Source organism: Acipenser ruthenus, chromosome 39, assembly GCF_902713425.1.
Source record: "Acipenser ruthenus chromosome 39, fAciRut3.2 maternal haplotype, whole genome shotgun sequence".
Classification (NCBI taxonomy): Eukaryota; Metazoa; Chordata; class Actinopteri; order Acipenseriformes; family Acipenseridae; genus Acipenser; species Acipenser ruthenus.
Genome location: NC_081227.1, coordinates 9630539 through 9702627, shown reverse-complemented (window position 1 = coordinate 9702627; position 72089 = coordinate 9630539). Strand labels below are relative to the sequence as shown.

Genomic DNA, 72089 nt, shown 5'->3' with positions numbered 1-72089 from the left:
ATCGTTTTTTTTTTTTTGAGTGAAATAATTACATTTAACCCCCTTTTACAAAGTTACAATCCTTAATTTTTTCAGGAATGGCTGAAATACACAACCCTCCAGCCAAAATGTCATGTTTTCAGTGCTCGGGCACTACTAAAACCCCAGCAACAATAGCAGTGACGTAAATCTGGCACAACCCACCTAATGTTCTATTCACCATGAGTCTGTTCATTACATTTAACCCCCCTTTTACTGAGTTACAATCCTTAATATTTTCAGGAATGGCTGAAATACACAACCCTCCAGTTGCCAAGTACCATCACAAACTAAAAAGAGATATATACACATAGATAATACATTATTAGCAATGCATTTCTGAAGGTATTATTTTCGTATTTTCATTTGAACAGCTATACTGTATGTTTGTACTCATTCACAACATACCTTAGTATGTGTTAACAGAATCCTATAAGACACAACTTAGTATGGGGGTATACACCAGCAGTCATTAAAGGTACAAACTTGAATGAGATGGTTTAAAAAAAAACATCAATTCTAAAAAGAAAATGACCTTTTTCTTTGCTCCAGCATCACCAGCAGAAATGGTTTTGTGGTGATACCCAGCGAGTGATGTGGACCACTTTCTTGGTCTGTGGCGTGAACCACTGCCGTACAATGCAGAATCCATTGCTTACAATACAATAAGTTACTACATTATTTTCTTTTTAATGAGATTATTTAAGTGAATGCACTTTTAAAAACAAAGGACCCACATTGTTATTTTTAAATCTTGTTTAAAAGCGTTTTTATATATTTTTTTATTATTTAATAATAGTACTTTTTTTGCATTTATAGGATACAGTAATTTATACAGTATATGCAAAAATAACAATAATATATTAATAATACAGGAGAGAGTTTTTAAAATAATTACCTGGTATAAAGTAGCTAGACCTTGGTCATTAATAATATTCTTAAAAATAATATTAATAATTAAATTAATAGTGAATGCCAAGCAATGTGTTAATGTACCTTCTTGCTGCTACTTTCACTGTCTCTTTCAACCGTTATGAGAGTGACAGGATGGAGAGACTTTTATTTTGGAAAAAATAACAGCCGGTTCCGACATTGAGATGCGGAAGTAGCATAGTGAAATTGTTGCTAGCTTCACAGAGATCGTTTACACCACCTCTGACAAAGACCTGTGTGTGAGTGTGTGAGTGTGTGTCAGTGTGTCAGTGTGTGTCAGTGTGTGTGTGTGAGTGTGTGTCAGTGTGTGTGTGTGAGTCAGTGTGTGTGTGTGAGTGTGTGTGTGTGTGTGTGTCAGTGTGTCAGTGTGTGTCAGTGTGTGTGTGTGAGTGTGTGTCAGTGTGTGTGTGTCAGTGTGTGTCAGTGTGTGTGTGTGAGTGTGTGTGTGTGTGTGTGAGTGTGTGTGTGTGTGTGTGAGTGTGTGTGTGTGTGTGAGTGTGTGAGTGTGTGTGTGTGTCAGTGTGTCAGTGTGTGTGTCAGTGTGTGTGTCAGTGTGTGTCAGTGTGTGTGTGTGAGTGTGTGTCAGTGTGTGTGTGTGAGTGTGTGTGTGTGTGTGTGTGTGTGAGTGTGTGTGTGTGTGTGTGAGTGTGTGTGTGTGTCAGTGTGTGTCAGTGTGTGTGTGTGTGTGAGTGTGTGTGAGTGTGTGTGTGTGTGAGTGTGTGTGTGTGAGTGTGTGTCAGTGTGTGTGTGTGAGTGAGTGTGTGTCAGTGTGTGTGTGTGAGTGTGTGTGTGAGTGTGTGTCAGTGTGTGTGTGTGAGTGTGTGTGTGTGTGTGTGTGAGTGTGTGAGTGTGTGTCAGTGTGTGTGTGTGAGTGTGTGAGTGTGTGTCAGTGTGTGTGTGTGAGTGTGTGTGTGTGTGTGAGTGTGTGTCAGTGTGTGAGTGTGTGTGAGTGTGTGTGTGTATGTGTGTGTGAGTGTGTGTGTGAGTGTGTGTCAGTGTGTGAGTGTGTGTGAGTGTGTGTGTGTGTGTCAGTGTGTGTGTGTGTGTGAGTGTGTGAGTGTGTGTCAGTGTGTGTGTGTGAGTGTGTGTGTGTGTGTGAGTGTGTGTCAGTGTGTGAGTGTGTGTGAGTGTGTGTGTATGTGTGTGTGAGTGTGTGTCAGTGTGTGAGTGTGTGTGAGTGTGTGTGTCAGTGTGTGTGTGTGTGAGTCAGTGTGTGTGTGTGTGTGTATGTGTGTGTGAGTGTGTGTGTGTGTGTGTCAGTGTGTGTGTGTGAGTGTGTGTGTGTGAGTGTGTGTGTGAGTGTGAGTGTGTGTGTGTGTCAGTGTGTGTGTGTGTGAGTGTGTGAGTGTGTGTGTGTGTCAGTGTGTCAGTGTGTGTGTGTGGAAGATCCTGCCAGTCATTCAACCGTGAGAAATATTTCAGTTTTGTAAATGTATAGCTCGGGGTTAAGGGACGCTGAAACCCATCAACCATAAGAAATGTTTAAGTATAGTCAATTAATAGCTCAGGGGCCGCTGAACCCTGGCATTGCTGAATGGGTCCCACCGTTTTTACAGACATGCTTATATTAGAAAATTTAAAATAATAACGTGTTGCTTTTAAGACCTCTATAACAGGTCTGAGTCTTTCTGTAGTCTAATATTTAAAAACACACACTGCGTGAAAATGCTTATATATACAGACGTGCTCAAAATGTTGGTACCCTTACAGCTCGTTGAAATAATGCTTCATTCCTCCTGAAAAGTGATGAAATTAAAAGCTATTTTATCATGTATACTTGCATGCCTTTGGTATGTCATAGAATAAAGCAAAGAAGCTGTGAAAAGAGATGAATTATTGCTTATTCTACAAAGATATTCTAAAATGGCCTGGACACATTTGTTGGTACCCCTTAGAAAAGATAATAAATAATTGGATTATAGTGATATTTCAAACTAATTAGTTTCTTTAATTAGTATCACACATGTCTCCAATCTTGTAATCAGTCATTCAGCCTATTTAAATGGAGAAAAGTAGTCACTGTGCTGTTTGGTATCATTGTGTGCACCACACTGAACATGGACCAGAGAAAGCAAAGGAGAGAGTTGTCTGAGGAGATCAGAAAGAAAATAATAGACGGGCATGGTAAAGGTAAAGGCTACAAGACCATCTCCAAGCAGCTTGATGTTCCTGTGACAACAGTTGCAAATATTATTAAGAAGTTTAAGGTCCATGGAACTGTAGCCAACTTCCCTGGGCGCGGCCGCAAGAGGAAAATCGACCCGAGAGTGAACAGAAGGATAGTGCGAATGGTAGAAAAAGAACCAAGGATAACTGCCAAAGAGATACAAGCTGAACTCCAAGGTGAAGGTACGTCAGTTTCTGATCGCACCATCCGTCGCTTTTTGAGCGAAAGTGGGCTCCATGGAAGAAGACCCAGGAGGACTCCACTTTTGAAAGAAAAACATAAAAAAGCCAGACTGGAATTTGCTAAAATGCATATTGACAAGCCACAATCCTTCTGGGAGAATGTCCTTTGGACAGATGAGTCAAAACTGGAGCTTTTTGGCAAGTCACATCAGCTCTATGTTCACAGACGAAAAAATGAAGCTTTCAAAGAAAAGAACACCATACCTACAGTGAAACATGGAGGAGGCTCGGTTATGTTTTGGGGCTGCTTTGCTGCGCCTGGCACAGGGTGCCTTGAATCTGTGCAGGGCACAATGAAATCTCAAGACTATCAAGGCAATCTGGATTATACTGCCCAGTGTCAGAAAGCTCTGTCTCAGTCGCAGGTCATGGGTCCTCCACCAGGATAATGACCCAAAACACACAGCTAAAAGCACCCAAGAATGGATAAGAACAAAACATTGGACTGTTCTGAAGTGGCCTTCTATGAGTCCTGATCTGAATCCTATCGAACATCTATGGAAAGAGCTGAAACTTGCAGTCTGGAGAAGGCACCAATCAAACCTGAGACAGCTGGAGCAGTTTGCTCAGGAAGAGTGGGCCAAACTACCTGTTAACAGGTGCAGAAGTCTCATTGAGAGCTACAGAAAACGTTTGATTGCAGTGATTGCCTCTAAAGGTTGTGCAACAAAATATTAGGTTAGCGGTCCCATCATTTTTGTCCATGCCATTTTCATTTGTTTTATTATTTACAATATTATGTTGAATAAAAAATCAAATGCAAAGTCTGATTTCTATTAAATATGGAATAAACAATGGAGGATGCCAATTACTTTTGTCAGTTTCAAGTTATTTCAGAGAAAATTGTGCATTCTTCGTTTTTTGTGGAGGGGTACCAACAAATTTGAGCACGTCTGTATATATATATGTATATATACAAACACACACATACCTATTAAACGTCTATTTTACATTATAATAATAGGGTGATAAAATGAGGGTTCTGGCGATTCTGCCTCTATGGAGAACTCTGCTCAGAGGGGATGGGTTAAAAGCCGGAACGAGACGGAACGGCCAAGAACAGTACTTTAATGAATTCAATTGCTTTAAAAAACAGCATAAAAAGTTACAGACACATGAGGGGAATATTTTAACAATCGGAACCGATTAATAACGCGCTGTCATTAACCCGTTTTGGGCCAGAACCCTCTTTTTATCACCAAAAAGCTCCCGGAAGACTGGGTTCCGAAGGTGCAAAGACGACGTGAAAATTATACACACAATACAATTAAGAGAAAACAACATAACACTGCTGAAAAAACCCACCGAACCCATCTTTCATTTCCCATTCCGTGCAATAAACAGCTTGTGGAAGGGTGGGGGTATTCACTGACACGGGAGACAGAAGATTTTATTTGCAAACACCGCACAGGTGCCCAGATTTATTTATTTTACTTTTTTTTTTTAAATTTAGTTTAGCCCGCAGAGGGCGCTGTTGTCCGTGGTCTGGATACTGCCGACAGTAAACCAGGACCACAGGGTTACCAACACAGGTATCCCAATCTGTGCACCTTCAAGTGCTCAAAAATAATAATGAAAACAGAAGGTGAAAGAAAAAGGGAGAATAAAACAGACTAATAAAACTACAAACAAAAATGCTGCTTATGCAGTGCCCCCACTGCTGCTAAGCCGGTCAGCATGGGTCTCCGTCCTACACTCAGCTGTGCCTATACACTGGGGTTGGCCAGGGTTCCCCGTACCTCTACACACGTCCCCTCGGGTACGTATTTATTTATATTGCTTTATGAAAATTAGTTTTTTATGAAAGGCTGCCCCCTCAGTCGGGCTCGCCTGCTCCTTGTTTCACTCTGGCCTCTTCTGCCAGCGACACTGTATTTCCCCCAACACGGCCAGCCCGAGTGCACAACCAAGCCAGTTCTTACAGGCCGAGCAGTCTCCCAAGGCCCGTCCCTCAGCCACTCAGAGAGAGGGAAAGCACACACACACACTCTTCCCCACCTCTCCGTGTCATCGCCATGGCTGACAGGCGGATCCCACGAGACTGCTGCCCTCTACCTGCAGTAATACGGATGTGCCAGACAGTCAGTCCAGATCTCCCCTGTTACACAGCTGTATAGACAAAACCGGCCGGAACACGGCGTTCCGAAGCTGGACAGAGTATGAAAATAATCCACACAATACAACTAAGTGGGAACACCATAACATTATTGAAAAAACCCACCGAACCGACCTTTCATTTCCCATTCTTTTCATCCTTCATTTTCTTTCTTGGGAGAGCAATGGCTACATATGAAGCCAGTTTTCAAAGCTAGCTCTATCAGGGGCTGGTAATACCAGAGGTGGTCCTGTATAATCTCCTTAACATGTTTCACATCCCTTGCTGTCACAGAGTAAATAGCTGTTTCCCTGTTCTTCTTCTTCTTCTGGAGCTTTGCCATCTTAACTCCACTCTTAAGTGCTTCAAAGTGCAACGCTGGATACTCTTCTGCCCCCGGGTCAGTAGGTGGGATATTCATTTCCCTCTCATAGGTTACTGGTCTGGTGTGTGGTAACCATGAGTTAAAATGGGCAGAATAATGCCAGTGCCAACAAGAGTGCATGGGCAGCTCCCCATACCCACTCTCATTGTTGAAAAAGTTCTCTACGGTCTTTTCTGTGATCCATTTCCTATTCAATTGCTCCATTTCATTCAGACATCTCTGGCAGGCTTGCTGGCTGTCTCCTTGGATGCCCACAATCCAGTGGTCTTCAGTTTTTAACTGTTCAGCTCAATTAATACAGAGCAATACAGTCTGTCATTTTCATTCCTTTCTACAGTGTCTGTGGTTTACTGAAAGCAGTAGGTACACTGTAGGTACAGTAGGGTGGGAGAGAAGGGGAGAGAAGGGGAGAGAGCGAGAGGGGCAGGGAAAGGGAGAGAGAGAGAGCAAGGGAATGAAAACTCAACTTGGTTCCATTTCAATTGAAACAATTGAATTAAACTAAACTGAATTTTAATGGAATTGAACATAATTGAATTCAACGGAATTGAATTGAACCGAACTGAAATTAAACTTCACAGAATTTAACTGAATTGAAATTAATGGAAAAATGAAATTGAACTTCACAGACTTGATCTGAACTGAATTGAACTAAAATTAAATGTATTGAGCTTCACTAATCTGAACCAAATGGAACTTAACTGATTTTGAAAGGAATAAAGTTAAGATGAACTGAACTGAAATCAATGAAACTAAATTGAACCCCCGTCCCCCCACCCCTCTCACCTGCTGTTTCTCCCGGATCTCTGCCTCAATGCGCTCCCCCCCCCGCCCCCGATATGGGCATGGAAGTGGTGGAGCGAGGAGCACTCCATGGGGAACACGAAGATAGCCTCCAGCAGGCTAGACTCACAGTTCTCATAGCGCAGAGTGGAGGAGACATCCACTACAAAACCCTGCACCCTCACCTCCACACTGATCCCCTTCAGAGGCACTGAGAGGGGGGGGGAGAGGGGAAGAGAGAGAGGGGGAGAGAGGGAAGGGCAGAGAGAAGAGGAGGGAAGGATAGAGAGGGAGAGAGTACAGGGGGAGAAGGGGGGAAAGAGAGGAAAAGTGATTGTTCCAGTAAATACACAACTGTATAAACAGGTCACAGAATTTATATGGATTATTATTTCATTTCTTAGAAGACACCCTTATGGAGATTTACAACTGTTACAAGACATCACATTGTGGTTTTACATACAATTACCCATTTATACGGCTTTTTTTTTTTTTTACTGGAGTAATTCATACAGCAACAGTGTTTGTGTGTGTCCACCTGGGATTGAACCCACACAAGACCCTTCAGTCAGGAGTCCAGGGCCCTAACCATTACCATTGCTGTTTCATTAATAAATGTAACTGAAAATAACTAACAGTAACTCACTTTGAAAAAAGCATCAGCCAAATAAACAAATACATGAATAAACAAATAAATACATACCTGGTTCATTTTTCAGTGTCAGGAGTCCACGACAACATCTCATCTTGTCTCAGGGGGAGGGGTTAGGGTTAGGGTTAGGGTTAGGGTTAGGGTTAGGGTTAGGGTTGGGGGGGAGGAATTATAAAGAGGAGACTCGTCTTGCATGTCTCCTCAACTCTTGCATGAGAAGTAAGTGACGACAGCATGAAAGAGCCGTATTGTAGGATTTCAATGACAGCTGCCAGGCTACAGGCTAAAATCTTGAATAAACAACAATAGAAGACGGTTGATGTCTAACTGGCTTTTAGCAAAGTCTTTCTCATGCTGGAGGTTAATTGGTAAACTCTGCCACCTAACAACATGGTTGACATACTTTTTATTTTTTATTTTTTTAAGACTCATAATAATAAGCCACACCCTGAGAGTACTTAAGAGAACTTATTGACGGTGCTCAATGGTTTGGTTCAAGTTTTGTAAAATCAATATGTTTGCCTCTTTCAAAAAGTGCATTAGAAACTGGAGCAATGAAGAATCGAAAAATCACAGAAGTGGAACTAAAAACCACAGAAGTGGAAAATAATCCTCCAGGAAGCATCTATTCTAAGCAGTTTTATGATTTGCTTGGAGTTAAAGAATAAGTTTTGCAAAATATCACAAAAAAAGAAAAAAACACAAGTACAATGTAGCCTACAGTACAATAACTCTATTGTCCCTTGTTGTATGGTGTCTGTACAATCATTTTATAGTGGTTCTGATTACAATTACTCAAATAATGTTACTATACACTGCTGGTGTAAGTTATAATCCAGTAAATTCTACTAGCTCCTATTAATTAGACAAGTACCTGTTCAGGGGTACCAAGGTATTTGGAGAGCAGGTGGTCTGAGTAAAGTTATCATGTAACAAACTCCACACCACCAGCTGTACTACTTCACTGAAAAAGGACATCACTATTTTTTTTTTACTTGCCTTGGTTGTTGAAATCGTGTTTTGTAGGTGTGAATGTGTATATCAAACAATGTCTTTATAATATTAATATTTTATACAAATGCTTGCAGTATTATTTTTTTTTTTCCCATCACGTCTGACTATCCAATACGCTGAATTCGGCGATTACTGCGAAATGCAGGTTCAAAATGAGAACCATTCATTAACTCAATCAAGACATGAGGGTAAAAAGAAGCAACAACTGGGCGCAAAATATGTTTAAAGGGGCATCGTGTACATTTCATTTAACTTTCATTTCATCCATCTGCATCCACGAAAACGAAACTACCCAAATAAACAAAACAATATTTCTCCGGTATGACGTAGGAAACAGTTCTGTAGTTGGGTGGAGTCTTACTATAAAGTCAGTCCTGTTCATAGTACAATTGCATTCTGTTTCTTCACCTGAGGTTAAGGTAGGTAATTGTTGTTGTCGGCAAATCTCATATCGTACTTTTAAAAACGGAAACTTTTAGCCAGAAATAATGCAATCCACATGAATACAGGATGATTATTGTTACTATTGAGTTTAGGAACTGTTTTAATTATACCTGCAGTGTTGGCTACATCACACGTTAAGATGGAGTTTATTAACTGCATTTTCTGTGTATTTTGCTAACTACTTATATTCTCTATATATCCTCTTACTTTAAAGCTAAGTGTAATTTGTATGAAGTTTTGAACTTGACGTCTCCGCATACTTGTTGAATTTGGGTTCAGTGTGTTTATTTATTGATGTGCTCTGTGTGTTTCCTCTATAATACTTAATAATGTATTACATTTATAAAGCGCGTTAAAAAAAAAAAAACACGAAGCAAGTTAAAATAAAAAACAATTTAAAATAAAAAAGAAAACAATTCCTGATCTTCTGCATTGCTGTCTGGAAGGACAAAGTATAGTGCAAGCAGCCCATGTTGTACTGTAGTTAGGTCGTGGGGTTTAAACGGGGAAGCGGCGTTGCTCTGTAAAGTTAGATACTAGGAAGCAGCATTGTCCTGCGGAGCCTCATGTTCCCAGCACCTCGCCATTTGTGGAGCTCACTCAGTACAGAGTATATTGCGGCGATGCTGTGTTGCAGCGCCAAGAAATACTGGTATATTTTAAACAACAATAAAAAATATTGTTAATATTTAGTGACTGATTGTTATTTATGCGAATTAATGCTTTTGTCAAGAAACCTTTTTCCAGGGCAAGCGCGAACACGTTAAAAGCAGGGATGGGTTAAAAGCCGGAACGAGACAGATCGGCCCGGAACGGTACTTTAATGAATTCAATTGCTTTAAAAAACAGCATAAAAAGTTACAGACACATGAGGGGAATATTTTAACAATCAGAACCGATTAATAACGCGCTGTCTTTAACCCGTTCCGGGCCAGAACCCTTTTTATCACCAAAAAGCTCCCGGAACACTGGGTTCCGAAGGTGCAAAGACGACGTGAAAATTATACACACAATACAATTAAGAGAAAACAACATAACACTGCTGAAAAAACCCACCGAACCCATCTTTCATTTCCCATTCCGTGCAATAAACAGCTTGTGGAAGGGTGGGGGTATTCACTGACACGGGAGACAGAAGATTTTATTTGCAAACACCGCACAGGTGCCCAGATTTATTTATTTTACTTTTTTTTTTTAAATTTAGTTTAGCCCGCAGAGGGCGCTGTTGTCCGTGGTCTGGATACTGCCGACAGTAAACCAGGACCACAGGGTTACCAACACAGGTATCCCAATCTGTGCACCTTCAAGTGCTCAAAAATAATAATGAAAACAGAAGGTGAAAGAAAAAGGGAGAATAAAACAGACTAATAAAACTACAAACAAAAATGCTGCTTATGCAGTGCCCCCACTGCCGCTAAGCCGGTCAGCATGGGTCTCCGTCCTACACTCAGCTGTGCCTATACACTGGGGTTGGCCAGGGTTCCCCGTACCTCTACACACGTCCCCTCGGGTACGTATTTATTTATATTGCTTTATGAAAATTAGTTTTTTATGAAAGGCTGCCCCCTCAGTCGGGCTCGCCTGCTCCTTGTTTCACTCTGGCCTCTTCTGCCAGCGACACTGTATTTCCCCCAACACGGCCAGCCCGAGTGCACAACCAAGCCAGTTCTTACAGGCCGAGCAGTCTCCCAAGGCCCGTCCCTCAGCCACTCAGAGAGAGGGAAAGCACACACACACACTCTTCCCCACCTCTCCGTGTCATCGCCATGGCTGACAGGCAGATCCCACGAGACTGCTGCCCTCTACCTGCAGTAATACGGATGTGCCAGACAGTCAGTCCAGATCTCCCCTGTTACACAGCTGTATAGACAAAACCGGCCGGAACACGGGGTTCCGAAGCTGGACAGAGTATGAAAATGATACACACAATACAACTAAGTGGGAACAACACAACACTATTGAAAAAACCCACCGAACCGACCTTTCATTTCCCATTCTTTTCATCCTTCATTTTCTTTCTTGGGAGAGCAATGGCTACATATGAAGCCAGTTTTCAAAGCTAGCTCTATCAGGGGCTGGTAATACCAGAGGTGGTCCTGTATAATCTCCTTAACATGTTTCACATCCCTTGCTGTCACAGAGTAAATAGCTGTTTCCCTGTTCTTCTTCTTCTTCTGGAGCTTTGCCATCTTAACTCCACTCTTAAGTGCTTCAAAGTGCAACGCTGGATACTCTTCTGCCCCCGGGTCAGTAGGTGGGATATTCATTTCCCTCTCATAGGTTACTGGTCTGGTGTGTGGTAACCATGAGTCAAAATGGGCAGAATAATGCCAATGCCAACAAGAGTGCATGGGCAGCTCCCCATATCCACTCTCATTGTTGAAAAAGTTCTCTACGGTCTTTTCTGTGATCCATTCCCTATTCAATTGCTCCATTTCATTCAGACATCTCTGGCAGGCTTGCTGGCTGTCTCCTTGGATGCCCACAATCCAGTGGTCTTCAGTTTTTAACTGTTCAGCTCAATTAATACAGAGCAATACAGTCTGTCATTTTCATTCCTTTCTACAGTGTCTGTGGTTTACTGAAAGCAGTAGGTACACTGTAGGTACAGTAGGGTGGGAGAGAAGGGGAGAGAGCGAGAGGGGCAGGGAAAGGGAGAGAGAGAGAGAGAGAGCAAGGGAATCAAAACTCAACTTGGTTCCATTTCAATTGAAACAATTGAATTAAACTAAACTGAATTTTAATGGAATTGAACATAATTGAATTCAACGGAATTGAATTGAACTTCACAGAAGTGAACCAAACTGAAATTAAACTTCACAGAATTTAACTGAATTGAAATTAATGGAAAAATGAAATTGAACTTCACAGACTTGATCTGAACTGAAATGAACTAAAATTAAATGTATTGAGCTTCACTAATCTGAACCAAATGGAACTTAACTGATTTTGAAAGGAATAAAGTTAAGATGAACTGAACTGAAATCAATGAAACTAAATTGAACCCCCGTCCCCCCACCCCTCTCACCTGCTGTTTCTCCCGGATCTCTGCCTCAATGCGCTCCCCCCCCCCCCGATATGGGCATGGAAGTGGTGGAGCGAGGAGCACTCCATGGGGAACACGAAGATAGCCTCCAGCAGGCTAGACTCACAGTTCTCATAGCGCAGAGTGGAGGAGACATCCACTACAAAACCCTGCACCCTCACCTCCACACAGATCCCCTTCAGAGGCACTGAGGGGGGGGGGGAGAGTGAGGGGGAGAGAGACAAGGGGAGAGAGGGAAGGGCAGAGAGAAGAGGAGGGAAGGATAGAGAGGGAGAGAGTACAGGGGGAGAAGGGGGAAAGAGAGGAAAAGTGATTGTTCCAGTAAATACCCAACTGTAAAAACAGGTCGCAGAATTTATATGGATTATTATTTCATTTCTTAGAAGACACCCTTATGGAGATTTACAACTGTTATAAGTTTACACATTGTGGTTTTACATACAATTACCCATTTATACGGCTTTTTTTTTTTTTACTGGAGTAATTCATACAGCAACAGTGTTTGTGTGTGTCCACCTGGGATTGAACCCACTCAAGACCCTTCAGTCAGGAGTCCAGGGCCCTAACCATTACCATTGCTGTTTCATTAATAAATGTAACTGAAAATAACTAACAGTAACTCACTTTGAAAAAAGCATCAGCCAAATAAACAAATACATGAATAAACAAATAAATACATACCTGGTTCATTTTTCAGTGTCAGGAGTCCACGACAACATCTCATCTTGTCTCAGGGGGAGGGGTTAGGGTTAGGGATGGGGGGAGGAATTATAAAGAGGAGACTCGTCTTGCATGTCTCCTCAACTCTTGCATGAGAAGTAAGTGACGACAGCATGAAAGAGCCGTATTGTAGGATTTCAATGACAGCTGCCAGGCTGCAGGCTAAAATCTTGAATAAACAACAATAGAAGACGGTTGATGTCTAACTGGCTTTTAGCAAAGTCTTTCTCATGCTGGAGGTTAAATGGTAAACTCTGCCACCTAACAACATGGTTGACATACTTTTTATTTTTTATTTTTTTAAGACTCATAATAATAAGCCACACCCTGAGAGTACTTAAGAGAACTTATTGACGGTGCTCAATGGTTTGGTTCAAGTTTTGTAAAATAAATATTTTTGCCTCTTTCAAAAAGTGCATTAGAAACTGGAGCAATTAAGAATCGAAAAATCACAGAAATTGAACTAAAAACCACAGAAGTGGAAAATAATCCTCCAGGAAGCATCTATTCTAAGCAGTTTTATGATTTGCTTGGAGTTAAAGAATAAGTTTAGCAAAATATCACAAAAAAAGAAAAAGACACAAGTACAATGTAGCCTACAGTACAATAACTCTATTGTCCCTTATTGTATGGTGTCTGTACAATCATTTTATAGTGGTTCTGATTACAATTACTCAAATAATGTTACTATACACTGCTGGTGTAAGTTATAATCCAGTAAATTCTACGAGGTCCTATTAATTAGACAAGTACCTGTTCAGGGGTACCAAGGTATTTGGAGAGCAGGTGGTCTGAGTAAAGTTATCATGTAACAAACTCCACACCACCAGCTGTAATACTTCACTGAAAAAGGAGATCACTATTTTTTTTTTTTTACTTGCCTTGGTTGTTGAAATCGTGTTTTGTAGGTGTGAATGTGTATATCAAACAATGTCTTTATAATATTAATATTTTATACAAATGCTTGAAGTATTATTATTTTTTTTTCCCCATCACGTCTGACTATCCAATACGCTGAATTCGGCGATTACTGCGAAATGCAGGTTCAAAATGAGAACCATTCATTAACTCAATCAAGACATGAGGGTAAAAAGAAGCAACAACTGGGCGCAAAATATGTTTAAATGGGCATCGGGTACATTTCATTTAACTTTCATTTCATCCATCTGCATCCACGAAAACGAAACTACCCAAATAAACAAAACAATATTTCTCCGGTATGACGTAGGAAACAGTTCTGTAGTTGGGTGGAGTCTTACTATAAAGTCAGTCCTGTTCATAGTACAATTGCATTCTGTTTCTTCACCTGAGGTTAAGGTAGGTAATTGTTGTTGTCGGCAAATCTCATATCGTACTTTTAAAAACGGAAACTTTTAGCCAGAAATAATGCAATCCACATGAATACAGGATGATTATTGTTACTATTGAGTTTAGGAACTGTTTTAATTATACCTGCAGTGTTGGCTACATCACACGTTAAGATGGAGTTTATTAACTGCATTTTCTGTGTATTTTGCTAACTACTTATATTCTCTATATATCCTCTTACTTTAAAGCTAAGTGTAATTTGTATGAAGTTTTGAACTTGACGTCTCCGCATACTTGTTGAATTTGGGTTCAGTGTGTTTATTTATTGATGTGCTCTGTGTGTTTCCTCTATAATACTTAATAATGTATTACATTTATAAAGCGCGTTAAAAAAAAAAAAAAACACGAAGCAAGTTAAAATAAAAAACAATTTAAAATAAAAAAGAAAACAATTCCTGATCTTCTGCATTGCTGTCTGGAAGGACAAAGTATAGTGCAAGCAGCCCATGTTGTACTGTAGTTAGGTCGTGGGGTTTAAACGGGGAAGCGGCGTTGATCTGTAAAGTTAGATACTAGGAAGCAGCATTGTCCTGCGGAGCCTCATGTTCCCAGCACCTCGCCATTTGTGGAGCTCACTCAGTACAGAGTATATTGCGGCGATGCTGTGTGGCAGCGCCAAGAAATACTGGTATTTTTTTTTAACAACAATAAAAAATATGGTTAATATTTAGTGACTGATTGTTATTTATGCGAATTAATGCTTATGTCAGAAACCTTTTTCCAGGGCAAGCGCGAACACGTTAAAAGCAGGGATGGGTTAAAAGCCGGAACGAGACGGATCGGCCCGGAACGGTACTTTAATGAATTCAATTGCTTTAAAAAACAGCATAAAAAGTTACAGACACATGAGGGGAATATTTTAACAATCAGAACCGATTAATAACGCGCTGTCATTAACCCGTTTCGGGCCAGAACCCTCTTTTTATCACCAAAAAGCTCCCGGAACACTGGGTTTCGAAGGTGCAAAGACGACGTGAAAATTATACACACAATACAACTAAGTGGGAACAACATAACACTGCTGAAAAAAACCACCGAACCCATCTTTCATTTCCCATTCCGTGCAACAAACAGTTGTATAGACAAAACCGTCCGGAACACGGCGTTCCGAATGAATACAGAGCATGAAAATGATACACACAATACAACTAGGACATCATAACACTATTGAAAAAAAACATCTTTCATTTACCATTGTGTGCAATAAACAGCTTGATTAATAAAGCTGCCTAGAAGACGAAAAATAAGATGCACATAATACAGTGAGTAACATACTTACAAAAACTGTCCGAAGTGTTAACCGACCTTTAATTGCCGATTCACTGCATGAAATGGGTTAATATGAATTGATCTACTGCGAATTCAAGAATGCGCATTTAGCCGAGGGGATGTTCGTTGATTTTTACTGTCTATACAAACTACACCTTTCAGCCTTGATGGAAACACCTGCAAAGGGCCACCGATTAGTACTTTAATGAAATGAAAGATGGGTTCGGAACGGGTTAATGACAGCGCGTTATTAATCGGTTCTGATTGTTAAAATATTCCCCTCATGTGTCTGTATCTTTTTATGCTGTTTTTTAAAGCAATTGAATTCATTAAAGTACCGTTCCGGGCCGATCCGTCTCGTTCCGGCTTTTAACCCATCCCCTCTGAGCATTTCCCATTGGTTGCTGTTTAGTAATTCAATGCCTTTAGTAATTCAATGCCTATTAGCCAATCAGGACGCAGATAGCTCCCAACCCATTGTATAAAGTAAATTAATGCATTACCTACACAGAACAGTAACAGGTAGTTCTATATATAATTGATAACCTTTGAATCACGGCCACACCCTAGCAACCCTGTAGTGTGTATGAATGTGTTGTATGAATCTGTTAAGTTTTCCTGATTAGAATAGAAAAGTTCGAACTTTTAAATAGTCAAGTTGTTCCATCACTTGATATGTTGATATGCAGTGAAGGTTATTAAGAGGAGATGTTATTAATGTACTAGCTTTAGATTTGAAAATATTGCAGTTGATTGTAATAGTCACAGTCAAGCTGGATTATTATGTACACTAAACTACACACAAGCAATTCTAACAATAATATATACAGCATTTTATTTCCCTATTAACCAGTTACAGAAGACCATGCATGACCTCTGCTGGTGGAAGGAGATATTAACAAATTGATTGACTTGCCTGTCCATGTACTGTGTGTTAAGAGATGGACAGAGGAAGAAAAAGAAAATTGGACAGAGAAAGTGAAAACACCAAACGGTATGTTTCCATTAACCTGCAACATGTTGTATTTTTTCTGGAAAAAGCAAACAGAACATTATATAGTGATATGATGTGAAATTGATATTGAATTGATATCAGAATAAACATGTAAGATAATGAGGCTGGTATATAATATACATAACACATTTGATGATACGATACCATGGTAAAGTGATATGGCTCTGTACTTTGTTGCTGTCAAAAATATGATGGTAAAGCCCTATAGCAGTGGTTCTCAACCCTGGTCCTGGGGACCCCCTGTCCTGCGGCTTTTTGTTCCAACCGAGCTCTCAGTTACTTAATTGAACCCTCAATTGAACTAACAATTTGCTTAATTAGACTCTTTAAATGGTTTTAACTTAAAGTTCCTTATACAAAGTTATACGTAACTTGAAATCTCCAACACTTTAAAATAACTGAAAAGCTCTGATTAGCCAAATTGTTAGTTCAATTGAGTGTTCAATTAAGTAATTGAGAGCATGGTTAGAACAAAAACCAGCAGGGCAGGAGGTCCCCAACCCTGGTCCTGGAGAGCCCCTAGGTTTTGTAGGTCACCCTAAATCACCAATTTCTAAAGACTGGGAACACATGGAAGTTATTGATCAATGAAGGGGACTAGTAATTGAGGTGTGAAGTGGCTGCTTTTTTTCATTTTGTTCCAAACGATCTCCAAATTACTTCATTTAACAAATCACCTGCTTGATTGATCACAACGAAATTGTTCCAGGTGTTTAGAAATGGATGATTTAATGGTTACCTATAAAACCTGCTGGATAGGGGCTCTCCAGGACAAGGGTTGGAGCTCCCTGCCCTATAGTATAGTATAGTATAGTATAGTATAGTACCATGGTAAACTCATGCTTTTATTTATTTTAAGGAGAAGGAAGTTTCAGGCCACAACACCTCCCTTTCTCAACTACCTGAAAGATATTCTGCACAGATATCCTGACGGCGGACAGATATTAAAAGTAAGGATTGAGAAGGACCTGCTTTCCGCAGCAGGTCCACTATGTATTAACCAGTATGATTTGGAATAGTTTGGGGACATGCTATTGTCTATTAGGCAGTGCATCTGTGTGTGACGGAAGGGGACACTAACACCAGTATTGGTTCCTGGCCAGCTCAGTATTCTTCAAATCCATTCTGGGAATGTTTATGGTTGATGATTATGCATTAAATGAATGTGACAGAGCTGGTGTTTCATTCAAAAGGTGAACTGAGTGACACAGGCCCCATATGGTGAAAATATGTCAAAGGTGATAGATACAGTGCCCTCCAGTATTATTCACACCTTTCATAGACTAGAATGGGTTTTAGCAAAATAAATGCAAGTGTACATTCAGTATTTGTTGCATAAATGAATGAAAACATTAATATTTTCAAACACAGTATTGGACTTCACAAAAATATATTTGTCTAACATTTGCATTTTATTTCAAAAACTGAAGGTTATTCACACCTCTAAACATTAAAATGCAATTGGACAGAGATGTTTTTGCGATTGTAACAATGAGAGTCTGACAATGTATCATGTTTGCATGGATTTATGCAAAAAAAAAAAATGTGTACACTTTTTGTTGTTGCTAAAACCAACTTTTTGTAACATTGAATCAAGGGTGTGAATAATTCTGGAGGGACCTGTATATACTTATCTTGGAATGGTATTAACCGATAATGTTATTATCACTTCAAAGCGTGTTTCAGTAGCTTGACACACTTGCTATTTTGCTTCTAAACTGACATAATTCCCCCTGAAGAATATCAAATAACAAATGATCAATTCACACGCATTAGAAAACGAGGGACATCCAATTCAATCTCGTGGGTGTCTGATAAAATTGTTTGTACATTAACAGGAACTGATTCAGAATGCTGATGATGCAAAAGCAACAAAGGTTGTGTTTCTGTATGATGAAAGGAATTATGGGACTGACAATCTCTGTCAAGATGACCTCCACAGGTTTCAAGGTAAGTTCAGCACTGTTTATGACATGATTTTAAATCAAGCTCCTGGTTAGGATACGTCAAGTTGCCAAAAATGATGACTCAGGGAAGCACACGGACAACAGAAGTTTCGTTTTATTTTTATTTTTTTAAAGTTCCAAGAACTGAAGTGAACGAAATCATAACAAAACACATTTTCAAAAATAAATAACTTTTTACAAAAGAAAAAACTAAAAGAAATTCCTAATGGCAGGATGAATAAAGAAAAACAGCACCAATATATTTTTATATATAGCCTGGACACTCCTGCAGCACCCATCTCTCTCTACTCCCCATTACTCTGTCACAGCCTCCCATACTTGGTCAGAGATCACTTCTCTCCTTAGAAGAAACCATTAATCAAACAATTTACACTAGAAACCATTTACCCACTGCTAGAAAATTATTATATAAATATATCACATGGTTATATCAAATCACTAGGTTTCATATAAAAATCCCACCTAGAATTAGGTTAATAAATGTGTAATTATTATATAAATATATCACATGGTTATATCAAATCACTCGGTTTCATATAAAAATCCCACCTAGAATTAGGTTAATAAATGTGTAATTATTATATAAATATATCACATGGTTATATCGAATCACTCGGTTTCATATAAAAATCCCACCTAGAATTAGGTTAATAAATGTGTAATTATTATATAAATACATCACATGGTTATATCAAATCACTCGGTTTCATATAAAAATCCCACCTAGAATTAGGTTGATAAATGTGTAATTATTATATAAATATATCACATGGTTATATCAAATCACTCGGTTTCATATAAAAATCCCACCTAGAATTAGGTTAATAAATGTGTAATTATTATATAAATATATCACATGGTTATATCGAATCACTCGGTTTCATATAAAAATCCCACCTAGAATTAGGTTAATAAATGTGTAATTTAATTATTATATAAATATATCACATGGTTATATCAAATCACTCGGTTTCATATAAAAATCCCACCTAGAATTAGGTTGATAAATGTGTAATTTAATTTTTTTTATAAAACATTACACCCCTTTACTTTATTCATGGCAAGGTCTGCCCTTCAGTTACACCACCGGTAAAGTTTAATTTAACTTGCGCACTGCATGCAGGCTTTACAGTCCAGCCGAGGTATGATCTGCCCCTCACAAACATGAGGCCTCATTGTACTGCTCTGCTCACACCACACTGATGCTAACAAAACGCCATTAACAACCAAACTGCTAAATAATTTAATATCTATTTGAATTTAGTTTTACTTTTGTAGTCAATTTAGGTTACTGAATAACAAACTACACATTTCTCTGAGAACATGCACCTTCACAGGGAAATATGCACTGAGCACCCAGTAATACTTTTTGTTCTAGCTATACCTTGTGCAATTGCTAATTTTAGAACAAACATTCATATGCATTTAATAAATACAATATACAGTATTATTGCTTTCATTGCGTTCTTACGAAGAAACAGTCCCGATTTAGTCCATGATTCATTTAAAACACATTAGTCTGTTAAGAGTTTGTTTCGCAATACGCTTGAGAGATTTTACAGGATTCTAGAATTTTTTAAACCTCCTTCATGTTAGATGGCAAATGGAATATATGAATATTGACTGGGCTAAGGGAAGCTTTTGTTTTTAAATTTAAGACCCCAGGTAACATGTTGTTTCTCATAGGACCTGCATTGCTGGCTTACAACAACGCGGTCTTCACAGAAGAAGATTGGTGTGGTATTCAGGCTACAGGAAGGAGTGTCAAAAACAGGGATCCAAACAGAATTGGACGTTTTGGCATTGGTTTCAACTCTGTTTACCATATAACTGGTAAGAACAGTGGCTGAAAGTCAGAATTAGAGCATTTTGTTTATCTATGTTGGATATTTTGTGATCATATGACTTAAGCTGCACAGAATCTACTCTCCATGAGCATCCATCTTTGCTGTGGACTGATAACTTAAATAAAAACCTTGATCTTTAAGTGATAATGAAAGGTGCATAATATGTAATGTATTTTGAACAGTAATGTCGGACCAAGGTTGTCATACAAAGGCTGATGATTTGTTAGTAATGGTATTGCTGGATCTTTTAAAATAAAAAGTTTCTCCAAGTAAAACAGAAAGTAGTCCTCGTTTGGCTTGTAGCTCAATGCAAAAGACAACAAGAAATCACCATTACACCTTCCTTTTTGTTTTTGTTTAAGATCTGCCATGCATCTTCAGTGGTAAAAATGTGGGCTTCATGGACCCCCAGAACAAATATTTTGAGGATGGTGGATGTAAGTGGTCTTTAGAGAATGAAGATGATCAAGAAGAACTAGAGAAATATTCAAACCAGTTTGAGCCACTGAAACAAACCCTGAGTGTGACTGGCAGCCATGCATCTTGGGATGATGTGCTTCGAGACAAAAACTTCCAGGGAACCCTGTTTCGATTTCCAATGCGGAAAGAGCTTTCACAGATATCGGGCAACCTGTATGACCAAAGCCGGGTCTTCGATCTCTTTGATTCCTTCAGAACTGATGCAGACATGTGCTTACTCTTCTTGAGAAATGTAGCCTACATCTCACTGAAGCATATTGACCGAGATGGCAATGTTGAGAACATTCTTACCATCTCAGCCTCGCAGGAAGAAGTGATCCCTGGCGGCACAGATCAGGAAAGACTGAACTTGCTCTCGGGAGCAGAAGCCACTTCTTTCTTGAAAACTATATCAAGTGTGAATCCTTCTGAAGAGAAGAGCTGTAAGTGGCTGGTGTCTACCTTCACAGCAACTGCTGGCGAACATGATGAATTACACAAACTTGCTGAAAAGCTGAACTATCGGCCCTGTATTGGGCTTGCCTTCCCCTTAGACGCCAACCACAATGGTAAATTCAAAGGCCGTCTCAGCTGTTTCCTGCCACTGCCCGACAATGACACCAACATCATAGGCCTGCCGGTCCACGTGAATGCATGTTTTGGGCTCACAGACAATCGTCGATACATCAAATGGGTGGAGGAAGACCAGAAGCACGATGAGGCTGCTCAGTGGAACGAGCTCCTGGTTGAAAAACTCCTCCCGTCAGCATACTGCCAGATCATTCTGGATGCCATTGCCTTAACCCTCCATGAAGGCCCATCCATGAACCCATCAATGGTCTACAACCTCTGGCCCGACCTGAAAAGCATAGCTCACCAAGAACGTTGGGCGACGATGGTAAACAGCATGGCCAGGCTCTTAGTAGAATGCAGGGTCCTTTGTTCAGCACACAGGGCCACAGATTGGATAAGAGCAGAGGACGCTGTCTTTCAAGAATTGGGTGAAGATCCGGAAATTATGGCTGCTGTGGAAAGTTTCCTCCTATCCCAACAGAAGCTTTTGGTCAAGGTTCCTAGCCATGTCTACGACATGGTTCGATCAGTGTCAGAATGCCGGCTAACAGTGGCCACCCCTGCATTTATACGCAAAATTCTTGACCGCTGTAACTTGGATTCAACACCTCGTGATCAAAAGATCCTGCTGCTGGAGTTCATACTCAGATGTGAAGATTCCAAGGAACTTGAAAGGATTCCACTGCTGCCTTTGAGCGATGGATCTTTTACCAGCTTTCAAGCCTCCAGCTGTGGTGAAAAGGTTTTCATTGACAGTGAAGACTTCCCAAGGTAAGTCCCAAATCTAGAAAGCTATTTCCAACAGTCAAATGTAAAATGTAACAAAAAATTAAATGGAAACTAAAAAGAAAAAGGATACTTCACACTGCATGCATCATGTCACATGTTTTTACTGCCATTTTCTGGCTCTGCTTCTGCTCATATCATCACAAATGTACATTTTCAAAAAGCTCAAACAACAAAAGCAGCTCATCTAGTCCATTGTAAAGATGAGGTGCAAATAGAAAAAATTAAAAAGCAAAGTCAATTAAAAAAAGAAGAAGCTGTATGCAATGATAAAGAGAATCAAACAATCCCAATTTCTATTGGGACAGAAATATAACTTTTCAAGGGCAAAGTGTTTGAGAGTTTGACCATTCTCTCTTTTTTTATTCAAAGCAGAATCTTCAACAGGGAATTCAAGAAACATATTAAAGGATGAGAAAATGCATTTAGTATTCTATAAAAATGTGGGTGCTTTAAAGTTCCCCTTTAATACTAAGTTGCTATTATCTATACAGGACACTGCTACCTGGACTGGAAAAGAGGTTCATTTCTGAAGATCTGAAGCCCACTGTTCGTACTGCGCTACAGAGATTGGCTTCAAAGAGTAAGACTCGTTTTGTACTGTCTTCTAATATTTCAAAAGTAATGGGAACATGATGAATCCTAGTTGAATCTGTGTTATTCAGACGTACTCTGAAATCAAGTAAAGTGGAAATTAGATCTTTGATGGCCTTCATTTTTTTCCCCCAGATGACTTAAGTGTACAGTGCTTGAATGTGAGGCTTGTGACTGACAACATAAAAGATGCTCTCCCATTTAATTGGGCCCATGGCTTGGACCATGTCAGCTGGGATACAAGAAACAACTTGCATGCATCAGACAAATGGCTCCCTCAACTCTGGCAATTCCTGAAAAGACACTGTCCTGCTGACCTCCGTCCCTTTGAAGGACTGCCGGTTATACCACTCAGATGCCAAGCTGAAGCAAAAGGGACAGTTAAACTGGCACGTCTAATAAAGAACACAACATTGATTTTTCAGGAGCTTAATGGATACCATTTGCGAAAAGAAATTGTTGACATAATAGGAAAGCTTGGAGGCACAGTAATCAAGCAGAGTGATGCATTTTTAGATCATCCCAAGCTAAAAGATTACATATTTCTTCCATCTGTGAATAACTTCCTAACCTTGCTTTCCAACCTTGGTCTTGATGCTGTCAAAACTAAACTTTGTTTTATGTCTGTGGAGGAAAGAAAACAGATAAGGAGCTTTCTATCTAATGCGAACACCTTTTCAGAGGCTGAGAAAAGTCTTATTTCTGAACTACCCATCTTTCACCAAATGCCCTCTCTCACATCTTCCAGTAAGGGTCTCACAGCTGCCACAAACAATGCAGCAATAAATTGTGATACATTGCCCAGAATTCCAGAAGACCTAATCCTGCCTAAAACAGTCCTGAAGTGCACAGATGAATGTGATCGAAAACTTCTCTTACAACTAAAGGGCAAACTTCTGGCTGCTTCTGATGTCGCTCTGCAAGTTATAACAGGGGTTGAAGATGGTCTCTATGAGGATCACCAAAAGAGCAAAAATATGCTGTGGATTTTGAGCAACAGTGACATGATTTTCAACCAGAATGATTTAATCCGTGAGAAATGTAAAAAGCTGAAGTTTCTGAATTCGATGCAACCCTCTGACCTGTTTGACCCAGAGGTAAAAACATTCAGAGACCTGTTCAGTCGCAACTTCTTTCCACCTGAAGATTTCAATGAAGGAGGTATACTGAAGACATTGCGTGACCTAGGTTTGAGATCTTCACTTCAAGATATCAAAGCATTTGAATTCCTAGAGGCTGCAACAGAAGTGGATCGAGATAAAAATGACCAAGCTCGTAAAAAGTCAGATGCTTTAATAACTGTTTGTAATGATACAGACGTTCTCTTCAAGTTTTCTTCCATGCAGCTGGAAACTCTTTGCTCACTGGCTTGGGTGCCAAGTGAAAAAGGAACACAAAAAGAAAGTCCTAATTGGCATAAACCTAAAGACATAAAGGACTCGAGTTTGGGCAGTTTAATTGGCTCAGTCATCCCTCTCACTACAAAATTTAAAAGTAAGGCGTGCAAAGTTTTAGGACTGATTGATCCTCCTCCACCTGTGAAGGTCATTGAAAATCTCAAAGTACTGTCTGAGAATTATAAAGCTGAAGATAAGTTTTTAATCCTGATAAATGCAATCTCGATCTACAGCCACATTCAGGAGAACCTTGCTGGGTTTGCAAATCTAACTGACCTTCCCATTTGGAATGGAGATGGATTTTCACAGCCGAAAGACATTATCCTTACGTACCCAAAGGAATTAGACTTGAGCCACTGCATAAAGAAGGTCCCGTCAGAGTTGTCAAAGTACAGTGACTTGTTGAAAAAGTGTTGCGTCCGGGATTCTCTGAGTCCTGATGAAGTGGTTAAACTACTGTATGAACTGAAGAAGGACATTGATTCCCGCATAATCAGTGGAAGGACAGAGGAACTGCAGTTAGCTATTTCTATTCTAGAGTGGATGCGGAAGACCAATCAAGATCTGAAAAGTCTAAATTGTGAAAATGACCTTCCAGTGCCAGTACACAAGAAAGGCATAGATGGGGATTTTTGTTTGCAGCCCTTGTCCAAAGGCCTGTATCGTGATATTTCACCAGAAGCACTGGATGACCTCCAGGAAGAGGAAGAGGAAGAGGAGTTTTATGTTGTTCATAAGGAAATACTCCAGGCCACAGCCGAATACTTGCAGATTCGCAATCTCAGCACAAGGATACTGATGCCGGAATTTATTGAGCAGTGTGGGCAAACTGAAGCTGTAACTTCCAGAATAAAAAACATTCTCAAAGAATACGATGAGGAAAGCGACCTTTTCAAAGAGCTAATCCAGAATGCGGAGGATGCTAAGGCGACGGTTTGCTGCTTTCTGGTGGATATGAGGCAAAACAAGGACTCCCCAGAGAGTCTCATTGACCCGGGTATGGCCTCATGCCATGGTCCAGCACTCTGGTCCCACAACAATGAGGTTTTCACTGAAGATGATTTCAAAAACATAACTAAAATAGGCTCAGCCTCAAAGGAAAATCAAGCAGAAAAGATAGGGAATTTCGGATTGGGGTTTAATGCAGTGTATCACATAACAGATATACCTTCAATCTTGAGTGGCAAGACTCTGCTAATCTTTGACCCAAATGTCACACATCTCGAGAAACATATTAAAAGCAAATCCAACCCTGGAATCAAGCTTGACCTTTCCAGAAGTGACCGTATGGTCAAGAGATTTCCAGGCCAGTTTAAACCATACCATAACATATTTGGATGCGATATAAAAGCTGACCAATTTCATTATCAAGGAACCCTAATAAAACTCCCCTTCAGGACAGCAGTGGAAGTTGACAGGTCTGACATAAGCAACAAGTGCTATGATGAGAACAGGATCCAGTCACTAGCATCTACTTTTAAAGAAACCTCTCAAAACATGTTGCTCTTTTTAAGGAGAGTTGAAAAGGTCAGTTTAGAAGTATTGTTCCAAACAGCAAGCACGGAGCACCAAAATAGTGCCACCCCAATCCTGACACTGACTAGAAATGAGTTCTGCAATTATGATGTGGCAGATGACATCCCATTCAGACACCTGCAGAATAATTCTGTTAGCAGACTGGAGAGCTTTAATGGAAAATGCAGGAAAATTATTGACATTAATACTTTCGCTATTAAGGAGATCAGATCCGAAGTCCCAAATTCTAAGAAGATGTCCCAATACTTCCTAGTTCACTCCTGCTTTGGTGTAGGCAAAGCCCTACAAATGGTCTGTGATGCAAGACAGAGTGTTTTGGCTCTTCCACTTGGAAGTGTGGCTGTTCCTTTAATCAAGAGTAAGGAAGCACCTGAGAAGTGGCGACCAGATACTGAAGCTGCTGCTGGCCAGGTCTTTTGTTTCCTTCCACTTTCTATCCATTCTGGGCTCCCTGTTCACATTAATGGATCATTCTCAGTCACTTCCAACAGAAAGAATCTCTGGACCACTGGCTTAAAGGGAGATTGGAATGAAGCATTACTACAGGACACAGTAAATGTAGCATATATAACAACGCTCCTGCAATTACAAAAGATGTGTCAAGAAGGCAAGATTGAAGACTATGACTATTACACATTCTGGCCCAACATGGAAAAGGTTTTGAAGCCATTTACTGCAACTGCAAAGGCATTTTACGAAGCAGTGGCAAAGGGATTTCAAGGTTATCCTTTAAATTTACTCTGTAATGGAAGTGACTGGTGTGCTATTGACAACGCACGATTTCTGGATTCTAAAATCATCAACACTGAGAAAATAGGAATAACTGCCAGTAAAGAATTTGCTGACCGGCTAAAGCGACCACTTCAAGCTGTGGTCTTGCCAGATTGGGTGAGAAAAGGTTTTACTGCTAATGGATATGGTGACATAATTGACAAACACACTTATGGCTGGCCTGAATTCTACAGCAAAATAGTCTTTGACAATTTGCAATCCATGGACGCTTGCACAAGGAATGTATTTGTCCTCCATGCAATTGACATGAGAAACCCAAGCATTGATGAAATGTTAAAAGCCAAACCCTGCATTCCATCCTGCAAGAGAGGGGAGCTGCAATATATTCAAAATCTCATTCACCCAAAGGGAAAAATTGCCCTCCTGTATGATGAAGAAGATGGTAGGATCCCTACAGGATCAGAAGGAAATTTTCTTGATCCAGAGAGACTCGCAAGACTAGAAACTCTTGGCATGATCAAAGACAACGCCTCTGTTTCTCAACTCCTAGAGAGAGCACAAACAGTGAAATACTTATGGCAAAAAAATAAGGCAAAAGCTTACAAGAGAGCACAGAACATTTTGGCACTGCTGAACAATGTAAAGATGAACAATGCAGACCAACAAATGATTCAGGATATTGTCTTTCTTCCAGCGCTACCCCCCTTCTCTCCTGCAAAAAATGTCTGTCTTAGAAAACCAAAGGAGTTATACAGCCACAAACACAAGAGGCTTGTCAATATGATTCAACCAATATTGGCCAAAATGAAGTTCGAGTCAGACTTTAGAATGTCTTCAAATGTCATATCAATCTTGGGTTTGGACAAAGAACCATCCTTGGAGACTGTGATATTGCAGCTAAAAAAAGCTTCTGACTGTTGCCATGAGATACAGCCCACTGAAATGAATATCATTGTTGAAACATGTTACTCCTATCTCAACAAATATCTTAAGAAGCCAAACTCCTCCTGGGAAATCCTTGCTAGGGATCTGAAATTTAATTGCATCTTTGTTGAAGGAAAGTTTGTGGCCTTTGATAAAGTTGCCCGCCAAGTGTCATTTGATGCTACCCCCTATCTTTACAAACTGCCGTCCGAATACACAAAATATGATCACCTCTGGAGGTGTATTGGCATTAAAAAGAGTTTCTCACATTTAGATTACACCTCTGTGCTTCAGCAGATATCTGAAATTTACAAAGGCAAAAGCCTTAATAAATCCGATCTTGATCTGAGTCTTAGAGTGATTACAACAGGCTTTGGTGAGCTTCCCGAAGAGGAAGATACTGATTCCTATGAAGTCCAGAACATTTTGCTTCCAGACACCAAGGGTGTGCTTCGACCAGCCAGCAAGCTACACTATAATGACACACCCTGGCTGGTGCTTAATGAGAATAAAGCTCTCTGCCACAAGCATATAAACCGTGAAGTTGCTCTTCGGCTAAAAGTACAGACCACAAAACACAAAGCCCTGGCTGATATGACAGTGGATCCGTTGTCACGCTGGATGAAACCATTCGGAGCCCATGAAGAGCTTACAGCACGTCTATCAAACATTATCAAGGCATACCCATCCAAGAAAGATATACTGAAGGAGCTAATACAAAATGCTGATGATGCCAAGGCAACTGAAATACATTTCATATGGGACCAAAGAGACCACCCCACTGAGAAAACCTTTGGAAAGCAGTGGATTCCGCTACAAGGGCCCGCACTTTGTGTCTACAACAACAAAAGGTTTGCGGAAAAAGACTTTGAAGGAATTCAGCGTCTGGGAGAGGGAGGAAAAGGAAATGATCCAGAGAAGACTGGAAAGTACGGCCTGGGATTTAACTCTGTCTATCACCTAACAGACTGCCCTTCTTTTGTATCAGGGGACAGTCGTCTGTGTGTTTTTGACCCTAATGTTGCCTACCTGCAAACTGCTACGCATAGAGATCCTGGTGGTGAAATAGCCATTAACAATGAGTTCAAAACAACATTTCCAGATGTCTATGAGACCTACTTGCCCTCATTTTATGACCTTGACAAGGGCACGCTCTTTCGAATTCCCCTGCGAACATCTGAAATGGCTGCAAATTCAAAAATAGCAAATGCACAGGTTGTAAACGATGATGATATCAACAGTTTGATTGATGTGCTGAGGGAAGACTCAGCGAGTCTCATACTGTTTTTAAACAACATACAGAATATAACCTTCCAAAAACTTGGAAAGGAAACCAACAAACTGGAGACACTGTTCACTGTGGAAATAAAGATGTCTGAAGAGAGTATGAAAAAGAGACAAGACTTCCAGGAAAAAGTGCAAAAGATTGCAGATCTTAAAACTGAAGTGGCAGATATAGAGCCCTACAAAACTGTGTATGAGATTGAAATTCACTGCAAAGAGAAAAGACCAACACAATGGATACTAGCAAAGCAAGTGGGTATACAGGAGGAAAGGATATGTGCTTCTATGCAAGAACTTGAACTGGATCAAATGCTATTGCCCCAAGGAGCTATTGCAGCAAGTCTGAGTTTTAATATAGAAGGCAGAGCCTTCTGCTCCCTTCCTTTACCGGTTGAAACTGGACTCCCTGTTCACGTCAATGGGAACTTTGCAGTTGATTTTGCCAGGAGGGACCTCTGGAAACAAGATGGTCCAAATGTGAAGTCTGAGTGGAATGAATACTTAAAGATCTATGTAATTGCTCCATTGTATGGTGACCTGCTTTCATACATAATTGAGGATTTGTTCAAGCAGAATGACATGACTTCAAGATTCAAAAATAAAGAAATCTGCAATGAGGATCTTGAACCATTTTTAAGACTCTTTCCTAGTATTTGTGAAATACACCCACAGTGGCAAGATACAGTTCACCAGGTCTACAGATCTATCCATGTTAGGAAACAGGAGCTTATTCCTGTATTCTTGTGGGAAAATACACATTACAAACAAACAGACCTAGATCCAATAAAGATACTTACAGTTTCCTGGTCTAGTGTTGGAAAACAAAAGTGTACAGAGGAACCTCACTTCATAACTGAAACTTACACGGAGGATGAAGTAATGGCTTTACAAAGCATGGAGATGAAATTAGTTTTCCCCTTTAAAAACTTGGAAAGAATATTGGAAGGATTTCAAAGAGCAGGAACAAATGTTACTTCCCTGAATCCAGAATCTCTCAGGAAGTTTCTGATGGCCCATCCTTTACTGAACCAAAACGATAGCCTTTCTCTACATATTAATCAGTCGCCAATGAAAAAGGAAAGCCAATTACAACTTCTTTTAGATTATTGCCTTAAGGATGTAAAGAAAGAAAACATCAGCTGTGTAGAGGGTCTGCCGCTTTTATTAACTCATGATGACATTGTGAGGAGGTTTCAGTTGGAAGCACCAAAATATACTACACAATTTCATGATCTGTTCCCAGAGTTAAATCATCTGTTTTTAAAAAGTGAGAATAGCATTATGGATTCACTGAAAGAGGCTGGATTTCTGAAAGATTTCACAATCGCTGATTCTGCACAGTTTATCAGAGAAAAACTGGCTCAGGAAGTCTCTGATGATGACTGCTGCTCATGGCCAGTTTTAGAAAAGAAAAATGAAGATTGGATGAAAAGACTGTGGAAATATTTCAATAGCATGTTTGTCATCACTGAGTCTTCAAAACAGAATAATATGGCAGAATTCAATGAACTAAAATTTCATTTTGGAGACCTTGGAATCTTACCTGTTTCAAATCCAAGACAGCACAATCAAAACATCCTGGCTTCACTTAATTGCTTGCAAAATGTGATTAGCGAATCAGAACCAGACAGCATTGGCAGACTTCTGTCAAAAATTGGCTTTGCCCAACTTGGCTTTTCCCATTTGCCACTCAATATTAGACATCACATAATCGGACCTAACTTACTACAAACTAGAGAACATTCCTTAGTTCTTCAACAGCTGACTCGTAAGAAAGAACTACAATGGAGTGAATTATCCAATCCAATTGAGTATGACAAAATGCTACTATTCCTTTTGGAGGGTCTACAGAAATGCAAGAACAAGCAGTTATACAAGGACCAACTCAGGTCTTTACCTCTCTTTGAAATGATGCAGGGACACCGGCAAAGCATTAACAGGTTTAAAGAGGTGTTCTTTCTGAATTCAAAATGCAATGTAACTTGTACAGATTTGTACCAGGTGGATAGTACAATTGCATTTCTCAAGAATACTTATAGTAATCAACTACTTGCAAAAGAATTAGATATCAAAGTAATAAATGACTTGGAGTTTTTCACCTCTGTACTTCTTTATAAACTTGAACAACTGTCAGAGTCACAAATACTTCAAGCAATAAAGTTGCTGTTGATAATAATCGATAAGTATCACTGTCAATATCAGAAAGTCAAAAATCTGATCACCTCTGTTCTAAAACAAGTGAAGTTTATCCGAGACATGCAGGGGTGCCTACGAGAAGCTTCTTTTTTCTACGACAAGGATAATAAACTTTTCAAAACAATGGATTTAAAAGAGAAGTTTATCCCACAGCCATTTTTCACAGAAATACAAAATGAACACTGTGGGTTCAAAACATTGCTGAAGGACCTTGGAATGAAGATGATACCATCACAGGATGACATCATCAATTTTGCATCTTTAGTTGCTCACGATGCCACAAAGGGGGTTTCTGTAAAAATCCTGAAACCGAAAACAGATGCTTTACTGAAGGCTCTCTTCGAGATTAATGAAAAGGAACTTAAAGAACATTTCCTCAAAACACTGTCAGACATTAAATTCATCTACCCTTTTGAAGTGCCTGTTGAGTTATGTGAATTGCATCCTCCGTACAGGAGAGGACAACAGTTTATTGCTTTGAAAGGATCAATGGTGAGACTAAAAGATAATGATGAAGAACTGGTTTGGACCTCCATGCCAATACTTCCTTTTCAGACTTACTTCCTTTTCAGAAGTCTTAGGGTATTAGAAAGGTCTGGCGCCTTGTATCTACCCCCACAAGATTTGTTTCTTCAAAATCTCCAAAATGTTTCCAAAGTCGACTGCAAAAATGAACAACTTCTAAAAACTAGAATAAAGGTTATAGAAGCAGCATATGCTTTTCTTCAAAAAAACATATCCTTCGACTCCAAGTCCCTATCAGACATTCCATTTATTCTTGTAGAAGACGACAAAAGTTTGGTGAAACCAAACCAGGTAGTAATGTCATTAAAACATGACCTGGAATTCCGACCATTCCTATATCAACTTCCATGCAAACTGGCACCTTACAGGGATGTCTTCCAAAGGATTGGTGTTACTGAGCAGGCAACTACAGACCATTACTGCACAGTCCTGAGAGCACTCTATGAGGATACAAAAGATATGGACTGCTTACACCCAAACCAGAAAAAGACTGCAAAAAGGGCTGTTCAACATTTTTTTGAAAGTTTGAAGGGACATTCTGATGAGCAAAATCTCCAGTCGCTGAACCCACTGTACTTGCCTGCTACTGATGGCAAGATTTACAAGTCAAGTTGTCTGTACTACAATGACTGTGTTACCATTGGTCCAAAAACTGACCTGAAATCCTTGAAGGAAAAGTTCAAAATACTGATTAACCTGAATGAGTGCTACCTAGATTGGGATATTTACAAAATACAACACATTTTGAAACTACTGTCAAAAGAAATGCAACCTAAGATGCTCTCACAGGCATTAAAGGAAGACCTAGAAGAATCAAACCTTAAACTTTGTCAGCTTGGGGAAAACTGTGAGTTTCAGCATCAACTACAGAATCTCTTAACATGTCAGAATTTCGGTGAAGGTGTGATCTGTCTCTTGAAAAGACAGTATGAAGGGGAGTGGAAAGCCACAGTATCTGCTCCTGAGCTTAAAAAGATATTTTCTAAAATTAGTATCACATGCTGCGAGAAGATTGAAACTGTTCTGGTTTACAACTCTGAACATTTGAAGGATACCAATATGCAAAAACAGGTCTACATCCGGAAAGACAAGGACGACCACTGTGATTATTTTGTAGAGCACCAGGACAGTTTCCAAGGAAGGAAGATATTGAAAATAGCAAAGTGTCTATCCAAAGAGATTAATGTCTTGCTAACAAACATGCTGAATGAAGACTCAATTTTCATACTCATGGAAATGCTCTGCTGTTGTGACCCAGAAGATATTCATAATATATTAACAGAAAATGGTATACACTCTTTAAAATATAAAGGGGACAGCTCTTACAAGTTACCTGAGCCTGGAGAAGTGATTCCAAATTATTTTTGGGACCTTCTTGAAATGGATTTCTGCAACAATTTTGAACAGGGAGAATTTGTTGGATACTTAGATCCTTCTTCTATGCCAGATGAAGTCTACCTTTACGCGATTGTAGTTTTGTGTCTGGGCATGCAGAAGAGAGAAGATGGTGAGGTGCTAATGTATCAAATCCAATTAGGTAGTGAAAACATTGTGGAAGTCACTAAAACTGATATTTATCAGTTTAAGAGGGCCAAGGGGTTCAAAAACAGCTACAGAGCTTTTGTGGACCCTGTGGCACCTGGAGAGGAACAGAACGATATCCCTGCTAGTGGGTTTTCAAAGTCATTTGAAGAAATTAAAAAGGAAATTGACGAGTACTTTGAAAGCATATCAAAACTTCCAAAAGGGGAGCAAGACAAAGCAATTCGGAGACTTTACTTAAAGTGGCATCCTGACAAGAATCCGGATCATTCCGATCTCGCCAATGATGTCTGCAAGTACATAGGGCAGTTAAAACGAGGGGAAAAGGTGTCAGCTACTCAAGGTGAAAGTGAGGAGTATGAGGATCTATTTAAAAACTGGAATAAATACGCACGGAATCACCAGCGGGGGAGGTCGTATTTCCGACAAAGATATTCATTCCGGGACTATGACTTCTACAGTTTTCACCGCAGATACCAGCCAAACCCTGAAGAAGCTAAGAGATGGTTCAAGCAGGCGGAATGTGACCTATCTGCTGCTTCCACTGATGTAGGCCAGTCAAAAACAGAATGGGTCTTCTTTAAAGTACACCAAGCTGTGGAAAAAGCTCTCATAGCAGCCCAGATCAAAAAAGAAGGAAAGTACACCAAGAATCAGAATATTGAAGGACTGGCAAGAACTGTCTCTACATTTTGTGGCACTGAAGTAATGGATTTTGTCTACAAGCTAATACAACATGGTGTAGACAATAAGACGACCCAATACCCAACCTATCACACAGCTCCCAACATTCCCAATGGACAGTTCCCTTCGGAAAAGGAACATGAAGTGCTGCAACTGGGAAAGTCTCTCCTAGCCAAAATACAGAACTGCATCTGATATTGAATGATATTCATCAATAACTTAAAAAAACCCCACTCAATTACACTCCATAGAATTGAAGATGAAACTTATATGCAATTATTTCTGTTATTTGGTACTTTGGAATTATATACAGTCACCTTGACTTGAGCTTTGTACAACCCAATTATTCAACCTTTTTGTCTACCAATGCTAAATGTTTGTTTGACTTGAACACAAAGTGCAAAGACTAAAGGCCGTTGCACACAGGATCTGATGCTTCATTAATCATCCATGTTCTGAACATTTCGCACGTTAGTCCATTTGCACATACAATGCGTTAAAATCATATTTGAATATTGAAAATGCCCAAAGTTATATCCTCGTGTAGCTCCAGCAGTGATGAAGACGATTGCTCATATGCAATAGAAGCCAAAATCTGATTAAACAGCTGAGAGAGTATCAAAGACTGATTCAGGAACTCAAACTAAAACCTGAAAGATCCCATTTTTATTTCATAATGTCAGTAATTTAGTTTAAGCTTCGTCAGCACAAGCTAAAGTACACTTCAGAGATGCTAGCTGAGCAACGTTTCTATGTGTCTGAGGCATTTCATGTTATAGTCTGTATAGGCTACTTGAGTCTCCAAGATTTACTGCAAATTCTTTTTGCGTTGCGGCAAACCACAATAATAATATATAAATGGATTTTACATCGAGTAAAATATGAATGCTGGGTCAATAATACTATTAATCTGTAACTTCATTGTTATAAAATAAAGAAACACTGTCCAACCTTTAACACTAGAACTGCCAGATTTTCGAACTACCTAGAACAGCCACGTGGGTCATTTTGACCCATACATTTTTAAACTGCTTCATTATGAAAATGAAAGACATACTATCAGATACAACTCACAAGTTTTATTCATGAGCATCATATCTAACATTTGCATCGCAGAAACACCGGATTTAAATGAAAAATTAAACATAAAAGCTTTATTTTTTAAATGAGCGCACGACTACAAACAGAGAAAAAATATAATCAAATATACATTTCAAAAGAAACAGGTATCATATACCCGTATACAAGTGTAAACAGCAGGTATATGTACATACAAAACTATAAAACCGAAATCGTTGTTTTAATACTACATAAAAATAAACTATAACACTTCTTCTGGTATGACGACTGCATTGCACTCTATGGAGCGTATGTGTCTGCCTGCTGGCTCCGTGCCTGCATCCAGGAGCTGTGTTGTAAACACAGATACAGTTCCATTGAACACTATTGTGTAAACTGGTACATACAAACCTGTAAAACCAAAATATTTTTTTCTGAAAGTAATATGAAAAAAAGAATATATAACATACATTTCATATTAGGCACATAAGTTGTTATCCTACCTGTCATTTCAGTTTGCTGTGTGCATCTGAGTGAAGTTTGCCGTATTCCAATCAAAATGACTACTTTCAAGACTAAATATTTCCTTCTGATATATTCCCAGTTGTATGTCTGGAACAAAATGAAGGATTGATGTCTCCCAGGTACATTGAAAAATAAAGCATAGGATTTCACTGAGTTGGCATCTTGGTGCAATTGTACAAATCCACAATCATAGCAATCTCTGTCTCGTAGTCTACAAACAAAGAAAGGCTTGAAATAAAATTAAAAAAAAACGTGTGCTAGAGGAGGAGTGGGCGTGTCTTGTTTGCTGCATTTCCAAAAAAATAGAATATCTTACGTTATATTAAAAAAAGACACATTGTAATACATGGGTCAAATTGATGCACATGGCGGTTCTAGGTGGAAATGTTTATAACTTTATCATTTGTGTGATTCTGGCTATCAAACGCTGTCATGATATTTAATGAATATATTTAGGAAAAGTCAAAAACAGACATACACATACGATTTACAATGGAAGAGTAATTAACATTTTAAATCCAAAATGGGTTAAATTGACCCGCATGGCGGTTCTAGTGTTAAGCACCTTTATATGTGTGTGTGTGTTTGTATGTATTTCATAAGATTGAGCTACTGGAGACATGGAATTACAAGAATCCATGTCTTATAAATGGATTGTCATTGATCAATGTCATTTTTAACGCACATCAAATTGGATCAAACTTGTTTTGATTCCAAAATTGACGCATCAGCGTCGTACAACAATTATGGAATCGGTGTGCAAGTTGCAATAGGAAATGCACATGTTCGTTTTTTTTCTTGTTAGATGCTCGTTAAATTTGGATGTGTGATCTGATCCAGTGTACAACAGCCTTAATTCTAACCATCTCTTGCAACTTTGCTACCTTTTCTTTAGGCCACATTGTATCATTATGAAAACTGAGCAATCCCAATTTCCAACATACATTTGTCCTGCAACTTTGAGGCCAATTATTGTATTAATGGTAGTAGCAGTCATAGTAGTAATAGTAGTTTAATGACTTACCTATAAAAAATGCTTAGAATGGTATTTAATTTTGATATGTAATATGTACAATTACATTATTCCTTATTAATATTTCTCTCATACTTTCTTACAGTTTATATTGTTTTTGGTCTTAAGTAAATATACTGATTCTGAGATTTTAAAAAATGGTATAATAGTTTCAGGTGAAGTATTTTATGTGACGCAAAACACAAGTTTTCAAGACCACATAGGTCCAATCGGTTTCTTGTTGTGTAACAATTCTGCTTTGTTTTTTTTCCTTTGTAATTGTAAACCTGGAGTAAAATCTGTGTAAAAGTTGTGATAATTATTATGAAGTACAAAATAGTTTATATTTCCTTTGCTTTTCATATTTCTTTACTATTTTGTTTTGTATTCCTAAAAACCGAGATGATCAGGCTTCATCTGATGGTCAATTCAATAACATTCAATCTTATACTATAATTCAATAAACTTTAAGAATTGCTTACAAATCAGTTGTGTGTGTATTTTCTATAACACCTCCCAATATGTGAAATTATATATCAGGGGTGGCCAAGCTGCGGCTCTTCTCCACTTGTTGTGCGGCTCGTGTGTGTGTGTGGCTCGATAAAACTGGAGGAAGAGAAGAAAGAATAATAAACACGAGAAATAAAAAGGGAGTAAAATAAACTTGTTCGTTTGCTTTCTTATTTCCATTCGTGTTTACTGTTGTTCTTCCTCTTCTCTTCCGCCTAACCAGTACGTTTGACGCAGTGGCGTCAAGCGTAATGACCTTTGACACTCAATGTTCATGACACTCAACGTCTGCGTATTGCACTCACTTTCAATTGAAGTTCGTTGGGATGATTATCTTGTTTTTCAAGGCCAGGGTCAATTTTTCTTTTTATTTACTGTTTCGTTTTGGTTCATTTCACCAAGAAAATGGCATTAAGTAAACTCTCAACTAAGAAAAGATGATATGAGGATGAAAAACGAGGTTCCAAGGCAGAATGGGCAGAAGAATTTGCGTTTACAGAAGAAAGCTGTAAACCTCTGTGCCGCCTTTGCAACAAAATGCTTGCACACTTCAAGGGAAGCAACCTGAAACACCACTTTGAACGTAAATCACTGCAGTTTTTCATCTGAATATCCTCCTGGATCCGAATTGAGGAAGAAAAAGGTAACCTCTTTAAAATCACGTCTCAGCAGCCAGCAGATGCTGCTATCGGCATTTAGTAAAGAAGCTGATGTAACAACTGAAGCGAGTTTTGCTGTTGTGTGGAATATCGCTCGTGCCAAACGTCCTCATTCTGAAGGAAAATTTATTAAAAAGAACATTGCAGAAGTGGTGGCAATTTTGAATCCCGATAATAAAAAGCTTCAAAAGCTAGTAAGCCAAATTCCATCTTCACGCCACACAACAGAAAGACGCATCTCACTGATCAGTGCTGAAGTTTCAACCAGTATGAAAAATGACTTGTGTAAATCACAGGCATTCAGCTTAGCGCTTGACGAGTCCACAGACTTACAAGACAAACCTCAGAAGAAATGTTGGACTTGGTAGCTTTAAAAGAAACAACCTGTGGTGCCGACATTAAGAATGCACTGGATAGCGCATTGGAAAATTCTGGCGTATCCCTTGACAAACTTGTCAGTGTTGCTACTGATGGTGCACCTGCAATGGTAGGAAAACACATAGGTCTCATCGGACTCATGAAAAGTGATCCCAGGTTTCCTGACTTTCTGCCTGTTCATTGCGTCATCCATCGTGAACATCTCGTGGGCAAATATTTCAAGGATGAAAATGTTATGAAGACAGTCCTGCAAATTGTCAATTTTATCTGCACAAATGGGAAAATTCACCAACAGTTCAAAATTTTTAGTGAAGAGCTTGATCTTGAAGATAAACCTGACGATCTTTCCCTATTCTGTGTGGTGAGGTGGTTATCAACATGCAACATCTTATGCAAGTTTATGGAACTTCTGGAACAAATCAAGGTATTCCTTAAAGAAAAAAAAAGTCATATCCACAACTGGAGGACCCACAGTGGCTTGCAGACCTCGCGTATCTCACTGATGTCATGCAGCATCTGCAATGTTTGAACTTGGCACTACAGGGGCAGGATAAGCTCATTTCTGACCTTACTGGAAAGTTTCACCAAAACTAAAATAGGAGAGCAGAAACTCAAGGAATACAACAGTAAATTGCAAGGACTGCTGGATGATTTTTGTGGCAGATTTGAAGATTTGAAAAGGTTTAAACCACGCTTTTCTTTTCTTGTAAATCCCTTCATGGTTGATGTGGTAAATGATGGCTTCCCTATCCCTGAACCCCTGGTAACAGATACATCGGCTGTGGAAATGGAACCACTGGAACTCCAGGAGGATGAAGGTCTAAAAATGGTGCACAAATCAGAGCCTGTAGTTGAGTTTTGGAAACAAGTTCCAGGATCAAAGTATCCACAACTCAAAAAAACGAGAATGCATATCAATATTCGGCACAACATACTGCTGTGAGTCGCTCTTCTCAGTTATGAAGTTTGTTAAATCAAAGCACCGTGCGGTCCTGACTGATCAACACCTCACAGAGCTCCTCCGTACTGCCCTGACAACATGCCAAGCTGACTTCAACAGGCTCACCTCTAGGATGGAAACCCACTAGACGTCCATCAAAATGGTATGGTAAATACTATATAAACATTTTTGTTAAAAAAGTGGTTTGTAGGCACATGTTAGAGAATGTGAATGTGCACCTGCTTGTCTACAGTGAAAATTATGTTTTGAACGGTACTAATCACTTTCGAAATAAGCATAGTGCATTTGTCATAGCCCTCATATCTTTCCGACAACTTTTATCCAATCCTTTTATCAGGCTTTAAATCGTTTGAATGTTACTGTTTCACTTTGATTTCAAAGCAGAATGAAGAAAATGAATGCAAAGAAAAGCGCAGCATACTGCAGGTGCTATCAGTCAGCTCTGGACCTTCCAGGTGCATACTGCAATGTCAGCTCTGGAACTTCCAGGTGCATACTGCAATGTCAGCTCTGGAACTTCCAGGTGCATACTGCAATCAGTCAGCTCTGGAACTTCCAGGTGCATACTGCAATCAGTCATCTCTGGAACTTCCAGGTGCATACTGCAATCAGTCAGCTCTGGAACTTCCAGGTGCATACTGCAATCAGTCAGCTCTGGAACTTCCAGGTGCATACTGCAATCAGTCAGCTCTGGAACTTCCAGGTGCATACTGCAATCAGCCAGCTCTGGAACTTCCAGGTGCATACTGCAATCAGTCAGCTCTGGAACTTCCAGGTGCATACTGCAATCAGTCAGCTCTGGAACTTCCAGGTGCATACTGCAATCAGTCAGCTCTGGAACTTCCAGGTGCATACTGCAATCAGTCAGCTCTGGAACTTCCAGGTGCATACTGCAATCAGTCAGCTCTGGAACTTCCAGGTGCATACTGCAATCAGTCAGCTCTGGGGGTCTGCTGGGGTTTAACTGGAGGTCCTGATGTGGTGCCGGTTTAACTGGTCACTGGTTATACCAGTAGTGTGGCGGACATACTGTACATATGAGATGCCATTCAGGAAATAATTCATTGGTTAATTTACAAACAGTATGGTTGGTATATAAACAGTATGGTTGGTATATAAACAGTATGGTTGGTATATAAACAGTATGGTTGGTATATAAACAGAATGGTTGGTATATAAACAGTATGGTTGGTATATAAACAGTATGGTTGGTATATAAACAGTATGGTTGGTATATAGACAGTATGGTTGGTATATAAACAGAATGGTTGGTATATAAACAGTATGGTTGGTATATAAACAGTATGGTTAATTTACAAACAGTACAGTTTTTATATAAAAGCCACTGTGAAGGACATCTTTGGGGTCCTTATTGCCATCTTGGCCCCGAATATCAAAAGTGTCTCCCAAGAGCTTGAAACTTTGAGATTTGCGATTTTCCAAGAATCGGAATGGGCGACATTACCATCAATGCATCATCAATGGACAAGTAGAAAGAAGAAAGCAGCAGGTTTGCAGTATATAATGGAGAAAGATGAGTGTACAGATTGAAAGAACAGCATAAATTAATGAGAGAAAACAGATTGCTAGTGAATAACTGGAAAGTGCAGCAGTAGCTCCTTGTTCCAATTTTTCAGCCACTCTATAAACAGTGAACTTGTCATCCAGGCATTTCCAGAATTCATGTAGATCACAGGAAGGTGCGAGTGATCTTTTGGAAAACAGCGAGGGCTTTTACTTTTTCCGATCACGAAAAGAGGGCGCTTCTCTGTCCCATCCTTGTATGCACAGCACATCAATGTATTGCGGTCCATTGCTTTTTTTCCCACCTGTAAACGCTTCCCCCCTTAAACCAAGTCCCCTGTCTGGAAGGCCCCGGTAGAACAGAGCGGTTTCGTCAGCATTGAAGATGTTACATGGCTGGAACTCATGTAAAATCCGAGGTAAGGTGTTTGTTATCCATTCAGCAGCTGCTGGAAGGTCAGCATTTTGTTTCTCATCGTGTTCTTTATGTTGAACCAAGTTGTGTCGCGTTTTCCAACGACTGAGCCACCCATCTGATGGACTGAACTCCTTTCCCTGCTCTTTTGCTAGTTGAGTAGCTTTCTGTTTCAGAAGGGGTCCAAAGATGCGAGCACTTTGCGCTAGTTTCTGACAGTACCAGAGCCATAAAGCATCACCAACGTGGTGCTTACGACCTCGGTTTGTGCTGTTTTCATACTCCCTCATGATGTTGTCACTCATCTTTAGAATCCGAACTTTATCAGCTATAGACAGGTCTACACGTTTGGAAGCCATTAGTCCTACACGTAAACAATCCCGTACAGTATATAAATGTAGGCCTATAGAGCGTCCCGGTCTACTGTGTAGGCTATCTGCAATTGTCCAGGGGTGGATAAAATGCGTGCCAATTTTGCATCCCGCTCATTCTGTAACCATGGAAACTTTTGAAAAAGTTGTCTTTAAGCGGCATGCCGTTGTTATTATCCGAAATCCGATAGCATTAAAGTCTATGGGACGGGATTGGTTCCCACAAAAATGTTGATAATAACCGGAAATTGTTATTATCAGGATTGCTAATAAGCGGCATCTACTGTATTGTACTGTACAGTGAAACTGTGAAGAAATGTGTTCATGTGGCTCTTTTGCATGATCACGTACTATATTCATACATACCTATTCTCATTCGTGAAAGTCCTGATAATTGAAGCCACAGAGGATCGGCTGAGATTTGGCTGAACCCTTTGCCCAGCCTCTGCCATTGACAGACCCCTCTTCCTCTTGCTCCTCCAGGTTGTGGCTCCTGTCGAATTTGCTGATCCATTTTTCATCATTTTTGAAAATGTGAATAGCGTTTCAAGAAATGTGTTTAAGCAATTGAGAAAAACTGTAAGTCCCCTCAGTTCAGCTCCCATCTGCTCCCTTATTTCCCTATATCTAACACAATCATCAGATGCTCCACAGTCTCCCTTACACCACATTCCAAACATAATCCATTCTCATGCGCTCCTATTCTATACAGATGATCAACAAAAAGAAACAGGTCCCTGATAGGTGAAGGCAGCTCAGACACTCTTCATTCTTCTATTGAACGGTAGAGTTTTGTTGGTGACACAGATTTAGGTGCTGTGTTAATTCAATGTGTGACTATTGATATTTCTCCCATACTGTCTTGTTCCATAACTGAGGATAATATTTTAGACCATTAGATCTCCATTCTGTTCACCCTTGAATCTATTGGTTATATTTAATTGACTAATAACCTGGGTTAATTGGCAATTGATAGCACCAATGGAGAATTAAATCTTCTGGATTACCTTAATAAACCCCTGCCTACTATTGTGACTCCAATACCTCAGCTGATGGACCTTTTGAGTGGACGTTAAAACATTGAACAGAATAGTGATCTTGTATCTGTTCAACTATGAGATGAAAATGGAGATCTGTTTGGAGAAAAAGTGGACGATGTGAAAGTGTAATGATTTGTTTAGAATACAATGTGTTATAATCTTAAGTGTTTGTTTGTGTTGAAGTGTGCTAAGACTTGTGTATACTGAAGTTATTTCTGTGTAACAAGATCTCTTGTCTTGAGCTAGAGCATCACTAGGAGGCTGTAATTTAGAGTGTGACATGTGACACAGGAGTGTGGCTGGTTTTCTTGAAGATATATGGTTTTTTAAGTACTTTCTCCTAATGACACCTTAGATACGCATGTTGTTTTTAGTGGTGGACTTGCTTTGTGAGACCCCCTTGCTGTGAAATATGGGTAATAAAAGGCCAAACACCAAAGATAAGAACTTGTCTGCCAAGGGGGTCTACAGGCCGAAATATGCGATTGTGTCTCGGTCTACTTTCGAGCTTCCCTGCAGTTGGTCCATTTCTTATTTAGACAGTTTACCAACACTTGGTGTTTTTTCTGAAGCTGAGACAGAGCAACAGAGTTCTCTTAGAAGTTTCACAGCAGTTGGGGTTTGACTTTGTAAGTATGAGCCACTTATGCATTTACACTTAGATTCTAGTTTGGACTTAGTCAATTTTTGAAGATAAGGACTTTTTTAGAAATAAATACTTAGTAAAATTCCATAGTTGAAATATAATACTTTGCTACACAAACACATTATATATATATATATATATATATATATATATATATATATATATATATATATAATGTGTTTGTGTATCAAAGTATTATATTTCAACTATGGAATTTTACTAAGTATTTATTTCTAAAAAAGTCCTTATATATATATATATAATTCTCTTATGTTAAGAAAGTATTTTTAAATGTTAACCGAATATTATTGGTATAGGTATACATTACATCATTTTAGATATGTGTTATACTATAAACGTTTTAATGCTGTTTATGATCTTTTTAATTATAATAGCATTCTTGTCACCATAAACACACTTTATGTTATAGTCTTTATAATACATTTTATGCAGTTTATATTGAAATAGACTTGTTACATGATGTTTTCACTAGCTCAGACAGATTTCACTCTAAATACACTTTAAACAATTGAAATTAATTACATGATTGTTTCACTATCTTTCTAAATTTCATCCTTTGTAACGTTCAAGACTTCATTTGTTGTGATATTTTTAAAATTCTGTATTTAGATATGCTTAAAGAAAAAACTCTGTATTCAGATTTTGTGTTGGTAATAGTTAGAGTAATATTTAGTCAGTATTATTTAGATTTAGTATTTTAAGTCAGTATTATTTAGATTTAGTATTTTAAGTCAGTATTATTTAGATTTAGTATTTTAAGTCAGTATTATTTAGATTTAGTATTTTAAGTCAGTATTATTTAGATTTAGTATTTTAAGTCAGTATGTGACAGGCTGGCTGCAGGGAGGAACTCAGACCAGAAAGGAACACACAGACAGACGGTGGTGATGAGTAATGCTGCAATGGTGGCACTCAGCGTTTATTAAACGAAATAAAAGGTTTAAACAGACAGAACAGAAAACAGGACACTGCGCTTGAGGCCAAAATAAACAGACAAACAAAACGAACTAACACTTAACAAACGGGGCACGGAGAGACAAACAAACACGGTGAGTACAAACACTTATATTTACACTTTTACTTTGGTTTTTACTCCTCTCTCTCTCCCGTTCTCTACCCTCGAACACCCAACCCCGAGTGAGAGCTACGTGTCTCTATATATACTGTTGTGCTGGGATTCAATTACTAATTAATTATTCACTTGAATCCCAGCACGTGAATTAATTCTGTGCAACCCCGTGCTCACATACTATACTTTAAATGCACGTGCAGTGATGTGCAATCCCGTGCCTAAATACAAATATACAATTTAAATCACACGTGAAACACAGACCCGTTTATATCCCATGTACCAATCTCTATACACCAACATTAACACACACAACATACAACACATAACACACACATGCACACAGGGGCGGGGCACATTGCCACACAGTATTATTTAGATTTAGTATTTTAAGTCAGTATTATTTAGATTTAGTATTTTAAGTCTTTAGGAAGTTTAGTTTTCTAGGCCAGTATTTTAAGTTTTTGAAGAAGTATTACAACTTTTTTAGATTACATTTAAGTTTTAAAAAGAAAAGCTAATGCTGTATTTTTATATATACTTCACTTTTTATAATTATTAGATTTAATGATTAAAACATCATTTAAAGTTGCAGTCAAATTTACAGCATTAATTAATTTGATGAAGATGATAAAGTTAGAATTAGTATTTTAGGGTTAGTTTTGTAGGATTTTCGTAGTCATATGTATTATTGTGCACAAACACTGGTCCGTAAGAGGATAACACATAACATTGATGCTTAAAATAAAAAAGTGTTCATCGGATAACTTCTTGAGTGTATTGCTTGATGGTATCCATGCTGTGATTTAGGTTAATAGGAAATATAAAAATAAACATTGTAAACTCTTTACACAAGTAAGTTTCTTGAGTTTTTGTTTAATCAAATACACAGCCCACCAGCGGGTTGAACATTTGAGCCACCAGTCCTGAAAAAAAAAAAAAAATGTCATGTTTAGTTTCTTATAACTAAAAGATCTTTTGAATATTTTAATAATAGGTATTATATCACAGAGTAATATACAAAATTGTGACAAGATGATTATTTAAAGTAGAATGCCTTATCAACAATCTAATTAAACTGACCTCCACCTGTCTACTCCACCCATCCCTCATTATTATTATTATTATTTATTTCTTAGCAGACGCCCTTATCCAGGGCGACTTACAATCGTAAGCAAAAACATTTCAAGCGTTACAATACAAGTAATACAATAAGAGCAAGAAATACAATAACTTTTGTTCAAGTAAAGTACAAGTTTGACAAACCACAATTCAATAATACAGCAGGTAATAGTGATAGTTACATCAGGATATGATTAAATAGTGATAGTTACATCAGGATGTGATTAAATACAAAGTACTACAGGTTAAAAACTTGGCAGATTACAGTATTCTGAAGTACAGGATTAAATGCAGTAAAATAGGGGGCAGATAAGAGCAAAATAAAGCACATTTACATGAAGGGTGATAGTGTCCCAGGATACAAACAGAGGAGTTCTACAGGTGCTCTTTGAAGAGGTGAGTCTTAAGGAGGCGCCGGAATGTGGTCAGGGACTGGGCAGTCCTGACATCTGTAGGAAGGTCATTCCACCACTGCGGAGCAAGGGTGGAGAAGGAGCGGGCTTTGGAGGCAGGGGAGCGTAGCGGTGGTAGAGCTAGTCTTCTAGTGCAGGCGGAGTGGAGAGGTCGAGTGGGGGTGTAGGGAGAGATGAGGGTCTGGAGGTAGCTGGGTGCAGACTGGTCAAGGCATCTGTAGGCTAGTACAAAAGTCTTGAACTGGATGCGAGCGGTGATCGGGAGCCAGTGGAGCGAGCGGAGTAGTGGAGTAGCGTGGGCGAAGCGAGGCAGAGAGAACACCAGGCGGGCAGCAGAGTTCTGGATGAGCTGGAGCGGACGGGTGGCGGACGCAGGGAGGCCAGCCAGGAGGGAGTTGCAGTAGTCTAGGCGGGAGAGTACCAGGGCCTGGACCAGGAGCTGGGTAGCATAGTTGGTGAGGAAGGGTCGGATTCTTCGGATGTTGCTCAGGAAGAATCGGCAAGTGCGTGCCAGAGTGGAGATGTGCTGGGAATAAGAGAGGCAGGGGTCCAGGGTGACTCCAAGGTTCTTAGCTGAGGAAGAGGGAGAGAGTGTGGTAGATTCCAGAGGAACAGAGATGGAGAGATCAGAGGAGGGGGAGGAGGAGGGAAAGAAGAGGAGGTCAGATTTAGAGAGGTTGAGTTTGAGGTGATGCGAGTGCATCCAGGAGGAAATAGCAGACAGACAGGTAGAGATACGGGAGGAGATGGTGGAGTCAGAGGTGGGGAAGGAGAGGAAAATCTGAGCATCATCAGCATAGAAATGGTATGAGAAACCATAGGATGCGATGAGGGGGCCCAGGGAGCGGGTGTAGAGAGAGAACAGGAGAGGACCCAAGACTGACCCTTGGGGGACTCCAGTTAAGAGAGGGTGAGGTGTGGAGGTTGCTCCACGCCAGGTTACCTGGTAAGTGCGGATGGAGAGGTAGGAGGAGAACCAGGCCAGAGCAGTGCCAGAGATCCCCAGGTCAGCAAGAGATGATAGTAGAATAGAGTGATCAACAGTGTAAAAGGCAGCAGAGAGGTCGAGGAGAATTAGGACAGAGGAGAGAGAGGCAGCTCGGGCACATTTAAGTGAGTTGGTGACAGACAGGAGGGCGGTTTCAGTGGAGTGAGCAGAGCGGAAGCCAGATTGGAGAGGGTCAAGCAGAGAGTCATATCAACCCTACTACATGCATTATAAAACTTAGAACCTTTTCTCCTCTATCTCATACATTCTGAACTCATCCATTATCAGGTTACCAATGATTTTCCACACCCACATCCACTTTCTTCACTGCCATTTTAGCTAAAGCATTCGCCTTTTCACCCCCCCCCCCCCATTCCTATATGCACTGGTATCCATGCAAACACAACATACAAACCTAAATACACACATTCTGAGAATAAACACATGGTTTCCTGCACTAAATCCCTTCTATCCCCCTCCCCTTCATTCATGATTGCTTGCAACCCTGGCAAAGAACCTGTTAGAATGACAGCCCTGCTCACCTTTACCTCAGCAATCCATCCCTATCATATCAGCTGCCATCACTGACCTCTGTAATGCGAAGACACTTTCCAACCTCAAATTCTGGAATATAGTACCCTACTCCAACCCTGCCATTTTCTGTACTTTTTGATCCATCTGATCTTCAATATCATTTTCTATTCTCAGCCCAATGCTTCTATCACAGTTACTCCTCTTCCTTTTCATAACCTCATACTCCCAACATGGTTCAAACATGCTTCTAGCAGGATTACCCTGTAGTGAACATGGTAAATCTGTACTGCGTCACACACACAAAAAATTGTAGATCATTTTTAAAAAATGAACTGTTAGAAAAAAAACTAATGAGATACGGGAAGTTAATGTCTCTGATTCGGTTTGTACCTTTGGGATGTAAGGATCCCAAATTAAAACATGTATTGTCTTTTAGAAGGCAGATTTTTTTGTTATTAAATAAGCCCAATGAAGAAATCGATGTAGCAAGGACCTTCAATGTAGAAGGGAGTCACTATGTAGTTTTTGGGAGCACTGACACATTACGATGTTTTAAATGTGGAGCTCATGGGCATCAACGGAAAAACTATCCGGTAAGAGAGAGCGAGGGAGTACAGGAAGGACAGGGTGAGACTAGTGGGGAGGCTGTCAGGGATGATCGGGGAGAGCAAGAGGATGAGCCGCTGCAGTCAGAGATATCTGCGGGATCGAGTGAGCAGGCAGAGTCTGCAGTATAGTTAACAGAACAAGAAAACAAGGACGGAGATACTGCTGACAATCAAGGTTTTATTATGGTTGAGGAAAATAAATAAAAAAAAACGATAACTGTTAAAGAAAATGAGAGCGTGTTGGAGCGGAGCTCTGGAGCGGTCTCCTTGGATCTTGGGCTGGCTCAACACGCCCGCTTTGATGCGGGTGGGGGGGGGGTTGCGCTTGGGTCTGTTAGGAGACTGAGGTCCGGGTTGGGTGGCCACGGCACTGCGGGAGTGGAATCCCATGGTGTGGGGGCTCCTGATTCGAACCCTGGGGGGAGTCACGGTAGCTCTGGATCTCAACTTGGGGCTGCGGTGGCCCCTTGTTCAGAGGGAGAGGAGCACAGCACTGAGTCTCTACTTGGCGCTGCTGTGAATCTGTCTCTGCCCGACTGGCCGCCATCAGCAGCAGTCAAAGCGGGAGAAGAAAACCCGAAAACTGCAACAGTAGCGGTGGAGAACGACAGCAACAATGAGTATGAGGAGGGGATGGACGAGGCAGAAGAAGGAGAGGCCTCGGACTCTTCGCTTTTCTCTAACATTCCTGACAGCGAAACTGCCAAGAAAAAGTTGTACTCAGCAAATGAAATAGATGACTTTCTGGATGTGACTAAAGGTAGGAGAGGCATTGATATAAAGCAGACCTTTCCAGATTTAAAACTGTTTTTGAACTCGGCACATATAGCTCTTAAAAAAGCTACAATAAAAGAAATAGATCAGCCAAAGCGGTATAGACTTAAAAAATTAATGTAAACGGTAAGGAAAATGTTGAACCAGAAAATTAAAACGTAATGTTTCTAATGGATACGTTTTATAAAAAATATATATCATTTACTGTTTGTTTATTCTTGGTTGTTTTTAAACCTTTTAGCCCTCATGGATAGATTTAATTTTATTTCTTTTAATATAAATGGTTGTAGACAAAATTTTAAGAGAGCACAATTATTTGAATTTTTAGAACAAAAGCGGGTGGGTGTGGCTATTATTGAAGAGACGCACACAGATCTAGATAACGAGGCTGGATTGGTGTGTGAATGGAGAGGGAGGTGTGTGCTGAGCCATGGATCGAATAATAGTGCAGGGGTGGCGGTGCTCTTTCGACCAGACATGGAAATGAATATTTTAGAGATTAAAGAGATCATTAGAGGGCGGATGATAAAAGTAAGAGCTGAGATAGGAGGCAGCATTTATGTTTTTATTAATGTTTATGCTCCCAATATAGGAAGAGATAGGATTTTATTTTTTAATATTCTAAAGGAAAATCTTGTAACAATTAACGATGATATTTTGATATTAGGGGGTGATTTTAACTGTACAGTAGATTAATAATGATAGGAACAGTGTTGAACCTCATCCCCCGTCAGTGACAGAGTTAGCTTCAATTTTAAAATCCAATGACTTGGTTGACGTCTGGAGGTGTCTGCATCCCACCACTCGACAGTACACGTGGTCGCATTGCATCTCTCACCATATAGTCAGAGCTAGATTAGACAGGATATATATATATACCCAGATGCCATCTTAATACATTTTATAAAGGCAACAATAACACCAAATAGTTTATCTGATCATCACTGCTTAATAATCACAGCAATTAAAAATAAAGAAATATAGTGCACCATATTGGCATCTAAATGTTAAATTATTACAAGATGTTCGTTTCACAAAACAATTTCAAGATTTTTGGCAAAAATGGAAAGAACAGAAAAGTCAATTCAAAAATCTAAGGCAGTGGTGGGATATAGGGAAGACACAAATGAAGTTATTGTGACAGCAGTACACCGCAGACATAAACAAGTCATTAAATGCAGTCACGAGAGAGCTGGAGAGAGAAATCCTCCAGCTTGAAACTGAGCAGAGCACAGCAGCACAGGAGACCCTGGGGGAGCGCAGAGAAGATTTAAGCAGCCTGCTGGAGGAGAAAGTGCGGGGGGCACAAGTGAGATCCAGGTTCATAGAGTTGAGAGACATGGATGCCCCTACAAGTTTCTTTTTCGGGTTGGAGAAGAAGACAGCCAACAGTAAACGGCTGCACTGTGCCCGGTTGCTGTGCGGCAAGGAGCTGACAGGCCAGAAGGAGGTCAGCGAGGCGGCAGTGCGTTTTTATGTGGAGCTGTATGTCAGTGAGCCATGTGATCAGGCGGATATCAACACGTTATTGGAGGGGCTGCCCAGCCTGAGCCAGGAAGAGCAGCATAGTTTGGATATGAAACTGCTGTCATGAAGCTGGCAAAAGGAAAAGTTCCAGGGATAGATGGACTGCCAGCTGAGTTCTACCAGCACTTTTGGAAAGACCTGGGACCGGACTTGTTTCTGGTGCTACAGGAAAGCCTGCAGGCAGGGGAGTTGTAATTAGTCTGTTGCCAAAAAAAGGGGATTTGTGTTTAATCAAAAACTGGAGACCAGTAGCGCTTTTATGCTGTGATTTAAAATGTTTTTCAAAGTGTTTGGCAATGAGATTGAAAAATTGCATGGACAAGACAATTCATCCAGATCAGACTTATTGTATACCTGGGAGAGCAATTTTTGATAACATATTATAATAAGGGATTTTTTATCATTAGCCAAAAATGGTGATTTTAATGTGGGTCTGGTTTCCTTAGACCAGGAAAAAAACTTTGACCGCGTCGACCATTGCTACCTTTTTAAGTCTGGAAGCCTTCGGGTTTGGCCCTGGTTTTATTAAATGTATTAAGCTCTTATATAACAATGTTTTTAGTGTTTTAAAAATAAACAGTGGGTTGAGAAGATCCTTTCCAGTGTGCAGGGGGATTAGGCAGGGCTGCTCCCTGTCGGGGATGCTGTATGCCATCTCCATTGAGCCCTTGCTGGCTCGGCTGGGGAGCAGGCTGGTGGGCTGGACAGTGCCCAACTCGGCCCCTGTGGCCACAGTGAGAGTGTCAGCCTACGCTGATGATATCACTGTTTTTATCAGCAGTAATAGAGATGTTCAGGAATTGCAGCAGAGCCTTAATATTTTTCAGAGAGCGTCATCAGCAAGGATAAATTGGGCCAAAAGTGATGCATTTTTGTCAGGGGGCTGGCAGGAGTGCGGCCCTCCTTTATTGCCCCAGGTGTTGAGGTGGGGTAGGACGCGGATGAAGGTGCTGGGAGTGTACCTCGGTACAGATAATTATATGTAACAAAATTGGGAGGGCATGATAAAGAAGGTGAAGGCTCAATTAGATCAGTGGCGAGGGCTCCTGACTCAGCTGTCTTACAGAGGGAGGGTTCTGGTGATTAATAATCTGGCTGCATCAATGTTATGGCACAGGTTGGTGTGTCTAGATCCGCCGAGAAACCTAGTAGACAGCATTTAGAAGCTTTTTGTGGAGTTTTCTTGGGGAGGCAAGCACTGGCTAAGGTCGGCTGTTTTGTACCTGCCTCGTGATGAGGGCAGGCAGGGGTTGGTTAGCATCGCCGGTAGTGTGGCAGCGTTTAGAATGCAGGCTTTGCAGAGACTCCTGTACACTGGGGAGGGAGCCCACAGGAAGAGGTTAGCCTGCCTCTTTCTCAACAAAGTGGAGGGGTTGGGATTTGGCATTCATTTGTTTTTGATTAACCACCTTGCTTTGGAAAGATCTTCTCTACCCCCTTTTTATCACAGTGTTTTAAAGGTGTGGGGAACACTAATAGTGCAGAGGGAGGAGAATATGACAGCTCAAAATTTCTTAGAAGAACCACTGTTTTTTAATTCTCTCATTTCAACTCAGTGCCTTCAGTCTTTAGCACTGCAGGGCAGTTTTGTAAAAGCAGGTCTTACTAGGTTAGGACAGCTTTTGGTGCCTGGACTATCTTGCTGGCTGAGTGCAGCTGAATTGAAAGGCATGCTGGGCTGGCGATGTGAGAGGCAGGCAGCGAAGGTGCTGAGGGAGGTGAGGGGCTGTCTGTCTCCAAGGCTCAGGGATGCTCTGGAAGATGAGGCAGCGCAGAGAGGAGAGGGACAAGACACTAAGTTCCCGGAGCTGCTGGTGTCTCCTTTAGAGGGAGAAGAGGAAGAAGGGGAGGAGGAAGAAAAAGGAAGGATTGTGAAAATGCACAAAATGAAACATCTAAACTTTAAAAATCTAGAAAGTAAAGATGTGTATAAATTATGCATAAAAACAGCCCACTGCAGAGAGTTAAAGGGGGTGGTAGATTCCAGATGGAGAGGCCATCTGTCACTAGGAGAAGAGGGGAATCCAGAATGGAGGGTGCTGTATAAGCTTCCTCTGGATAAGAGAGTAGGAGATCTACAGTGGAGACTAATACATGGTATACTGGCCACAGGTAGGCTCCTTCATAAAACAGATCCCAGTATTAACTCAGAATGTGCTTTTTGTACAGAGGAAGAAACTGTGTTTCATGCATACAGTGAGTGTAAGAGGCTAGACTCTCTGTTCCAACTCCTTAGCAGAATGTTAGAGATGCTGGGAGTTGAATACACAAAGATTCTGTTTATTTTTGGAGTCCCCTACAAGAGGAGGTATAGTAATGTATGTGCAATAGTTAACTTTCTTCTAGGGCAGGCAAAACTAGCCATTCTGAAGTCTCGGAAGAATAAGCTGGCAGGCTTAGGGCTGACTCAGGTGGACAGGCTGTTCAGAGTGATGGTGGTGAGCAGGCTTAAGGTGGATTTCACCTATTTTAAATTGGTTCATGACTTAGAAGGTTTCCAGATGAAGTGGTGTGTGAGAGAGGCAATCTGTTTGCTGAGTGAGGAAGGGAGCCTTAATGTTTTTATTTAATTTTTTCTAATCTTGTTTTTAGGAATTTAAAGCACTATATTTTGTAGAGGTTTTTAATACTGATGTGTTGGAGTTTCCCTATAGTCAGTACTGTTTTTTTTTTTTTTTTTTTGATAGATTCTTTGTTTTATAAATCTTAATAAAGGATTGTAAAAGTCAAAAAGTCTCTCTCTTTCTTTTAGAAAACATCTACTATTTATTTAGTTTTTTAATTTTGATTAGAAAATGTTTGGAGTTGCAGTTGAAAAAGTTTTTAAAAATACAACTAAAGTGTTCACTACTAACTTACCCATTTCTGTTGTGACACTGCATCCTCCAGATTGTCCTGCTCTCCACAAAACAGGCACAGACTGCTCAAATCATCTGTGGAATAATCATATATGGGTGCATATTTGAGAACATGTGCACAAATAGATACATCTCAGGTACTCTCACCTGTCCTCTATAACACTATGTAACACAATTTTTGTTCCTGGGTAGTAAGTGTTATTTCCTAATTGCTTATGCCTCAAAAGTATAGAAAATGGCTATTATTCCCCACAAACTTTGCTTTTGTGACCAGGACAGTGATATTTTGAAATTTACCTATTTCCAATGAGAAAACAGGCGAATTTGTGTCTTTTCGTTCACATAAAGTCAGAAAAAACACAACATATGAATCCAAATTAACATGTATTTATACTAAAGTAATACAAAAATGACTACAAAAGATTTAGAAGTGAGTAGTTTTTCGAGATTTACGATTATACTGTAAATCGCTTTCACGAATCAGCCCCCAAATGTAGTCTCCCATCATGTTCTTGTTATACTGTCCTTGGTAGCAGCGTTCAAAGTCCAGTATATCCTGGTGGAAGCGCTCGCCTTGCTCCTCCGAGTACGCTCCCATGTTCTCCTTGAATTTATCAAGATGAGCATCAAGGATATGGACTTTGAGGGACATCCTACAGCCCATTGTGCCGTAGTTCTTCACCAGAGTCTCAACCAGCTCCACATAGTTTTCGGCCTTGTGATTGCCCAGGAAGCCCCGAACCACTGCGACAAAGCTGTTCCAAGCCGCTTTCTCCTTACTAGTGAGCTTCTTGGGGAATTCATTGCACTCCAGGATCTTCTTTATCTGAGGTCCAACGAAGACACCGGCTTTGACCTTTGCCTCAGACAGCTTAGGGAAGAAGTCTTGAAGGTACTTGAAGGCTGCCGACTCCTTATCTAGAGCTCTGACAAATTGTTTCATAAGGCCCAATTTGATGTGCAGTGGTGGCATCAGCACCTTCCGGGGGTCCACCAGTGGCTCCCACTTGACGTTGTTCCTCCCCACAGAGAACTCGGTCTGCTGTGGCCAGTCCCGCCTGTGGTAGTGCGCCTTGGTGTCCCTGCTGTCCCAAAGGCAAAGATAGCAGGGAAACTTGGTAAAACCGCCTTGGAGACCAATCAGGAATGCCACCATTTTGAAGTCTCCTATGACCTTGATGCCATCTCAGAAAAATGCAGATATGTATCCACTTAGGCAGCTGGAACTAAACTGAACTGGTGGGCTTAAGGCCCCTGTATTTATACTACTATTTATATTACTGGAAAGTTCTAGAAAGTTCTAGAAGTTACTCCAAGTTTACTCAGCACTGAATCTATCTGGAATGTTCTAGAAAATAGGTAAATTTCAAAATATCACTGTCCTGGTCACAAAAGCAAAGTTTGTGGGGAATAATAGCCATTTTCTATACTTTTGAGGCATAAGCAATTAGGAAATAACACTTACTACCCAGGAACAAAAATTGTGTTACATAGTGTTATAGAGGACAGGTGAGAGTACCTGAGATGTATCTATTTGTGCACATGTTCTCAAATATGCACCCATATATGATTATTCCACAGATGATTTGAGCAGTCTGTGCCTGTTTTGTGGAGAGCAGGACAATCTGGAGGATGCAGTGTCACAACAGAAATGGGTAAGTTAGTAGTGAACACTTTAGTTGTATTTTTAAAAACTTTTTCAACTGCAACTCCAAACATTTTCTAATCAAAATTAAAAAACTAAATAAATAGTAGATGTTTTCTAAAAGAAAGAGAGAGACTTTTTGACTTTTACAATCCTTTATTAAGATTTATAAAACAAAGAATCTATAAAAAAAAAACAAAAAAAAAACAGTACTGACTATAGGGAAACTCCAACACATCAGTATTAAAAACCTCTACAAAATATAGTGCTTTAAATTCCTAAAAACAAGACTAAAAAAAATTAAATAAAAACATTAAGGCTCCCCTCCTCACTCAGCAAACAGATTGGGGAATAATAGCCATTTTCTATACTTTTGAGGCATAAGCAATTAGGAAATAACACTTACTACCCAGGAACCTGTAACCCGGCCGGCACTCACGGTCGTTCGTTGCCCCTTTGAAAGCAGACCCAGGACACAGAAATTGTTTTTTTAAAGAGCGATTGCGCTATTTTTAATAAACAGAACACAAACAAAAATAAACAGCTAGCTCCGTTTGGAGCGCTAACTACACAGGTAAATCCCTGACTCACTCGCAGGACGGCTAAGCCGTTTACCTGTCACACAAAACACACCGGTTTCACACAGCACTTAATTATATATGACTGCTCGGAGACAGAGCACACTATCTGCCTCCTTCTACTCAGCAGCCCTGTACAGACAAGCTGCACGTCTTAAATACCCTGCACCTGACATTAATTTACAATATAATCAGGTGCGGGTTATAATTAAACAATAAACAATTAGCAAAATAATAAAACAATTAACCAAAATGTGCATATGCACATATTTTCTGCAGGGAGGATATTAACCCCCTCCCTGCTGTGTTACAAACCAAAAAAAAAAAAAATTGTTACACGGTGTAATTCATCCTCTCCCTCCCATCTTATAAATGTGTAAATCCATCATAAGTCCATTTGACTTTCTTTAAACATTCGAGACTGTATCAACTATTCATTCTTCAGTAAACATTCATTCCTGAAAACAGCAACTTCTTCGTGGCCTCCAGACATTGCAGTCTCACGTGTGAGATAGAAATAGTTAGAAACCCCCCAGCAGACTGTTTCACTCCTGTAGATGAAGTAGCGTGTTGTTCATGGATGTATTTACCGGTCATTTAAAATGTTTAGCTGCACATGATTTTTTTTATTTTTTATTATGAAACATCACTATACCATGGACAATACAAGATTAACATGGCAACGGTGACGCTCACCCAAAAAAGTACCATTAAGTGATCAAATTTAATGCAAACTTACTGAATAAACCTGGCTAGATTTAACATGCTCACTGAACTATTACTGTATTGTCAATTGTGAGAATTTGAGCTAAACCTAACTTATTAAAGGCAGCTTCATGAACCAGGCCCCAAATGAATCTGTGCAGTAAAAAGAGCTTAGAATATTACGAATGCATCATCAGTGCCATCAGTATTAACTTTCTCATACTCTATTACTATTACCCCATATACCTGATTCCTTTAGAAGGCTGATTGCCATTTCCTTTTGGATAATGTCAATGGACTCCCTTCGGGGGGGGGGGGAATTGATCTGTCTGCCTTGGAGAACATATATATATATATATATATATATATATATATATATATATATATATATATATATATATATATATATTATAATCATAAACTGGTTCAAGTTATGTGGATAGTTTATTTTATGTTACTTCAGGAAACCCTTTACAATGTCACCCAGTGTGGCTGTATTTAAATAATCATTGAAAAACTGATATAGTAGCTGTACTGTATGCAGACCTTACAAACAAAAACACCCCACGATGTGCCGTCTGACTGTATTGAGTGGGAGACGGTTTCACAGCTCCATCTTGACACTTGGCACCCTTTTGTTCTCATGAAGGCCCTGAGGACAAGATTAGTATTTGTTAATATTTATTAGTCTGTATGTAAGAAATAGGGAAGGTCTTCTGGATAAAAAAGTCACACATCTTTCTTGGTAAACACAGTTCCTGGACACACAATAAGGTTTGCTGTTGCTTTTCTATCTTATGCTATTATTAAAATGTCATACTGTAGGAAGTGCTTACCAACACTTCAATGTTCAGTTTCAAAATTATGAACTTTATACCTACCATACCCTACACACAAACCCACCACTTCTACCCTAACATGCCATACCTACCACCCCAAACACACCCTGCAATAAGATGTGACAGTTTGTATTATTATTCTATGCCTTACCATACTTACCCTGCAATACCACACCATGTCATACTATACACCTGTACAATTTCAGCAGTACTATTTGAATATTAAGACTATGAAAGTGCTCTTACATGCAGACACTGTATACTTTTGTGATGCTCCAAATGGAACACTGACAAAACATACATTTTTATTATTCTATTTGTGAACTGAGCTGTATTATTATTATTAGACATTGCTAAAGGGTCTCAAAATAGCAATGTCATTAATGGCAAAATCCTTTACTTGCTGGGATCAAGCTGAACTGGATGGACACAACAAATTAATAACAGCACGTAAGGTATGCAATATAAACTACTTTTGTAAAATAACATATCCGTTGATTGATTTTAATAATTCTCAAGGTGCTGTATTTTGAACTGAGGCTTGACGTACCTTTCTCAGTGTTTGAATTGAGCCCCGCCATATTTTGCTCTGACAAAAGAGTCAATGAGGAAAGCTTTTTCATCCCCTTTGAGATTAAATCTGTTCACCAGTGCTGTTATATATGCATCTATGACCTTGAAAAGGATAAACATGTACACATACATGAAGGTGTATTTTTTGTCCTTTTAAAATTTCTGCTTTACTCTGAACGTAGAGAAAACCAAAAATACCCACAACTTAAATACCAAGTATTTATAATAATGTTGACTAGACAGCAGACAGTTCTTTTTTTAACCTTATTTTATTCATAGCCTTTTATGTCTCAACACACAAGGTGCCAGGCAAAATCAATAAAAGAAAGCAAGTTAATACAATACATTCTACTTACTTCAATGCATAAAGTACATCTGAAACCATTCATTCTGTTTGTTTCAGACAGAGTCAGAATGCAGCATACCTCACTCTCGAGCTCCCTATCAGGGGCAAGGCGCTCTATGTCCCAATAAAATCATTTATATGGGCCAATTTTCAACAGCAACACATGGCTACTTCTCCCAGACCAAGCTGATTCAACATCTTACAAAAGTTTGCACATTTTGAGACGCATTAAAAAGTACATTTGCAGAGTACTACAATTTTGTATTTGTTCTATTATGATTAGTTTGTTTACATATTATATGTGAATGGTTTGTGTTGTCAAAAAAAGTTACGAGAGTAATTTTATTAAAAATATTCATGAATTCGCTTTGTTCTCTATTGTATTCTTTTAATAATAGATATATTCGTTTAAGAGCAGACATTTGGTGAGTGCTTGGTCTTATTTTGCTATATTAAACATACTTCCTACATTTTATATGCACAGTTATATGGCAAGAAAAACTTTACGCAACTCACATTTCTCAAGAACAATTGGACTGTCTGCAGCTGGGGCCGGAGATCCTGGACTGTCTACAGCTGGGGCCGGAGATCCTGGACTGTCTACAGCTGGGGCCGGAGATCCTGGACTGTCTACAGCTGGGGCCGGAGATCCTGGACTGTCTACAGCTGGGGCCGGAGATCCTGGACTGTCTACAGCTGGGGCCGGAGATCCTGGACTGTCTACAGCTGGGGCCGGAGATCCTGGACTGTCTACAGCTGGGGCCGGAGATCCTGGACTGACTACAGCTGGGGCCGGAGATCCTCGACTGACTACAGCTGGGGCCGGAGATCCTGGACTGACTACAGCTGGGGCCGGAGATCCTGGACTGACTACAGCTGGGGCCGGAGATCCTGGACTGTCTACAGCTGGGGCCGAAGATCCTGGACTGACTACAGCTGGGGCCGGAGATCCTGGACTGTCTACAGCTGGGGCCGGAGATCCTGGACTGACTATAGCTGGGGCCGGAGATCCTGGACTGACTACAGCTGGAGCCGGAGATCCTGGATTGACTACAGCTGGGGCCGGAGATCCTGGACTGACTACAGCTGGAGCCGGAGATCCTGGATTGACTACAGCTGGGGCCGGAGATCCTGGACTGACTACAGCTGGGGCCGGAGATCCTGGACTGACTACAGCTGGGGCCGGAGATCCTGGACTGACTACAGCTGGGGCCGGAGATCCTGGACTGACTACAGCTGGGGCCGGAGATCCTGGACTGACTACAGCTGGGGCCGGAGATCCTGGACTGACTACAGCTGGGGCCGGAGATCCTGGACTGTCTACAGCTGGGGCCGGAGATCCTGGACTGACTACAGCTGGGGCCGGAGATCCTGGACTGACTACAGCTGGGGCCGGAGATCCTGGACTGACTACAGCTGGGGTCGGGGATCCTGGACTGTCTACAGCTGGGGCCGGAGATCCTGGACTGTCTACAGCTGGGGCCGGAGATCCTGGACTGACTACAGCTGGGGCCGGAGATCCTGGACTGTCTACAGCTGGGGCCGGAGATCCTGGACTGTCTACAGCTGGGGCCGGAGATCCTGGACTATCTACAGCTGGGGCCAGGGATCCTGTACTGACTACAGCTGGGGCCGGAGATCCTGGACTGTCTACAGCTGGGGCCGGAGATCCTGGACTGTCTACAGCTGGGGCCGGAGATCCTGGACTGTCTACAGCTGGGGCCGGAGATCCTGGACTGACTACAGCTGGGGCCGGAGATCCTGGACTGACTACAGCTGGGGCCGGAGATCCTGGACTGACTACAGCTGGGGCCGGAGATCCTGGACTGTCTACAGCTGGGGCCGAAGATCCTGGACTGACTACAGCTGGGGCCGGAGATCCTGGACTGTCTACAGCTGGGGCCGGAGATCCTGGACTGACTACAGCTGGGGCCGGAGATCCTGGACTGACTACAGCTGGGGCCGGAGATCCTGGACTGACTACAGCTGGGGCCGGAGATCCTGGACTGACTACAGCTGGGGCCGGAGATCCTGGACTGTCTACAGCTGGGGCCGGAGATCCTCGACTGACTACAGCTGGGGCCGGAGATCCTGGACTGACTACAGCTGGGGCCGGAGATCCTGGACTGACTACAGCTGGGGCCGGAGATCCTGGACTGACTACAGCTGGGGCCGGAGATCCTGGACTGTCTACAGCTGGGGCCGGAGATCCTGGACTGACTACAGCTGGAGCCGGAGATCCTGGATTGACTACAGCTGGGGCCGGAGATCCTGGACTGACTACAGCTGGGGCCGGAGATCCTGGACTGTCTACAACTGGGGCCGGAGATCCTGGACTGTCTACAGCTGGGGCTGGAGATCCTGGACTGTCTACAACTGGGGCCGGAGATCCTGGACTGTCTACAGCTGGGGCCGGAGATCCTGGACTGACTACAGCTGGGGCCGGAGATCCTCGACTGACTACAGCTGGGGCCGGAGATCTTGGAGCAGCCCTAGAATGTAGTTTGTGTGGTACACAAGGAACCTCTTCTGTATAAGGCACCAAGTCATCCAAGCTAATTCTTGGAAAGACCCCCCCCCCCTTTCTCATCAGTCAAATCTCCACTTTTGCCCTATACAGCTGTAATGGTGAAAGGGCCCAGAAGGTCCCAATCCATTTTTCCCCCTTTCCTCTGCTGGCTCCTGCGGTTCTTCCTTAGTACCTTCTCATCTAGTGTGAATGTGTGTCTCGCTGCCCCTGCTGCTGCTTTTCGGGCCTTTGTTTTGTTTACTACTCTTTGTGTATTTGCCCTCAGTCTCATAAATTTTGTCCTGTAATTTTATAGCCGGAAACACAACCTCTTCCCCAAGTACGTCCTCAATGGTTCTGTTCACCTAGTGAAAAAGGTATACTTTAAGTGTAACTAGAGTGTACAGAGGTAACAGTTTGTCTTGGTTAAGAATATATGACTTTACTTTTTTCTTCTCCGGTAATTTTATTCTTTGTCATTGTTACGTTTTAATCTGTAGCACCATGTGGTTGGTATAATAGTGTTTCTCTAGAATGGAAATGTCTGGAGAAACTTTTTTTTTTTAATTTAGTCGTCAACAATTATTTTAATTTCTCCCAATTTAGTGGTGTCCATTTTTATTCCCCTTTAGGCTCAGCTCACCGCTACCACCCCAGCGCTGGCTCTGCAGGGTGAAGACGAACACATGCTGTCCTCCGAATTGTGTGCCGTCAGCCAACCGCTTCTTTTCACACTGCAGGCTCACCATGCAGCCACCTCAGAGCTACAGCGTCAGAGGGCAACGCAGCTCTCGGGCAGCTTACAGGCAAGCCCGCAGGTGCCTGGCCAGACCTACAGGGGTCGCTGGTGCGCGGTGAGCCGAGGACCTAGGCCCTCCCTCCCTGGGCCACGGTCAGCCAGTTGTGCGCCGCCGCCCTGGGACCTCAGCAGTGACGCAGCCTGGACTCTAACTCACGATCTCCAGACTATAGAACACAGCCTGGACTCTAACTCACGATCTCCAGACTATAGAACACAGCCTGGACTCTAACTCACGATCTCCAGACTATAGAACACAGCCTGGACTCTAACTCACGATCTCCAGACTATAGAACACAGCCTGGACTCTAACTCACGATCTCCAGACTATAGAACACAGCCTGGACTCTAACTCACGATCTCCAGACTATAGAACACAGCCTGGACTCTAACTCACGATCTCCAGACTATAGAACACAGCCTGGACTCTAACTCACGATCTCCAGACTATAGAACACAGCCTGGACTCTAACTCACGATCTCCAGACTATAGAACACAGCCTGGACTCTAACTCACGATCTCCAGACTATAGAACACAGCCTGGACTCTAACTCACGATCTCCAGACTATAGAACACAGCCTGGACTCTAACTCACGATCTCCAGACTATAGAACACAGCCTGGACTCTAACTCACGATCTCCAGACTATAGAACACAGCCTGGACTCTAACTCACGATCTCCAGACTATAGAACACAGCCTGGACTCTAACTCACGATCTCCAGACTATAGAACACAGCCTGGACTCTAACTCACGATCTCCAGACTATAGAACACAGCCTGGACTCTAACTCACGATCTCCAGACTATAGAACACAGCCTGGACTCTAACTCACGATCTCCAGACTATAGAACACAGCCTGGACTCTAACTCACGATCTCCAGACTATAGAACACAGCCTGGACTCTAACTCACGATCTCCAGACTATAGAACACAGCCTGGACTCTAACTCACGATCTCCAGACTATAGAACACAGCCTGGACTCTAACTCACGATCTCCAGACTATAGAACACAGCCTGGACTCTAACTCACGATCTCCAGACTATAGAGCGCATCCTGCGCTGCACACGGAGCGCCTTTACTGAATGCGCCACTTGGGAGCCCCCTGAAATTTCTGGAGAAACTTAATCTGTATTTTGAAGCGTTATTTTTAAACATTGCTTACACATATTACACTGTTCAAAAGAAATGTTGCATAAAAGTCAATTGAAACAGCTTTTAATACATTGCTTCAAAATCCCATTTATAGAGATATATGTATATATAAGGCACTACTTCATTTGACCTAAATAAGAGGTGAAAGACCACTGAGTTACATTGAATACAGTGTTACTAGTAGTCTGGGGGGAAAACAAATACATGTATTTATTTATTTTTATCTCTCTTCTCCAAAGAGATGGAATACAAATTGAACAAGTATAAAAATGTACGGAATAACTATATCGATATAAATGTTTTAATGTTTATATATGGCTATCATTAACAAATTATTTTAAGTTGCTGATGACAATGCTACAGCGAACAGCAAATACTGCTACTAATTTCATGCAATTATTTGAATTTTTAAATGATGATTTAATTGAAGCCATATCATGTTGAATAATAACAATCAAATATATAGTGCTAAACTGTAGGAGGAGATGTGTTTACAAAGAAGTGGTTGCCATTTGGGGTCCTGCTCAATTTACCAATAAGGTTCATTACTAGAAGTTCACATGGTTCCTTCACCTACAGGAAATGTAAGAAATTAGCATGAGGATAATGTGGCTGTAAGACAAAAATTGGTTAAAGAAAATATATAATGTCAAACACAACTGAAGACATACAACAATGGGAGTGAATCTTTCTAATTTTATAGTGGTCCTCTTCCCCTGACATTCAGGGCACTGTGCAACCTGCGGATAAATTGCATTATTTACTGAAAAACAGTTTATCTTCTGTCTTTGTAGTGTGAGTTACTGTATACTTTCAGATGACAGCCATGAGCTTTTATAAACAGTGATTTACCATGTGAAAGCACTATTCAGTGTTTATAGTTTGAAGGACTTTTTTTTCCAGATAAGAAATAAGTGATATATCATTTTTGGGGCTCTCAGTCTAGTCTTTTTAGTAATGTGCAAATATGTTACTTGGAGTTACTCTGAAAATAGCATTGCTGCTCTGAGTTTATACTTTTGTTACACGACAAATGAACTAGGGACAATCTCAACAGTGTTGTACTACAGAGATCAAAAAGAATGTTCAATGCATCAAGTTCAAGTTAATCAAGACCATTTTGAAAGCCTGATTAATGTAGTTCTGTAGTATTTTAAAAGATATATGAAAAACTTTAATTGAAATGTTTGGAGTACATAAACTCCATTGAAAAGCTATCTTGTTTGTATTCCTACAACTGTAATATTGCCCTTGATGCCAAAATAACATGAACTTTAATTAATAGTAAAAGCTATATATTTTAATACTGCTCTAAACACATATGATTACTCATATAATATGTCTCTTTCATATTATGATACCAAACTGTGAACTATCGGGAGGTAATAAATGGGTTTTTAAACAGGATACCTACTCCGTCGGCTCTGGCTGTGTTGGAGCCCGACCAGAAGGAGTCCCCCAGGGTCCAACTGTCCTTCAGGTCCCTATAATCAGGGCTCGACGAAATACCACACTCCTGCAGAAAGATTGTGGGTTCGAGTCACATCTGGGGTGAAATTGTGTTAAAAATGAACATATTTATCATATGTTTTCTTGGCATGTGATATTTTGTAGATCTTGTTATCTGCTATGTCTGCTCATGCTAGTCACAACGTGCTCAAGTGGTGTGGCAGCAGCCACGAAGCAAGTTCGTTTTTTCAGTTGAAATAAAGATCTACTTTGTTTTTGTGTATGGGTATTTTGAAAAGATCAGTTAAATAGCTACGTATTTTGAAATAAAGATGTATTCATTATTATGAACGTTGGCAGAAAGGATATTATATTTATATTTCCCACGTGTGCTTGCCTTGTACAAATCTGATAGAATTTCAACAAAGTTATTTGACTTCGGTTCATTATTTAGCCTATACTGCCATCTACAGAATTACTGCAGGTGTCGTTTGCTTCTTTTGACAATAATATGGATGTTTTCTCACGGAAAACTGTGAGAGCATGTAGTCGTGGCCGAGTGGTTAATGAACAAAAAGAGTTGTCAGAGCCCACGCCTCCAGGCTGACTGCGATCTGAACGGAGCGCCTTAGACATCCTGAATTACACAGACGACTTTGCACCTCACTGCAGTACACTGCTGAACCTCTGATGTCTGACGCTGCAGTAAATCACCTGGTGTGTGCGTGAACTTATTCTTTTTCTGTTTCTGTTAAGGAGGGCGACCTGTTTCGTCGTATTCTATATGGGATCACAAGGACACTCCTCTTACAGAAAGAAAATATACGGCAGAGTGATCGCTTCACAGTTAGAAACAAATCAGAACAGTCTGTTAGCAAATTAACTTCATCAAAAAAACCACAAAGACATTACATACATGTTACAGATATATTTCATAGACAGAACAGTTGTAATATAATTGAGTGCATTTCTACACAATCCGCTAGTAACAGACATAATCTCAAAGCACTATAATTTATTTAAGCTCTTATGAAAGATAAGTATCCTTGCGCATTATATCACAGAAAACATGATAATCCTTGCTCTTCATTTAATCCCTCAGGCTGTACCGTATGGAGATTGAAGATCCATTTAGATTCACATTGTAATAGTTTTTAATCGAGATTACCGCCTCTGCAATCTTGAAATATTTTTTGTATGCCACAGAATTTAATATCTGAAACTGAATGTTTGGCATCTACAAAATGTGTAGCTAGTAGTAGATGAATACATTTTCTCCTAATTGAACTTTTATGCTTGCTCATTAATGCGCAATCGTAACTGTCTAGTAGTTGTACCAACATATTGCAAATGGCAAGGACAAGAAATCAAATAAATGACATGAGTTGAAGCACAGGTCATCACTTGTAAGATTCTGTACTCTTTTTTCATCGTATGGCTTGTAAAATTCTTAGTTTTAAATGCATTATCACGGGCGGCACAATTACACATGGAAAAAATCCAGTAGATTTGTCCAGTACACCGAGATCTCTCGAACATCTAAACGAGTCAGCCCTTAATAAAGACCGTCCGTGTTCATGTCAGCGTATATGACATTGTCTATACACAATAGCTGTTATGTAAGCCTATTGGTATCAAATCGATCGCAATTAATGTGTTCCATGTTTCCTGTCAGTTTGATAGTTTTAATCAATCATTGAAAAAGCAGCAGTGCCTTGCAACCGTACTTCTTCTTTTGCACCTCTTGATAAAACACCCACTCAGAACGTGTCTGCTTCCTCCAGCCCCCTAAGGAACACTGGAACGGTCATCAATAACAGCGAGCATTTGGCCAAAAACAACACTCGCTGTCCCCTTCACGCTCAAAAACAAACACTTTCACTCCTCCTCATGGATAGCGAGTCCAAACACTTTAGAAACGCATTTTGCTAGCTTTATATAAAAGTTTATTAGAAAAATCCATTACATAATCACATCACCAAAACATACATTTTACAAAAATAAATCTGTCATTGAATTAATTTTCCATTTTGTCATTGCATTGTTTTTACCCAAGTTCTTAATATCCATCCAGATATTATCTTTCACTCGACCAAAAACAATTTTACAAAAATCAATTTCTGTTGCTTGATTTTTTGTTTTATTATACAGATTCATGTTTCTCAACAACCACAAAGCTTCTTTGGCACTGTTGATGATCAGCCATGCCTTCTTCCAATGATCTGTTTTTAAACCCCCTCTTGGCCCATACATAATCACATTCCATGTCAATTCATTTGTTTTGATAAATTTTTTCAGAGGCACTTTTACCCTCCCCCAACATCCTTTAGCAAACTTACAGTTACAAAAGACATGTTCCACCGATTCAGTTTCCTTACAATCAACTCTTACACATGTATCTGTCATTGCCATTTGTCTTTTGTACATAAACTGCCGACAAGGTAAGCGTGCATGTACAGATAGCCAAGCTATATCCTTCTGAGTATTAGATAAGCCAGGATATCCTACATTTCTCCACACAACTGTTGACACGTCTGCACACTGAAAATTAACTTTGATTAATTTATTATTTGCCAGTTTCTTTTTCTGCAAATCTTTAAGTTTCCACTTTGCTTTTGGCCAATCCATCAGATCATATTCTAAAATAAACCTTGAAGCCTTCTTGTATACAAAAGGCATCATCCAACTGTAGGGCACTGTCAAATTTATATGAATTAAACCCATCCTTCTTAAAAATTGTCCAAAAAAAACCTGGCAAAGAAACTACATTTCTTATTCATCTGAAGAATTGTGTTAATTAGAAAACAGACAAAATTTGCATACAAATAAAAAATGACATTAGGAAAACCTTTCCCTCCATTTTTCTTCTCCAACATTACAGTTTCCCTTTTCACCTTTTCCATTCTCCCTCCCCAAAAGAAAATAAACAGCTCCCTATTAATCGATTTGCAAGACGCTCTATCCGGAGGAAAAACCTTTGCTACATATAAGAGCATTGACATAAACACCACTTTAATTATTCAAATGTTACCTTCCATTGACAGCTTTCTGGAATTCCAGAAAGTGATTTTCTTTCTCACTTTACCCATCACCTCCACCCAATTCCTTACCCCACTCACATTTTTATCAAAAATCATGCCTAAAACTTTAATGTAATCATTCTTCAATTTTAACATTTTCTTAAATTCATCTCTCTCCTCCCACTCCCCCATACAAAAAGCCTCACTTTTCTCCATATTGATTTTTGAACCAGAAGCTTTCCCATACAAAACCATAATTTTCAAAGCTTCCTGAATAGAGTCACATCAACGTCACATCATCCATGTATGCTAAGGCTTTAACCTCCTGATGATCAGAGCCAGGAATTACCACCCCCTCAATCTGTGTATTCTTTCTAATTCGTAAAAGTGCAGGTTCTAAACAATAAATATATAACAGGGGTGATTAAGGACACCCTTGTCTCACCCCTGACTTCACCTCAAAACCACCAGACATAAATCAATTAACAATAACTTCACTACTGATGCCTCTGTACAGCATCTTCACCCATCTAATAAATCTTTGATCCAAACCCATGTACTCCAAAACTTTAAACATAAAACAATGATCAACCCGATCATAGGCCTTTTCTTGGTCAAGATTAAACATAAAGGTGACTCTCTCTCCTTTGAATAGATAAATGCATCTCTAATCAATACTAAATTCTCAGCAATAGCTCTTCCTGGAACACCACATACTTGGTCAGGATCAATTAAACATTATTATCTTGGACAATATCTTATAGTCACAATTGAGGAGACTAATGCCTCCAGTTTTTCAGCTCCTCTTTTTCCCCTTTATTTTTAAATATGAGAGTTATCAGCCCTTCCCTCATAGAATCGCTTATTAGTCCACTACTCAAACATTCAATGAAAACTTCTAATAGATCTTCTTTAATCAATTCCCAAAATGTGCAATAAAATTCTATGGCAACCCATCTGATCCAGGAGTCTTACCTGTTTTAAAAGAAAAACACGCTTCTTTAATCTCATCCAAATTTATATTCCTCAACAAATCATTATTCTCTTCTAATGTTACCTTGGTTTCCAGACTTTTAAGAAACAAATCTTGTATTACAGGATCTGTTTCTCTCGCTTCATAAAGAGATTTATAAAACTCCTCTGCAATTTTTAACATTTCATCTGTTCCTTTCAGAACTCCCCCATTCTCAGTTTTCAAGCCCTGTAGACAACTCTTCTTCTTAAACATTACTTTAAAGAAAAAACTACTACAAGTCTCGTTTTCTTCCATGTACTTGACTCTAGCCCTAAACATAACCTTTTTTTCCATTTATAAAAACATCTTATACAGTTTCTCCTTAATATCTCTTATCTCCTCCTGGAAATCAAACCCCTGACTGCAACCCAAACAAGATTTGTAATCTTTTTTGTAATTTAGCATATTTATTTTTCCTTTCCTCTGCCCTCCTCCTTCCTAGTGATATAAAATAGCCTTTTGTCCAACTCTTTCCCACCATTCACACACCGAATCAAAACACACTTTCAACTCTTTCCACTCTGTATACCTTTTTTTAAAAGCCTTAACCAAATCCTGATTCTGTAACAATGCACAATTAAATTTCCAAGAACCTCTTCCATATTCAAATTTGTTAACCAGTTCAACAGATACCACCAAACTCTTGTGGTCTGAAAAAAAATTCCAATTTTTCACATTTCAAAACTGTGATACGAAACAAAAATCTATTCTAGAAAAGGAGGACTGTGCTTTATTGAACCATGTAAAACCAGGGTCTAATGGGCAAAAGCATTTTGCTGCATCCTTCAAGTGAGCATCTTTCACTATTATTTTTAACAATTTTCCTGATTCATCTAAATTCCACTTCCTTTTAACAGCAGGTAACAATCCACAATTAAAATCTCCCGCCACTATTAAAGTTTTGTTGCTCACTAAAAGCAATCTTAAGTGTTCAAAAATATGTTCCCTCTCTGCGCACGTTTGAGCCCCATAAATATTCACTAAACGAATTTCTGTTTCATGATACTTTATATCAACTGCTAACAAACGCCCTGGAATTATATCAGAAACAGATTTAACTTCAATATGAGGGTTTTTACACAGAATCCCCAACCCTGCAGCCTTTTCTACATTTGATCCCGCCCACACAGATATCCCAACATTCCATTCCTTTTTTAAATTTGCATAATCATTTGAAAAGGAAATACTGCACTCTTGTAAAAATATAATATCTGCACTAATAGATTTCAGGTAACCAAAAACACTCTTTCTCTTATCAGCCCCTTTAATACCTCTAACATTTACAGAACATAAATTCAATATCATCATTGTACAAACAAGAATGACAGAAAAAAACACAAACTGAATAATTTTTTGTCCCTTTTTCCCCTTTCTTTTTCTCTCCCACGTTATGCCACTGATCGTCTCCTCTTGTGTTCTCAATATTGTCCTTGTCTTTGATTGTATTGTTATCAGCTCCTTTATCTTTGTCTTTGTTTGTGGCAGCCATCTTGTCTTTGTCTTTGTTTGTGGCAGCCATCTTGTCTTTGTCTTTGTTTGTGGCAGCCATCTTGTCTTTGTCTTTGTTTGTGGCAGCCATCTTTTCGTTATTATCTGACTCGCCCTCTGCTGCAACTGCTGGTTTAAAAAATATAGACACAGCAGAGAAAGTCTGCACATCCCCCTCCTCCAGAAATGTAGAGCCCTGGAAATCAGTTCTTTCAATTTCCAGCCCCCGAGTTGGAGTGTCTGGACTACTAATCACAGTCAGGCACTTTTCTTGCTTCCCAATATGTGCAAGTAAATGCTCTCTTTCCTGATCGTGCACAACATCAGGGGCAATATTAACCCCCCCCCCCCCCCCGACTTTATTTTTTGTTTTAGCCACAGCCTGTTCTTCAGGCTTCCGTTTACCGGTCTGCTGTATTATCTCCATCTCATTATCAGCGTTATCCTCCTCTGCAGAGACATCAGGCTCATTTTCTGAAAAATCGGAGCTATACAGGTCCTCTTTAAGACTCCCGTCTTCATCCTGCTGTTCCTCTGTTCTCTCTTTGCTGGCTTCCTCCTCCCTTTCAACATCCTGCTTTTGTATTACTCTCTGTCCTTTAACTATATTGGTATACAAATCTGGGCAAGTTTTGAAAACATGGCCCTCTTCCCCACACAGATTGCATTGTTTCTCCTCATGGCAGAGAGCAGTTACATGCGGCCCTCCACAGTTCTTGCATTTAGTTACAGAACAACTCACAGCCAGGTGTCCCAGTTGTCCACAGTTACGACACAGCTTCGGCATCCCATTGTATACAACAAACCCACGAGCTGCCCCCAAAGTCACATTACTGGGAAGGTGATGCACCCCACCAATCCCCTCTGGATCCTTAAACAGTTGAATGAGCCACTGACGTGCTCCATTCCACACGCTATCCCTGTCCACAACTTTGCGGCTAGATGAAGTAACTTTGCAATATCTCTTAAGCCATGTTTCCACGTCATATTCATGAACAGACCCATTATAAAACTGTATAGTCACAACTTTAATCTCCCGGTCAGACAGAGGTTCAACCAAAAAATGTTTCAGAGGAAGTTCATTCTTTTTCATTCTATATCGTTGTAAAAACTTTTCCATTTTTTCAGAATTTACAAAACTTACATCAAAGCTTGCCTCAGTTCCAGGTCTTTTGGTGAAGTCTCCAACATTTTCTGGATAATTGTTCTACTGACGTCGATTCTAGTTAGGTAATTCTCTTTAATTTTGCCGCACAATGTAAAACGAATTACATTGTGCCTCCGCACACCTGGTTGCATTGGCATCCCCACAGCTCCCTCCAAGTCCTGGCAGAAGACTTCCTCCGAAGCAGGAATGCTTTACACTCTCTCTAGAGATTTTATCAATTCTGTTGGAAAAAAAAAACTACAGCAATTATCTCTGAAAGTATTGTTTTATGTGCAAGTGGCCGACCGTCTCCCTCCAACTCTGAGTGGCACCGGTAGCTGTGCCGGTGACAAATAAACAGGAGCACTTTCATATAATGCAATTGCTGTACTCCAGTGAGGTGTTACAATAACATTACAAACCCATTCCAGACTGCGGGCGGTTAAAAGCTTAATTGGGTTCAAGTTTCTCGTATGATTTAAAAGTACGAGCCAGTTGCCTCATTTGCATTGCCTGCCTTCCTCCTTTGCAGTGTAAAGTATATCAAATGTGTTCTTAAAATCTGATGAAGTTTCCCATTTGAATCGTAAGTATTTGGTTTCCATTGTAGCTATTTACACACACTGCTCTGTTGGGCTCCCGGGGTGTTATCTAACAAAACGACGTATGTTGTGTTGCCATAATGGATTACATAGACTTTCCGGGCCCTTGTTGCTTTCTTCTTAGGCCCTGTCCACACTACATAACCGATCTCGAGAACCGTACTCGAAACCGCTCTAATTAATCCAGCTCAAAGCGTCCACACTGAAGTACCGTTTCATGTTTAGTCAGGCTTAATGTGTCCACACACCATTAGAATAGTTCAGTTACAATTCCCAGCAGCGCAACGAACCGTGGAAATGAATACGATAGTATCCCACCATGCACTGTATTTTATTTTAAAATAATGTGTTATGCCCCATATTAACAGAGGTCCATATTGCATAAATGAAATATAACAAGCATTGTGGAAAAAGTAAATCCAAACACACACACACAAGTAGGGCTTGAAGTTTTCAGGTTTTATTTTTAATCAGGTGAAGTCCCTTTAAACAAATTGAGCTGATTCTGTTTTATAATTAAACAGAATCAGTTAATTATAACTGAAAAAGCAGTTAAAGAAAAAGCATTTAATTACAAAACAGTCTTTGTTTTTACCTTCATATCTCGCCTGAGCCTAATTCTGGTCTCCTTAATTTTATTTCAAACAGAGCTGACAAATTACGTAATTTGTTCATCCCCGATCCTTTTAACTCGCATTTCATTTTTGCAGTCACCTAATTTAATGTTGTGTTCTTGTTATTTTCCCCACTAGTTTAACAGAGATGCCCTGACAGATTTTTTGAAGCATAAAAATTAATACCTAGTGCGGAGTGATAGCAAGTCCTTCAGGCGCCTGCTCTGAGTATTTTGCCAAACATACCACAAAGCATTTTGGGATATTGGAGGATACACAAAAAAATGTAGTTTGGTATTACAGCGTCCACACTTCTGATAAACCGCACTACCTGATTATTATTATTATTTATTTCTTAGCAGACACCCTGTGGCGGAGTGTCCCGCCCCTATTTATTATTATTTGTATTTTTGTTTGCGGCGCGGGTAAAAGCGCCGCGTCTTTTGTTATTATATTTAAAAACCCCGTGAGGATGCATGGCTGATCAGCTACTGATTATTTAACTAGCTGACAGTCATGCATCCTTACCAAACGCGTGCAGACTCTGGCCGGGGGATAATAAGATAATTACCAACTAGTTAAATCCCTCGGCCAGAGTATATAAACCAGCAGCACTCTGCACTCGGGGTTGAGAGTGTAGAGGAGAGTACGGGAGAGCGGAGAGAGAAAAAGCAACATTAACAAAACAATTGCTAAGACGTGCTGGATTTCCCAGCACATCACTTACTTGTTTGTTTGTTCATTCGTTTGGCCCTTGTGCCCTTTTGTTTTGTGTTGTGTTAATTTGTTTAATAGTTTGTTTATTAAATACGCTGAGTGCACTAACACTCAGCTTCAACCGCCCATCCACTGTTTGGTTTGAGTTACTTCCTGGTCCGTGACGTCATCCACATCACCACTGCGAGCCAGACTGTCACATATGGTGTCCTGCGTGGGACAAACAACGCCTCCAACAGCCGGACCAGGATTGAAAAGTGCGGTTTTTTTTGTTTGTTCGTTTTTTTTTTTCAAATTAAAAATGGGGAAAAGTAGCCGGAGGAGAAAGCAGCAGCAGCAGCAACAACAGCAGCAGGAGGCGCAGCAACATCAGCCTTACCTTGCCACACTGGATGTCTGCCTCACCTGCCTGAAGGGTGAGGAGTGGTGCTTCGCGGTTGGTGAGGTTGGGCACGTGGCACCAGACCAACCCCCTCCATGGCAGGAGAAAGAGGAGCCAGAGCGTCCAGTGAGGGAGGACCTGCATCCTCCAAAGAGGACGAATGCACTCTCCTCTGAGGGAGTCTGGGACTGGCTGGTGGAGCCGGGGAGGGATTATGAGGAAGCCCTCCCTGCAGTGATCAACCTCCTGTGGGCAAGAGATGGGGAGCGCTGGGAGGCCTGGGAACAGCA

The 72089-nt window shown here is 40.3% G+C and overlaps 1 protein-coding gene, 1 long non-coding RNA gene and 1 other non-coding gene across 3 annotated transcripts; 1 reads left to right on the top strand and 2 right to left on the bottom strand.

Moving 5' to 3' along the window:
* The first annotated feature begins 13779 nt into the window (after window positions 1–13779).
* LOC131707288 (sacsin-like) lies at window positions 13780–36272 on the top strand. Its single transcript, XM_059009663.1, has 8 exons — window positions 13780–13816; window positions 15990–16130; window positions 17011–17101; window positions 17990–18101; window positions 19805–19951; window positions 20328–21768; window positions 22278–22366; window positions 22513–36272. Exons 2-8 carry the CDS (start codon window positions 16078–16080, stop codon window positions 33390–33392), a joined length of 12813 nt encoding a protein of 4270 aa, XP_058865646.1. The 5' UTR covers window positions 13780–13816; window positions 15990–16077; the 3' UTR covers window positions 33393–36272.
* A 14716-nt stretch (window positions 36273–50988) lies between these two features.
* Window positions 50989–55775, bottom strand: LOC131707315 (uncharacterized). The gene is made up of 3 exons (XR_009311105.1): window positions 55686–55775; window positions 52213–52286; window positions 50989–51174 (listed from the first exon to the last, which is right to left on the bottom strand). It is a non-coding gene; the product is annotated as an uncharacterized LOC131707315 (long non-coding RNA).
* Window positions 55776–64569: 8794 nt separating this feature from the next.
* On the bottom strand, window positions 64570–64776 carry LOC117427220 (small nucleolar RNA U3). Its single transcript, XR_004548205.2, has one exon. It is a non-coding gene; the product is annotated as a small nucleolar RNA U3 (small nucleolar RNA).
* Between the last annotated feature and the right edge of the window lie 7313 nt (window positions 64777–72089).

Excerpts from the sequence above, each read along its gene's own strand:
- LOC131707288 (XM_059009663.1), top strand. The coding sequence starts at position 16,078 with ATGGACAGAGGAAGAAAAAGAAAATTGGACAGAGAAAGTGAAAACACC. Across the intron at positions 17,102-17,989 it reads ACGGCGGACAGATATTAAAA|GAACTGATTCAGAATGCTGA; the intron begins GTAAGGATTGAG and ends GTACATTAACAG. Across the intron at positions 18,102-19,804 it reads TGACCTCCACAGGTTTCAAG|GACCTGCATTGCTGGCTTAC; the intron begins GTAAGTTCAGCA and ends TGTTTCTCATAG.